A 71631-nucleotide genomic window follows, 5' to 3' on the forward strand; every position below is an offset into this window, starting at 1 on the left:
CCTTATTCCTGGGGTTTTCTGTGTCATCATCTCGTATCTCTTCTCCCCTTTCCCTTAGCTCATTCATTGCATCTCCCTTTACCATAGTCCCTTGAACGTACACAGTCATTCTCATTCAAGTTAATCTAGTTGTCGTTATTTCGAACATGGTCTAATCTAGCAATTAGATTTTGGCCAAAACACTTGTAATCAACAAATTGATCAATAAATATATTGAAATTTTTAGAGAGATAGAATGTTAAACAATCTAGAAAGACATCAATGAAAAATCAAATAACCATTATTAGTAACTGATAGGATAAAGCCGTATCATTACCTAATCATAGATAAACCTAAAGTCCACTAGTTAAAATTACAAGGGAAATAGGGTCGAATTCACGGGTAGATAGCTAGCTACTCCACGATTGTCGATTTAAAGGATCTTGATTATGTAAAAGGGGCTTGGTTTAAGAGTTGTGCATCTAAAAGGAACTCAAGCAATTAGCACGAATGAAATCGGATCATTAACAACAGGCTTAGCGCACGACCTTCTAGCATTAGGGCTTCTCAATGAGCCTTTAGCGCATGCTGTATTGCTGTGACTGTGGATACCTTAAAAAAGTACTACTCTGTATAAGGCAGGATATGATACAGTGCGCAAGCACTATACAAGCGTGTATGTTATAATATAATGGGCATCACTTAAAGCAGCCTATGGATCCAAGGGAGTTGTTTCCTCTTGCTGGTGGATTGCAGTTAACTGTAATCAATGTCCATTACTAACCTTTTTAATTTTATTAACAGCACGAGTTTCAAACACAACATCGACTTCATCTACAACAAAAGGTCCTCGGATTTGGGTTATGTCACCACCTCCAACAGCCCCCTTACGTTTGTTGGTAAGTAATCAAAGCAAAAGGCAGCTTATATATACTAGCTAGGTTGCATACACTTCCTGTAAGGACAATGAAGGTAGCCCCTTGATTAGATTAAATTAGTACATGGGCAACATGGCCATTAAACTATTAACATGAAAACTTAACCAACCATTATCAAGCTATAAGATAGATAGAATGGCAGAGAATGAAATAGAGTAGAATAATGACTAATGTAATGACACTGGCTAACTCTATCATTGTTGATCGAAATTATCTCTTTTTTTTTATTATTTTTTATTTTTTTTTTTTTTTTTATTATTATTATTTATTATTTTATTATTATTATTAAGGAGAATTATCATTCATTTCCTTATCTATATTAATTGGATGCTATTGTGTTAATTGTTACTGTAGATGTAATAAATACATGGCACGGGTCTTAAACTAATATTATTACTGAAACAAAATTAGTCTATCCATGTTCCTCTATTTCTCAAACATGATTGCCTTGTAAAAATGATTAATATAAAAAGACTTTTTAGAGAAAGACTTAATAAAGAGTTAAAAGTCTCATACCTAGCAATATTCAAACTAGTTAAAAAGTCAAAGCCTTGGACATCGGGATAGTAATAAAGAATATGCTTTGATACATAATATTTCTATTCTAGACGACAAAGAAACGTTATTTCTAGACTACTGAGCACGTTGGCAATTCATGTCCACCAAGTAATCATATTTCATACACAATATAAATATACAAAAACCCTATAAAATATACTTCGTAATTAAATAACCAGAACATTTCAACTGAAATTTCATTAAAAAAAAAAAATCGTGGGATTTATATATATAATGAAGATTGCTAAATTCACTTTCTTATGTTCATTGTTAGTAGGAATTTGTTGTATACAAAGATTGACAATAGGAATTCGCTAAAATGAAGGCTGTTAAAAGTGTTAATCTTGGAGGATGGCTTGTTACTGAAGGATGGATCATACCTTCTCTTTTTGATGGCATTCCTAACAATGACTTGCTGGTTTGTATTTCTCTCTTGATCTTTATCCATCTTTTATCTTGTTGAGATTAATACTCATAGCCATATATTCTATTTTAGGATGTCTAGGTAATGAGAATCGATCCCAAAATCTCTTGAAATTGGAGGGGAGCTCTTATCACTTAAGCTATCCCTCACTTTCTTCAAGGTCTATAAATACTACTAATTTTTATATTGCATAAAGTGTTGTAGAATTATTATGGCTAATTGAAAATTTGTCAATACCAAGCTAAGCTTAGTCTAGTGCTAAGGATTGCATCTTCCAACCTTAAGGTTGGGGCTTCAATCCCCACTAGAGACATTTTAAGGGTGGGGATCCCTTATCATTCCCCCCTCACTCTCAAAGTGACTGATCCGTAAGTAACGGATCAAAAAACCGTGAGAGTTGAGGTATGGTCAGAGTTTTTCTCCTTACCAAAATAAAATTGAAAATTTTGTCAATCAAATTTGTACTCATTAATGGTCTCCTTTATGTATTCTAACATACAAATAATTGATCAAATTATACCCAATGAATTATACTCCCTCCATTTTATAATAATCACAACAATTTATCGATACACATGCCAATTCATAACTTTGACCATTAATATTTATAATTATGTATAAATAATCGCAACAATTTATCGATATACATACCAATGCACAACTTTGACCATTAATGTTTGTAATTATATACTCCCTTCATCCCTAAATATAGTTCCCTTTTGACTTTTCATGATCTCCAAGAGGTATGTTAAAATGTCTATATCTTTATTCATACGCATAAAAATTATAAAAACTTGATATTAATGAAATATGCAATGTGACGAATCTAACAAGATCCCACATGAACATATAATCTTTTATAAATTAACAGGAATTTATGGTCAAAGTTTTCATAGTTTGACCCAAATAAGTCAAATAGAAACTATATTTAGGCATGGGGGAGTATTATTAAAAAGTATAAAAGGTTAATATGATGAAAAAAATATAAAGATACTAATCTAAAAATAGTTTGTAAGGCAACATATGTTTTTATATATTGGTTAAAAAAATATATTTAACATATGAATAGTGCAAAAAATAAATAAAAATATTTAAAATGTTACAATAATTACAAAATGGAGGGAATATGTTTTTGATGCAAAAGTATTAAATTATACGGAGTATGTAGATAGTGGACAGTGGTTGACAATCTATACTATAGTTTTTTTTTTTTTTGGTATTTTTTTTTTCAATATAAACTAATTATAATGGTTAGTATTAAGATTGTTTTGTAATTAAACACATTAACCAAGATTGCTTCAAAAAAAAAAAAAACACATTAACCAAGAAATTTTAATAAATGAGTAATTTTTAAAGTTGGCTTATATAATTTGTGGTTGAGTGGTTGTAAAAATCTTCAAAATTATTTTATTATCTAAAAGTATTTCGTAATTTCAAGGTTTGATAATATAGTATTTATTACATAGCATAATTTTTTTTTTAATATTAATCAACTAAATAGTTACCTTTCTCAAATTGTACTGTGTTAATAAATATCAATCATTGATTTTGGAATAATTTGAATTTTGGTACCACCAAAAGACCCTACTTTGATTTTTGGTACAAATCTAAAATTTATTTTTATTTCACTACATATCAAATTCTAAAAGAATAGCTTTTATTACCACTTCACGGTTTCCGTTAATGGTCATTTTTTCTCGTTTTACGGGATGGAAAATGTTCCGATAAGATTTTAGGGTCATTTTAGTGCTTAAGGGCCAAAATGTTCTGATGATATATTAGATCATGACATTGATTGAACAAATTAAATACATATTTGATTAATAATTGGTGATGTGATTGCTTTTGAATTGATCAGTTAAATGCAATTAAAAATATAGATTTTTTTATTTTTTTAACCCTAGTATAAGCCAAGAGGAGTACTAAAGTCTCTTCAGGGGATATCACAACCTCCCCCTTAGCTTATATAATAGAGATAATAAAGGTATTTAATTTTGGTGAGAAATAGAGTTTTTTTTTAATTTTTATGTCAAGTTATTTATTAAATAGAAGCATATCATTTCCTTATTTAAGACAATTAATTAAATTGTTAAGTACTAAAAATTGTACAGGATGGAACACAAATTCAGCTAAAATCAGTGACAAATGGAAAGTATGTATGCGCTGAGAATGGTGGAGGGAGCATCTTAGTTGCTAATAGAACTTCTGCTTCTGCTTGGGAAACCTTCAAGGTAAAGCTTCACTACCATCTAAACACTATCTTAGTTAATTTGTTGCAAACTCGATCTTAATGTGATGATCAGACATTTTTCTATGGTACCGTTGTAAGCTGTGACAAAGTTTTTGTATGTAGTTATGGAGAATCGACGAAAACACATTCAATTTCCGGGTGTTCAACAATCAGTTTGCAGGAGTGCAGGCCGGTGGAGACAACCCATCAGTGGTTACAGAGGCTAGCACCCCTGGAGATTCTGAAACATTTAAGATTGTCAGAAATTCTGATGACCAAAACCATATTCGAATTCAAGCTCCAAGTGGTCTTTTTCTGCAGGTTTAACTCTTAGTTTTGGCTAGAATTACACTTTTACTACGAGTAAATTCACAAAATTTTAATTTGTAGTTTGTTACTTTGTTGAGAATTGAATTAACCCGATCTTGCAGGCAAAGACAGAAGATCTGGTCACTGCAGATTATGAAAGGGATGGTGGATGGGGAGATGATAACCCATCCGTTTTTGTGATGTCTATAGGAAGAACCTTTCACGGCGAATTCCAAGTTACTAATGGTTATGGCCCGGAAAAAGCCCTGGAGGTTATGAGGGTAAGCAGTATATATACTACTTTTAATATCTTGGTTTATAGACCAACTTCTCTAGTTTAAATTTAAAATATTCTGACAAAAATATGCACATGTTCATTGTCTCAGGAACACTGGAACACATTCATCGTTGAGGAGGATTTCAAGTTCATTTCTCAGAATGGACTCAATGCTGTTAGAATTCCTGTAGGATGGTGGATAGCCAGTGACCCGACACCCCCTAAGCCTTTCGTGGGAGGATCATTGCAGGCCTTGGACAATGCCTTCACTTGGGCAGAGTACGTCTTTTTTTTAGTACGTGCTGATAACAAATTTACAAGAACTTCATAATTTGTTGATTAGGGACTTATATTGTTATGTGTTTATGTTAAACCTGCAGAAAATATGATATCCAGGTTATAATAGACCTGCACGCAGTACCCGGGTCACAAAATGGGAACGAACACAGTGGAACTAGAGATGGATCTATTGAATGGGGAAAAACTGATGATACTGTACAGCAGAGTGTCGCTGCTATCGACTTCTTAGCTTCCAGGTACTTGATCAGAAATAGAAGCTTCAGATCCTTTAATTTTAATTTCCACTAGAATTGCGCAGGAAAATTTCTTTTTTCCAATGGAGTCATTTAAATCCTGTTTTAATATAGCCTTTGTAGACTTTTATTCGAGTAAGAAGAGGGAAACATGTTTCTAAACACCGTCTTTGTATATATATATGTAAATGTAAATGTAATCTTGTACTTTCAAGATCATCACTTACTTTCGGAAAAGTTTACTGATAAAGTCCTCTCAACTATCAGTAAACTTTTCCAAGCCTTTCAAGATGTTCTGACCTTATTATATATACTGAATGCATTAAGCACACATGTCATTTGAATGCAGATATGCAAAACAATCTAGCTTGTTAGCAGTTGAGCTACTCAACGAGCCCAGAGCGCCTGATGTGAATTTGGAGACTTTAAAGAAGTACTATCAGGAAGGATATGATACAGTGCGCAAGTACTCTTCAAGCGCGTATGTTATAATGTCCAATCGCTTAGGACCTATGGATCCAAGGAGTTGTTTCCCCTTGCTAGTGGATTGCAGTTAACAGTAATTGATGTCCATTATTACAACCTCTTCTCCAGCATATTCGATAGCATGAGTGTCCAACAGAACATAGACCACATCAACAACATGTCATCGGATTTGAGTTACATTACAACCTCCGATGGCCCCCTCACTTTTGTTGGTAAATACTTTACCCGTATGCTACCTGATGAGTACAAGTGACATGAGAGTTGATAGTGGTATCTAAGAGTACTGGTATCATTAGAGGCCAATAATAAGTTGCAATGTTGTAGATCAATTTAGCCCGATCTACCAACATTCAAAATGATACCCTAAATTATCTTTAGGAAAGGTGAATTGGTAATCTTCAGGAAAGATGTATCACACTTTCCGATTCCTTATTGATTTGGATGGACCAACATGCATGACAACTTATTAGAGCATGCTTGGACCGAGGGAGATGCATTACTAGGGTAATAAAATGAAAGTGAAAATAGGGAAGGAGGAGATAGTGATGATGTGATTGTAAGGAAAATTATGTAGTGATAATGTGGTATGAGGTGAAGAAAGAGGAACTTATACCCTCATTTGGGGGTAATAGTTACATTAGGGGGAGGGACTATGATGATTCTATTCACATATAACTCAATATAGATTGCTGAGATACGTGTACGTATCACACATGCCAATTTATTATTGGCATGGTATGCAGTTATGTAGCACCTAATACATTTTCCGAAATTTGAAACTAATAATTATCTTTTTTGATGATTTTTTTTTTTTTCATTTAAATGTAGGAGAATGGGTTGCTGAGTGGCAGGTAAAAGGAGCAACAAAGGAGGATTATCAAAACTTTGCAAATGCACAACTTCAAGTGTATGGCCGTGCAACCTTTGGATGGGCTTACTGGACATACAAGAATGTGAACAACTATTGGAGTCTTCAGTGGATGATTCAAAATGGTTATATCACACTAACTAGTAGTTAGTATATTAGCCGACTTTGGCTATCCTTTTAAGTTTAAGGCTTTGGTGTTGTTGTACACATCCGTACTAGATATGAAGATCACTGGTTACCTTAACTTTATGGGATTACAACTTTGGTATAAAATAATGTAAACCTAAGACTTTATATAATTGACACGTGTGTAGTGTGGGGTCCACTAACGGTTTTTTTGGATGGCAAAATTAAGCGGTGGTGAAATCCAATTTTTGAATTTTTTTAGTGGTGTTATAATAAAAGTTTTAAAATTTGTGGTGTTATAATCAAATTTGTGTGATTTCTGTGGTGTTATTTTCTATAAAATACCATTTTTTTTAAACTAAAAAATACCATTATTTTAAATTTATATTTGTTACTACCATAAAATTTTCCATTAATGAGACTACGAATTTTGAGGTTTTATAAGAAAATTAAACCAAGAATTATGCCTTGCACGTCAAATACGTAGTAATACACTTTACATATTAATTAAATTTGATTAAATGAATGACAACAGTATGTACACAATTGTTATGTATATGAATACGAAGTATGTGATTCAAAGTGGTTGTGCGTCAACAGCCTCAACTAAACATCAAGCGGACCAACTTGCATGTATATTTAGTACATGAGCAACGCGGAGTTCCTTTAATTAACTCATTAGTTTGGCTGGTCAAATTAACATGCATGACACGAATCACGGTCAAATTTTAAACCGAACCGTTTAATTGCTCGAATCCAACTGACTCAAATGAGAACTAAATCGATTAAAACCGATTTTTTAAACCGAAAATCGACCCGAACCGCATTTAGTAAACTCGAAACCAAACTGATCCGAGTAACATTAAACCGTTTAAGAACCGAACTGAAAGAAAACCGAACCGAAAATGAGTCGAACCGTTTCTAACTCGAAACCGTTTATACTGGCATGAAAACCGTTTACACCGAACCGTTAACAAACTGCAACCCGTTTGCACCGAACCCTTTATATACCGAACTGATTATAAATCGAACCGTTTATGAACCGAATCGCTTATAAATCGAACCGTTTACAAACCGCTTACTATAAAGAAAAGATTAAAACCAAGTTAAAAGGTATTTTAAATGAAATCTAATTATGCACACATGTTACTAATCCATAACTTTATACTAATAAATATTTAACTATGAGAATATGAGATGGTTAGATGTTATGTGTATGTATAATCGATTAAAAGAATCAATATTACCTTCTTAATCATTAATGTTTTCTTTCATTATACAAATCAAACTACTTTGTAATATCTTCATACATAACTTTATGCAAATATATAATGATAAACGAGTCTTAATTATCAGTCTTTTTGACTAATTTAGTATCGAATACCAAATTGCAAATTTCGATGTCACAATAACTCATCAAATCATGATTATGACACTATTAATTAAATGATCAAATACGAAGCAGATAATAATCTGATAGTAAAACATTAATACATTAATACACTAAACTTTTATAATCTACTTCGTAATAAACTAGATAGTAAGATCAGTATGGCTAAACTTGAAACATAACATGATATGTATTTGTAAAATTTAATGAGAATTTGTATATAATATGATGCCTAAATATGAAGTGATGAAGTCTCGGCTTGATATAAATCTTGTTAACCAGCATAAAGTAAGAAAGTACTATCAAATTTCAAACCACGACCGTTTAATTGCCCGAATCAAAACAACTCGATGATATAAAACCGATTTTTTGAAATCAAAAACAGACCCGAACCGTAATTTAGTAAACCTGAAATAAAGCTGATCCGAACAATGTTAAATCGTAGAAGAACCGAACCCGTTAACGAACCGAAGCAGTTAATAAGCCGAACTAAAATAAAACTGAACCAAAAAAGAACCGAACCGTTTCTAACCCGAAACCGTTTGAACCGGGATAAAAATCGTTTACACTAAACCGTTAACAAACCGCAACCCGTCTGCACCGAACCGTTTACTACCCAGACCGTTTACAACCGGAACCGAATTTAAACCGCTCAAGAATATACGAAATTGAATCGAACCAATAATTATTTAAATCGAACATAAACCGGCCCGTAAGGCATTTGAACCGCTTTCAAACCGACCCGATTTCAAACCGAACCGAAACCAAACTGTCAAACCGTTTTGACAGTAATAAATGACACGTTATTATTCATGAGAAACGACTTGGTTTTCACAAAAAATGTCTAATCAACATGCCTAAACTACCCCAATAAGAAAACTACCAATAATATTCACTAAAAAAGATGTAATAATTATTTTTAAAGAACAAATCACATTTATTAACAAAAAAAACTAGCACACTTAATTTTGGAGCTAATTAATGGTAAGAAGCTTCATCTTATAATTTCCCAATCATCTTAATCATCCAATAAAAATTACTCCTAAAACTTTGTATCTTACAAATGAATAAACATACCAATTGATTGTTGGTGTAGTGGTGATTGGGGTTACACTTGGTAGGGAAAACCGCTTTCGATCCCTCGCAACAACAATTGGGAGGGGATTGAAACCTAACCACCCAGAACTGATCTTCGAATCCGGATTAACCCAAAGGGTGAACCGGGTAGAACACAAAAAAAAAAAAAAAAAAAAAAATTAATAAATAAACAAGGAAGTCACTGACAATTTTTTTTTTTTGGGGTGCAATTTCATAGACAAGATAACTTATCTTAAAATTAGACCAACGTTTAATTTGATTATTCACAAGCTCACCAAGGTTTAATATTAGTAATAACTTTTTCATCAAAAATAAAATAAAATAAAAATACATACAATACAATACGGAGTAGTAATAACTTTAAACCTTTTTAAAAGGCTGGAAAACTTGTAAGGGAATGGTGAGGAAGATATGTTACATAAAATGTCATTAATATTCTAGTTAGAGTTTTTAATTAAATAGTAAGAAAATAAGGTTACAAATATATACTTGTATAGTTTTTTATTTGTTCCTTCCCATAATCCCTCATTTACAACAACTATATATATAGACTAGAAAATTTCAATTATTCATCAAAATATAATGAAGGTTGGCACTAAATTCTCCTTCTTATGCTCATTGTTAGTGGGAGTTTTTATACGAAGTTTGATTATAGGGTGCCATGCCGGGAGGGCTCACAGACGTCATCACGTAAACCCGGAATTTCAAGTTAAGGCAGTTAATCTTGGAGGATGGCTTGTTACTGAATGATGGATTAAACCCTCTCTTTTTGATGCCATTCCTAACAAAGACTTGCTGGTTTGTATTTCTCTCTTGCTTGTCGTCTAAATTTCATCTCTGTCTGGGATTAGTTGTCACGTGTTACTACTAACTCTTGTAACATCGTATCGTGTCATGTTAATATATATGACTACTGACTTACTAAGTTTGTACATGGTCACATGTAGAGTAACTTTAAGTATTGACGTTGCATTTTCTACTAATGTGTCTATATGTACAATTCAAATGAGTAAACATTTTACGCCAAAATTTTAATATAACATAAAAGCATATTATTTCTATATTAAGGACACTGAATTTGTGTAGTACTATTTAATTTTTTTACAGGATGGAACAAAGATTCGGCTAAAATCATTGACTATTGGCAAGTACGTATGCGCTGAGAACGGCGGAGGGACCATCTTAGTCGCTAACAGAACTTCTGCATCAGGTTGGGAAACCTTCAAGGTGAGCTACACCATCTAAACATTAGCTTAATTTAACTGTTCAACAATTTTCATGTATTTAACAAAATTTTGGAGTGTAGCTATGGAGAATCAACGAAAACACGTTCAATTTCCGGGTGTCCAACAATCAGTTTGCAGGAGTGCAAGCCAGCAGAGGCAGCCCTGCAGTAGTTGCAGTAGTCAATACCCCAAAATCTTCTGAAATATTTCGGATTGTCAGGAAGTGTGATGACAAAAATCGTGTTCGAATACAAGCTCCTAATGGTCTATTTCTACAGGTTTAATTTAACTCTTACTGTCCTCCTCACTTCCCCTGCTAGAATCATATGTGCAAGTTTTTCTACGAGTAATTTCAGTATACATTTGGTGGCTAAAGCGTGATTATTAATTCTCAATTTTTATTTTTTTATTTTTTTTTCTGCAGGCAAAGACACAGGATCAGGTCACTGCAGATTATGCAGGGGATGGTGGCTGGGGGGATGATAACCCATCTGTTTTCGTGATGAAAATTGTTGATACCTTACAAGGTGAATTTCAGGTCACTAATGGTTATGGCCCCGAAAAAGCTCCACAGGTTATGAGGGTAAGCAGCACATACTTAATTTCAAATTTCTTGCTTAAAATTTGAAAGTCGATACTTTGTCACAGAGCATAAATTTGTTCATTGTATCAGGAACATTGGAGCACTTTTATAGTAGAAGATGATTTCAGGTTCATTTCTCAAAATGGACTCAATGCTGTTAGAATTCCTGTAGGATGGTGGATAGCCAGTGACCCGACACCTCCTAAGCCTTTCGTGGGAGGATCGTTGCAGTCTTTGGACAACGCCTTCACTTGGGCACAGTACGTTTTTTTTATTTATTTTTAAAATTTATACTCACTGTCCTTTTTATTCAATTGCTCCTGATCAAATAATTTGTAAATAAGGGACTAATATTGTCAAGTGCATATTGTTAACCTGTAGAAAATACGGAGTCCATGTTATAATAGACCTACACGCAGCACCCGGGGCACAAAATGGATATGAACACAGTGGAACTAGAGATGGAACTATTAATTGGGGAAAATCCAATAATACTATATATATACAACAGACTGTTGCTGTTATCGACTTTTTAACATCCAGGTACTAAGCACTACCTTGTATATGTAGCTGACATTTCATACTGAAAGTTCTAAGCATACTGTCATTTGAATGCAGATACGCGAAATTCCCTAACCTTCTAGCAGTAGAGCTGCTCAATGAGCCTGTAGCGCCTGTAGTGACTGTGGATACCTTAAAAAAGTACTATAAGGCAGGATATGATGCAGTGCGCAAGCACTCTTCAAGCGCGTATGTTATGATGAACAATCGCTTAAAGCAGCCTATGGATCCAAGGGAGTTGTTTCCCCTTGCTAGTGCATTGCAGTTAACTGTAATTGATGTCCATTACTACAGCATTTTTGATGTTAACAGCATGAGTGTCAAACACAACCTCGACTTCATCTACAACAACAGGTCCTCGGAATTGGGTTATGTCACCACCTCCAACGCCCCCCTAATATTTGTTGGTAAGTAATCAAGGGAACGCCAGCTTATACTAGGTTGCATACGCTACCTGTACCATGAATGCTGAAATTATAACCTCTTAACATATACATCTAATCTAATTAAGAATATAATAGGACAATTAGGAATAATAAAGAAGATAATCAATATTAAGACAATGAAAGTAGCCCCTTGATTGGATTAGTACATGGCCATTAACCTTAACTTAGAAACTTAACCAACCTCTATCAAGGAGCTAAAATATGATAGCCTTGCGAAATTGTTGGGCAAAAGTGTATCACACGTGGCAAATCAACATTGATGTGAAATGGCGATTTGATATTGGTTAGGACCACATAGAACTTACTCGTACTCTATCTCTTTTCACATTAAACTTTTTTTTTTCTAAGTATAAATGTAATTTTTTTTTTCTCCAATCCCTAAACTCATATTACCTCTGTTTCTTATTATTTGTAACAAATGAATTTTTTATGTCTTACAAATAATACCATTTTATTACAAAAACCAACCTTATCTAGGGCACTAGTATTTAAATAAAACAAATACCTTTTTAAGGGATTTTTTTTTGGTGTTTTAATTTGATGTATTAATTATTAGTGACAAATTTAATTTGAAGCTTATAAATTACCTGATTAATTTCTTTGGCACTTAATGTCCAGGAATATTTTATTTTAATGTTGATGCAGGAGAATGGGTTGCTGAGTGGAAAGTGAATGGAACAAAGGAGGAATATCAAAAATTTGCAAATGCACAGCTGCAAGTGTTTGGTCGCGCAACCTTTGGATGGGCTTATTGGACTTACAAGAATGTGAACAATCATTGGAGCCTTCAGTGGATGATTCAAAATGGTTACATCAAACTTAATGGTAGATAATATCGATTTGTCCACCCGTCCTCTAAGGTTTAAGGCTTATATGTTATATCAATATGTTGTATTATTTGTATAATTGTATAAATATAAACTTAAGAAGTTTTTGTATTCAGTCAAACTATAATAAAAATTATATACAAATGAAGTAAAATAAAAAGCATATGACTTATGTGATTACATTCTTTAAAGATGATACTCCCTCTGTTTAGTTAAAGTGTTTCATGTTTGACTTTTATCTGTACAAGATATTATTCACATAATTCACTTTGATTTAGTTCTTTTAACATAATATAGAGCATAATCAAGGAAAAACTTTTGTCAGAATTGTCTTATAAATTTATAATTTTTGAATATACAGATGATCCTTTTAAAAAAAAAGGAAATACGGAGTATAATATATTCTTCTTAATACATGCCTACAAAGATACAACTAGCGGAAGGCGGCCATTTACAAAGCATAGGCATTGGGTAATGCTCCATTGATGAATATCATTTGTCACATGCATTTTAGAAGTTCGAGATCTTCATGCTTAAACTTTAGAGGGCTGCCGGGTATTATTTGATATATTTGGTCTATATTTGATATATTTACGAGATTGTGATACAATGTAAAATGGTGTAAAGAAAAAAAATACAATGTAAAACTAAGTTATTAAACTAATAATCAAAGATGTCTTACACATACACGGCAAAACTTACGTGGGGTTTGGATTTATATATATTTAAAGTTGATTAATGAATGATAAGAAACATAAATTGCAGGACAAATACAAGTATAATATGAGGTATGTGAATAATGTGATATTGGTAAAGTGGTTATGCTCTTATTAATTTATCTCCATCTTTTTTAATAATGCACGTGGGTTTTCGGTACGTGGTATTATGATAGCCAATTAACGATCAATAATAGAGAAAGAAATTAAAGTAGACCCTGAATGAGATTACTACATGCATGGTGGCGATGGTGCATCCAAAGCCACCACACCATTGGTGATATAGGCCAATAATTCGTTTTCAAGTTGAATATTTAACCAACTCCTAACGCGTAAGTCAGAAAATGATAGCCCTACCTAAAACAAACATCTTGGGGAAAGATCAATGTATCACACATGGCAAATCATTATTATGGAAAATGACAGTCGGAATATTATTAGTTAGGATTACATATAAACAAAATTTTCTTATAAGTATTGAAGATTTTTTTTCCTCGGGTAAGATATAAATAATTTTTATCATAGGTTTACTATGCCTATAATAAATTGTCACAACGAAGATTTTTGTAGCGTCTATAATTTATTAGGGTTTATAAAAAAAAAAATTTAAAAAAAAAAAAAAACCTTTTTTGAGGTTTTTTCAATTCCACGTACTTATTATTTTTCACATTTAATTATTTAGCACTAATCATCTACGATTTTTTTTTTTCTTCGAAATTTATGCTAGAGAATATGTTGCTAAGAGACAGGTGAATGGGGCAACAAAGGAAGATTTTTCAAAATTTTGCAAATGCATAACTTCAATTAAATGTATGGTTGTGCCTCGTGCATACTTTGGATGTGCTTATTGGACTTACAACTTACAAGAGTGTGCTTTGTGTGTAGACGGATGACTCAAAAGTCAAAATGGTTACATATATAACACTTACTAGTCGATAATATATAGCTGTTGATTGAACTTATCTCTTAATTTTAAAGCTTTAATGTTGTTGTACATACATGTAAACTAAGATACCCCATCTTTTTGGGGTTACGGCTTTAGAAATGTAGTGTGAATAGAACCAATCTATAAAATGTAAACCTAAGAATCTTTTTTCTTCATGCTAAAACTGAAATAAGTGTTTAATACTTTCGTTTTTAGTAAATATTCGTATATGTTTTTTTTTTTTTTTTTTTTTTTTTTTTTTTGGGCTACACAATTGAATTGAGTGAGTTTGTTTTTTAATCTTTCACTTAATATATTTATTTTTACCTATCATTTGTGGTATATGACTATTTAACGATTGTAGTTTTGATAAGAGAGTTATAATATTATCTATTTAACGATTATAGTTTTGATGAAGAAACCTTTGTTTAATTCTTTTTTATGTATTTGTTAATTTAGATTTCATTTGTAGATATCATATGACTTTTTAATGAATTGATTTTTTTTTTTTAAAAAAAAAGTGGAGTAATTAAGTTTTTTCAATAGAAAAAAAAAATAGTAATGTGTTGGACAGTTTGAGTAGGAACCATATTATTTTTTTTTATTTTTTGAAGAAGAATAGGGAGAAGGGACCGTAATATTTAGTTAACTTGTAGTGGCAGCAGAAAAGTCCCCAAAAAGTACTCTGTATAATACTTGTAAAAAATAATAAATAAAATAAAATAAAATAAAAAAGAAGAAGAAAATAGAAAAAAGATCGAAAAAACAGTCGATATTATAGCAAGTATAAACACTTGGGAAAAAAAAAGTGTACATAAAATTATACAGTAATTTAACCTAGCTCTCCTTTCTGATACATGAATAATGGAAAATTAATACAGTAATTACCAAACAAGTTTGGTTATTCACTGCACTAACAAAAAACAAAGGGAGCATAGTTATTATAATTGTCTTTATCCAATGTATAAGTATTATATTGTGTACATAACATCACTCAGAAAATGAAACAACAGAAATGAAAATAAAAAAACATAAGATGATGATTATTCAATCATCAAATGTAACAAAAAATCTATTATGCTTCCTCCTCTGACACTTAGATTTTATTTTAATGATGAGTTGAAATCCTGTAGAAGAACTCAAAGGTAAAGTTCTAACAGAAGATTCAACTCCTCTTTTACCCTTTAACAACTGATCAATTAGCACAACACCTTGTTCTCTACGTGTTATATTGTTAGCAACAATTATAGCTCCTCTTGGATTCAGATGTAACTTCTCGGATAATGATCTCAGGCGACTCGAGTCGAAACCGGTGCAGTCAATGACAGCAAAATCAACGTTTCGAATGTCATTTATTAGTTCACATGGATCACCAACTCGTAATTCAGTCACACCACTAGCATCACAGTTGTCGTGGTCGCGATCTATGTAATGATCTAATCCGAAGAGGGATTGAAGAGTGGGTCGAATGCATATGAGTTTGCCCTCGGTTTGTTTAGCAGCAACAGCTAGTGCAAGAGTTAAGGGTGTCACGCCTTTTTGGTGGGACGTTATGTCTAGTATTATTCTTGCTTTGTTTCCTGCTGCTAAAGCTGATAGTAATTCTGTTCCTTGTGGTTCGATTACTTTGCTTCCATCTATTCCATACCTTTCTTCTTCGTTATGTATGTTATTCTCCTTACACTGAAAAATATACACAAAAAGAACCCATGAGTAAAAATGAACAAACTTCATTAATAATATGACAACCAAGTGTCAGACTCGGCTATTTTACAGAAATATACCATGATTTATATATATTATAAGGCGGATTAGCTTGAATTATGAATTCAACCTTAAGATCATCATGGAACTAATCATGTCGAACACTGGTATGTAAACATATTCAAGTGTCAGACTCAATTATTTATTGAAAAAAATATATCATGATATATATATTTAGTGCAAAGTAGAGTGTATAGTCAATCTGTATACTATACTAACAAACATAATGTCAAAAATCCAACACGAATATTAGAGATAGAGATAAAAGTGAATACTTACCAAATGAAGAGTTTGCAAGAAAGCTTTCATTGCATGTTGAGGAGACCACTCCATTGTTGCCATATTAGTTAGTTAGTTACTATCAACTTGTTCTTGTTTATATGTGCTACTATAAAACGTATGAGAGCTTCTTAAGTTTGATGATGTATGTTTTATGACTACTACTATTCAACACCCCACCTCTCTTTCTTTTTATAGTAAACTCTTACCATTTATTTCATATTTTTTTTGAAAAAATCAAAGAAAAAGGTTAATCTTACCCAATGACTAAGCAACACATGGCAAACGAAATGGGCATTTTTGCATGGCTTGCAAATTCGTGGCAAGAATAGAGCAATTTCATGTGAGAGTTTACAGTCTGTATAGAGTAATTCCACCCCTCCTTTTCTCATTTATTACAATTTTTTTAAACAATAAAAAAAGAAAAACATATTAAAATCTATATACGTATCAACTACGTATCGGGCACATGGCGTTGTATAACAATTTGTTGTAGGACACGTGGAGGGTTTTGATTCTTTGTTAAGTGACTATGTCATTGCTAATTATTGGTCCTTGTATGTAACTTGATTTGCTAATTATAGTATTTTAGCCACCAAGATTTAACATTGACACGGAAAACTAGGGTGAATGTTTCATGTTTGCTTGCTGTCCTTGTTACGTATTTGAATAATAATCGTATAATTCTTTATTATATACTTAATGCTAAGTACTCCAATCATGTATATAGTCACTACGTTACTCAGATACTATACGTATTGAATGTGAGTATAAATTTAAGAGATAGATTCGATTAGATTTTAGGACACGAAGACATTATTTCAAAATTGAACACAATATTCATAATACATATATATTTTTAATTTGTAATTTTTATGTGGTAAGTAGGTATATACATACTTTGCAGGACACGTGGAGGGAGTTGATTCTTTATATGCAAAGTGACTATGTCATTGCTAATTATTGGTTCAAATAGCTAGCTAATTACAAGTATAAATTTGTAGCCACCAACATTTTACATCGACACGGAAAACTAAGGTGACATTGCTTAATATCTTTGTGTGTGCGTTTTATTTATTTATTTTTGTTTTTGTTTATTGATTGGTGATTTCTTTGTTATTTGATGAAATTCTATATCATTTGACTAACAGAAATGTTCTAAAAAAGGAAAGAAAAAAAAAAATCATTGTATTAAATAGTTTGGAGTCCTAGCTTGGAGATGAGCCACTCGACATTCATGTTACAACTTGATTTAAATATTCACTAGGTATATATATGAATACGTAAACACGAATAATTATAAATAGACTTAAGTCCTAATCTTGTTACATAATAAAATCCAAGCCCATCATTTTCTCTATACTACTCTATCCCTCTCTACCTTTGCTTTATTTAAATACATGGTTTAACATTATTGAAGGATGTTTAGATATGATTTGAAATATCATGTAAAATTATCATATCTTAGCTTTGTTGGAGTGTCAATTGGTTCGAGTAAAAAATACAAACAAAATAAGTGAAGTAACATAATAATGTATAGATGCATTGTTAGACGTGCATTATATGAAATAATGAAGTACAAAAAACGAATTATTCAAGAAAGATAAGATAAGATATGATCATGATCATGATTCATGAAGTAGTTGTTAGATCATGTCTGCATGAAAGTTAGGATGTAGAACCGTCTTTGAAACACTACACTTGCAGCATCAGAGATGATACTACATTACTACATAGATTATATTCCTATCACTACATCAGTAACATCACCCACGTTGTGGGGGATCTCCTTTGCTCATAATATAGGGTGATTTGTACTACAAATTTGAAACATACGTTTAATAACTAGTTGTATATTGTTCTTCTGTTCCTACCATACTACAGGATTTCTTTAGAGTCCTTTCAAAGTTTGAATTGTTTTGCATCTAAAGTTATAGTTAATACTTCCTCTCTACTTTTTTTTTTTTTGTCTTATTTGACTGTGTACAGACTTCAAGACGCGCATTTAAACGTTTATATCATTATTTTTGTACACATAAAAATTATAAACACGTGATATTAATAAAATATACAATGAGACGAATCTAACAAGACCACCCATAACTTAATTATTTTTTTTTATAGAATAACGGTAACTTATGATTAAAGTTTTCAAAGTTTAACTCAAAAAATGACAATGGGGCCAAAATAAAGGGACGGAGGAAGTAGTTACCTTTCAAGGGTACGCATTGCACGGCTTCCAAGGTCAAGTGTACAACCGAATTATAATACTCCATAGAAATATATTTGCGTTTACAACCGTTGTATAGAAAATATTTCGACCTTTTTATTTTTTATTATTTTTTAATGGTTATTAGAATAGCCCTAATCAAACCTGATTCTGACATTTTTTTTTTTAGTCTAATATATGTAAGCCAAGCACTTATATTGTAAGGATTCAGCGTTATAACCTTAGGGTTTCGGTTTTTCCAAATCCCAACCAATAAAACCAAGCAAGAGCCTTTTTGGTATTCCAACCTTTACTAAACGTCAAAATGAACAGGTACTACTTGAAGTTTTTCAGAGTATTTTTCTACGGTTTCAAATTGATGTGCTTCACATCAAAGGCTTGGAGTTTTGTACAGTAGTTGCAACACTTGCAATTAATTAGGGCAACTTGAATTTATGGATTTATTCTAAAATGCGGTGATATAAATGATTGTGGAAGTTGACAGTATTGACCAAACTCACATGTTGGCACATTTTTAAAGAGGGATTGAGTCATAAATTTTGACATAAAATATCCCAAAACAGAGGAGGAAGAAAATTGTAGAACTTTCCAAAGGAAGAGATAGAAGGTTCACATGAATTTCATGAATATGAACTGGAGTAGAACATTAAAAATTTCAAAGTCAAAAATGATTTTCAGACGTTCATTTTTTTTAGTACGGGAAGAAAAATACTACAGAGTATCATACAACATATAATAATAATAAATGGGTAATGCTATATGTAGTCTTAAGGGTTATATATAAGCATTTAATATACTCTTGAAAATTGTACAAAATTAAGAATTCATAACAAAAACACGCGTCAATCAGTGTAATTAGTGTTTATATTTTTATGATTTCCTAAATTTTTACGATTTTCTAGTATATATTTAATGTTTATATATAGTCCTAAGGGCTATATATAGCATAACTCTCATCTATAACCTTTAGTTGTAGCCATACGTAAGCAATAATTTTCAATGTTTTTCGCACCTTTTCAGGTAGAAACCTTTGCAATCGGCGCTGATATTTGATCATAAAATTGATGACAAAGCCTAAACCCATATGAATCCAAATCTCTTTCTCAATTATTATTAGAAACCTGAAAATAAAATTCTCATCATAATCGAATGAGAATCAAAATCCCATAAATAAATTTGAGCAAAATTCAGAAAATTGGAATACACTTACAAATGGAGAGAACAAAGCTAAATAAAATAAAAGGCAAATTTTACCAAAAAAATGGTTATAAATCATTTTGAAGCTTAAGCGTAAACCACAAAACTAAATTAAATTAAACAAAAAAAAGGTCGAAAATAGTTTAACTGCAAGTACCAAAAAATTAGAATATTTCCAACCTATACGGCTAAGAAAAAACCCAAGAGGAGAGATGAGAGAAATGAGAAAAAGAGTTTTTCCAACGCCCCTGTTATTATTTAGACATTCATTCTCTTAACTTTGTAGAGAATTAGTCCAACTGAAAATTACAAATGCTTTTTTTTTTTTTTTTTTAATTTTAAAATGACCTTTTCCATTATTTCTCACGCGAATTTAACAAATCAATTACTCCATAAAAGAATAAACTCAAACTAAGAATTTTGTTATTAATTCTTTCGTTCAATTTACATGATAAAATTGTAACCTATAAATTTTACAGCCTACGTACATTCGTGCTTCTCTTTCACTCAATGTCCTTCATTGCATCCTGCAAACACAAGGAAAATAAAGTTTCAATATATTTGGAAGCTCTATGATGTGCAAAGGCACTGTAATCATCATTTTGAAGCTTAATTGACTGTAGAATTCAGACGCGGATAGCATCAGCATTATAAATTACAAATTCTGTTAAACTCTATGACAGGCTTACAGCAGACTTTCTAACGAATCAAATAGTAAAAAGTTTGCTAGACTGCCATTCGACTGATAATGTATAGATGTATGAGATATTAGAACTAATGACAAATTTACCATTAACTATCACTGTCAAAGGCATTCCTCTAATTATTTGGACTTTGAAATAATAATCTTTTACCAGATACCAAGAGATGGATTACGCTATTATACCCTACGCATATGTTGGGTAGACAATATAGTGAGACAACAATGAAATACTCCAGTGGCATTACCTTGGCAAGTTTTGTGACATAAGAAGCAGCCAGAGCTGTTGCTAATAATCCCAGCCCCAACGTAAGAAGTTGACCACTACCTCCAGTCACACCAACCCCGGTTTCTTCTTGCTGTACAGAAAGAATGTTACATTTAGACACTTACACTTGCCCGGGTAAACCAGAAGCAGACAGCAATATAAGTTAAAATTTTAGTGCAAATTGGACACGAAATCTTCACAGTTAAACACGAACCTAGCAGGGCAAGCAGTTCATCCATATTTGGTTTAGCAAGGAAACATGATCATTGTTATGACAGCAAATCAGACTCCACAAAACGTTCAGAAAAGAAACAGAACAAATAAAATTGTCCAGGCAACTTCTGCTCCATCTCAACTTCGGCGAGGGGCTTATTGATTCCAGAATATTTTAGAACCAATTCATATTTAGCAAGATCTCTGTCAGCTCTTTAAGCAATTGCTCGAGAGAGGAAGGATCAGTGATGGGAGAAGAAAAATGAATGAAAATGGAATTTGAAGACTTCATGACTACAACCTAAGGCAATTCCAATACTAGGCACCAACACAAGCACTATCCATTTAGTTTAGGAAATCCCTTAAAATCCTAGTATCCCTATATTAAAGGTACTAATAACATCATGGAAGGCGAGTTTTGAACAGATACATTAAAAGGGGAAAATAATGAACCAAACATATATCATCACAATCACTGCAATATCAATATAATTAACACCTCTTCTCCTTCTAAACTGAATGTCCTAAGAGAGTAAGAGCCCTTCCCAATCACACTTTGTTTGGATAAGAGAAAAGAGATTAAGAGATGGTGGTGGTGGTGGTGGGTGGGTGGGGGGGGGGGGGGACACCTTTCCCTTCTCTTCCTTTCCCCTCTATCTAACTACTTAAGCAAAGTGCAGGTTGACTCCGGAGAAACAGAACGGAAACAGAAAAGGGTAATGAGGGGTAAGAAATTAAGAAAAGGAAACTTGTTAAATAGGCATAGGGAATGAAAGCAAATTCTCCTGATCAGAAAACGATAATCTTAAATTTATTATCTTCCTATCGTCATCCTCACAGGCACCCTTTTCTTTATATCATAACCACCAACACGGCAACAGATCATGGTCTCAAACTCCCGAACCATATATCATAACCACCAACACAGCAACAGATCATGGTCTCTCTCTCTTCACTTTTGTCCTTCCCTCCCCCTTTATCATACGACCACATCACTAACATTTCGATTCTTATTTATATATTAATACATGGATCCCTTAAATATCGATTTTCATCACCGCTGACCTATTCAGGACTCTCAGGAAACCTTAATTGGGGAGCAAGTATCTTTCAAATTGATGTAGCCAAAGTGGAAATCAAAAATCTGTGTGGAAAGGTACAGAGTTACAGTGTTGGTAGTTGGGCTATGACAGATTGTTGGGTACAGCTAGAGTTGATGCCCATGAGATTTAGGATAATCGAGGGGATCAAGTAGGTGGTTTGGGATTATTGGATAGCTTCAGGTTGATAAAGGAGCTGGATGTGGTGCATTTATGTGGAGGGAAAGCGGACAGGGTTGTTGGTTTGGGTGGCAGTAGAAGATTGGATTGATGGTCGTTAGGAATTAGGATGGGACACGGGAGGGAAAATGGTGTTTGTGAGTGAGAGCATGGCACTATGGCAGTCCTGTCAAGGGAGAGGTGAGGGTGGGTATGAGGTAGGTGGTGCAATATGAAAGATCCCATAGTGGGGAGTTAAAATACCAAGAGGTGGGAACAAAAAGAGGGAATTCGGATGTATACACTAAGGAGAAATGAAAATGGAAAACAGATAGAGAGAATCATTTACTCATAAAAGAAGATAAGAGTATCAATTTCCCCTGATGGCTTGCTTGATAGCAAACCAGCCCCTAATCAAAGTAAGGGTGCTCTAAAAACTTCATTTCCATGCACTCAGCAACTAAAGCCAAGATACGCAGCTTAATTTTCATACGCAGGAAGGTAGTTTTTGCCGAAAGATAAGCACTTCACTGTTCACACCAACAATCAGTCACTACTATTTTAACCAAAAGTCACCAATAAGTTTTTCATTCCCATTTCCTATATCTCAACTTGGGTGGAACAAAAATACTCCAGGTAGATACTTGGTAACAAAATGAAAGGAATATGTGTAAAAAATTTCTTTTTTTGGAGGCACTCATAATAGATATCAAGTTGTAGAATGCTACTCACAATAATCGCCCGACCAAAAGCTCCGGCATTCACATACGCCCATGTCCCTGGAAGCATCCCCAACCAACTGCATGATATTGAGTGCTGAGTTAGTATGTTAGCAAATGAGTCTAGATAAACAATTTCAGGCAACTTTAACATCAGCTTTTAGCACCACATAGATGCTTGAAAAAAAAAATGAGCTTGATATGCAGAATATGCCAAGTAAAACTGAATTCACATCAATGTAAATAACAAGACAGCAGTTACATGCCCATTAAAGAATAAAGATGATCCAAAAATTTTACTGAAAATGCAATTTGCAGATCATTGAAACTACTGTATACTTGCAATAATTCAATAATAACCACCAAACCACAACACAATAGATAAACTGTACAGTGTACACTAACGGATATGGAACGGACCCAAAAGCTCAATACACAAAGACAGAGGATATGTCCTTCCGCCACACTATATGTCTCCACACATTGTTTTCAAGGTGCACATGTTGAACATTGGTGCTGCACTTACTGCTTAGACCAGGAAGTTTACTCATAAATTACATTTGGACCATCTTCAAACTTTTGAATTTTATTGTAAAAAGCTTTCAAGAAAACATCATCAATAACACACCCTAGGATCTTGTTGCTTCAACAAAGCTTATACCAAGAGCTTAGCCACAAGTTTAAGGACAAGCCTCTAAACCACCAGTTGCAGCCCAACCAGGGAATTAGATAAATGCAGCACTCAGAAAACACCATTTACCACCACAACTAAATCAAGAAGCATAATAGTGGGATAGCAAGAACCAGACCTTGCCAAAACATAGGGGATAAATTTGACGGACGTTAGTCCATACAAGTAATTCCCTAGGGAAAAGGGAAGCAAGGGACTCAAGCGAAGGAGGGCAACAATTCTGAAACCATTCTCTCCAATGGCTTTATCAATTGCTTTGAACTTTTTGTTTCCTTCAACAAGTTTCAATATTCGCTCACGGGCAAAGTATCTTGCAATTAGAAAAGCAATGCTTGCTGCTAACTGAAACAGAAACAAGAGAAACCTAAGGATAATTAGCAAGAACTTTTGCATTTGGTTACACAAAATAGAAAGGCAAGACAAAAAACTCACTGTTCCACTTATGGAAACAAGTACAGTTCCAGTGACAGAACCAAATAAAAGACCGGCAGACATTGTCAATGGAATAGCTGGAATTGCAAGAACCTAAAAGAAATGGCATAAGATTAGTTTAAGGAAACAGAATCCAATCTAACAAGCTCATAGGATGACCAAATTATTCATGGATTAGTTCCTAGATTTCCACTAGCTGGATTCTTCCAGTAAAAACTTTTGGTGATAAGAAAGACATAGGAGGATAACAAACCTCAAGTCCGGCATATACAAGCACAAATAATGCATATCCTGCAGGCCCATAACCTGTACACTGAAAGTACTCCATGAGAATCAGGATCAAAAGATTTACAAAGTATAAGCAATATTCCTCCAAAATTACATAATATAATGATCAACTCCTTAACCCCCAAATCAACCATCAAATACACTCCCTCCTCACCTCACATTACTAGTTCAACTACACTACCAACATGACTATAAACTCCAAATGAAATAAGTAACATTTCAAAATGTCCATAAAAAGTATTCACCTTCCCTAAAATAGAAATGATTGGTCATTGGATTTTCTATTATCCTAACATTTCCTATCTTAAATCAAGTGAACCAAAGCAAAAACTTAACACTCAAAACGGACTCCAACACTCACATATGCTTTCCTTTCGAATTTAGTAGTCACATTATTAGTTCAAATTACACTACCGACATGTCTATTAATTCCATATAGAATGTCCGGGAAAAGTTGCCATAGTCCCTCTAACATTTCCTTAATTATACCATAGTGAAATGTAGCACAAACTTAACAATCAAAATGGATCCGCCCGAAACCAACACTCACATATACTCCTTCCTTACATTACTCGTTCGTAATAATTGAGGATGTCCGGAAAAAGTTGTCAAAATCCTAAAGTAGCAATGTGTTTGATAATTGAATTTCCTAACATATCCTAACTTAAATTAAAATGAACTAAAACAGAACAAAAATGAAACAATCAAAACAGAAATTACCTTCAATCAACGTAGAAAACTGAGTCAAGAAACTATTAATCTGATCCCTATAAAAATACCCAGCAGCTCCAAACCCACCAACAACACCAACTAACAACAACCCAGCAACAATAGTTCCTTTAATGGCGGTATCACCTTCCAATTCACCCTCATCCACCTCATCTTTCGAACCCGAATCATCGGATTTCGAATCATCATCTTCAGGTTTTGGGTTCCAGTTCAACAAACGTCGAAGACTCTGAGGAGGAGGAGATTTCTGAAGAGTAGTTTGCGAAGTTTGTTGCTGCAGTTTCTTCGAAGAACATGAAGGACTCAGAAATTGAAACCGCCGCGGCAACCTGCCGCAGGTTCTGCTACTTCTGGTGGTTGTAGGTGGTGGAGAGAGAGAAGAAGACGGCGAATTGGAGGAGGAGAGAGATGAAATGTATGGTGATGGCGGTCTTAGGATTAAGAGACTCCGCATTTTTTGGGGTTTTTGACACCGTTTTCTTCAGTTTTCTTGCTGAATTTTTGTTGAATCTTTCTGGGAAATTCAAGAGAATGATGAAGAAGGTGCTGGAAGAAGATTGAGTGCCATGGAAATATGAGTGGAGGTCTGTTTGACAAAAATGTAGTTCGAAGTTTTAGGAGGAGCAGTGTTGGTGTGATCTTCTGGAGGGTGCTCTGGGGAAAAGGAATATCCCTGCTTATACTGACCACAATTTTTTTTCATCTAGTAATCTTGTATGCCTCTATGGGGATTAGGAGAGGTGGCCAACGGGTCGTTTATGTTGTATTCGGGTCTATTTATTTGGTTGTAATAGGGAAATAAGATGGATTGGTTTTCTTTCAAATGTGTAGTTGGGTAACTTGTAATAAAAAATAGTTCTATGGATTATATTGATTTTTAAAGTTGGACTATCTTTGAATTATCTAATTTTGTATGTTATTTCAATTGAGTTGTTTTTGTCACACAAATTCACAAGTCATCTATTTTAGATACGGATATGAGTTTAAAATCACAAGGGTGGAATACTATAATCTAAATACGTAGTAGTTGGTATTCTTGGTAAATTAACCTGTGAGAGTTGAATTGAATTTTGTATATATCATTGACATTTTATAATCTACTCCATAAGTCTATATTAAGGACTTTGTTTCCTTTTACAATTTATTCACCATATATACGAGTAATTGGCCTATCCACAATACAACCCCAATTATTCAAAATTCGACCCTAACTTGAGAAATGCTCTTTATGACAACGATCATCAACTTTGTTGGTCATTAGCCCCTATTCGACCCTAACTCAAGAAACTCACATACAAAAGCTTTCAGACGGGCACAACTTTCAAGCCACAGGTCATAGCCTCATAGCTTTTCGCTGTTGCTACTGCGTCAATACTCCCAAGCAAACTAGCCACCCGCAAGGCTGCAGCCATGTCAGTATTTGTGGTGATGACCGTTTCTTAAAAGTGTAAATTCAGGGGAAGACTTTCTGCACACCGAAAAAGGAACTTCTTAAAGGCATTTCATGTAGTTAACCAAATAGTTTGCTGTACTTCCAAAAATATTACGCAGCTAGTACAACTATAATTTTCTACAAGTTTTACAGAAAGAGGAAAAAAACAAAATAACTTGAATAGTCAAACAGCCTAAACATTAACCCGACTCCATAATCCAAATATCTAACTTTTCAGCTATAATAAGACCTGAATCAAGCACAAACTCGAAAATGGAGTAATAAATGCCAGAATGGAAGTCCAAACATGTGCCTGCAATGGTATTGTGTACTCATATTTGTTTTACATGGGACCAACATCCTAATACTGAAACCAAACCAGCATACACAGGCAACACAGCAAGGCCTAATCCATTTTTAGGCAGTTTCCAGTTCTTGTAGGTTACCATTTCCTGAATGTTTCCCCTTAAACTTTAACAAGGTTAAGCCTGGTTTCTGTATAGAAGCTCCCAGTTGCTGAAGCTGATTGCCAACTGTGGCTTGCAACTGCTGAGGACTGAAGCGGTCACGTCTTTCCAGAAATTCAATTGCAGAATTTGCCATGACGCTTATCTATGAAAGTATGAAGACACAGTTAAGCTCATTCTTGATCAAGAAGCCCATATAATCTTACGTTGTTAATACAATACAAAAACAACGGCTAATAATTCATCAGATACAAAGATACATGGATGCAATTATGAGTTATGCATGTTATAGTCTTCTCTCCTCCCCACCCCTCCCCTTTTTCCCATCCTTAATATTATTAATGACTGATAAAGTCCAACACTACCACTTGAAATGTTAACTAGCAAATACTCCATAACTATAAAGATAAATTTGTGGAAACAGACGCAAAGTGTGCTGAGCAGCTTGTAGGCAGTTACTTACAGACTTTGCAGTTGCCTCATGCCCTCAAGAATATGCAGGCTAAGGTTTGTAGGTTACAAAATAAATATTTTACTTCACAGCAGTAAGTTCACCATCGAGCAAAAGTTCTTATGCTGATAAGGTAGCCAGGAATGGTCATCAATTAAGTTCACGCTTTTTTAAAAAAGAATGCAGAATTCATGTCTTACCTAAACCAAAAACTAGTCAGATATGGGGTTGTTTGGTTCAAGGGAAGGAAAATGAATCAAGAGTCAAGACTGAAAAGGAAAGGAAAGAAATGAAAGCCCTTTCAATTTACCCACAACTTTTTTGGAAAGAGGAAAGAGTATTGAAATCATTTCATTGTGGTAGATCGATTCAATTAAATTCCCTCCCGCTTTACCCTTTCTCTATGCACCCCAAAACCTAATTTTATCTCCCCACATTTCTAACTCTACCACATTGACTTTAGCCATCAGATTGGACCACCTAAGAATGATCTGTCAAAAAAAGGCCAAAATCTAGGCCAGGGTTTACCAAAAATGACATACAGGGAGCTGTATAGCACCAGTGGGTTGATTTTTCAGAGAACTTTTTCTGAATAATAAAAATTAAAAATTAAAATTAAAATAAAAAGTGCACCTTATAGCAACATGGTGTTTTCTTGGATAAGAAAGACCTGGAAATGGAAGTTCAAAACTAGGGTGGTCATAGTCAGTTGTAGAGTTAATATAGCTGGTGGATAGCAAGTTTGGAACAAGGATTCTTGGTTAATTGTCATAACACTTGGAGATGGTTTAGTCATCGCGTGAGTAGCGGATGAAGTTGATATAATGAGGCAAGGAAAAGGAGTAGGCCTCCTGTTGGGTTGAGTGGGGGCAAGCAAGATGACTGGTGGATATAGGGTGGTCTGGGCTCTGGCAATGTCTGGTAGAATGGTACTCGGCTGTTTGTACTGCTAGAAAAATAAAGTAAATGTTGGAGGCTGGGGAAGAGGGACTGCTGGGGAAGGGGACCTGTGCTCTGGTGATTTTGAGAAACTCCATTTCCCTTACTTTCCCTCTCTTGAATAATACTAAAGTGTTATTGATCTACTACCAAGACCTTGTCTTACCACACTCACACTCATCCTAATTGCATTGAAGTTTCAATTTCAACATACATGATAGTTTGACAGAAGAGATTAACACTGGGAAAGTAATTACTGATTGATTGACCCAGAAATTAAACACAAGGTTAAATCCAGATATTTACCAATTCGCATGTTGATAGTATAATATATCCATCTCATTGTAATATATAACAAATTTACAGCTCGTAGAAACCCTAGCATTTTCTATGCAGTTGCAACATTATAGCTAACCTTGAATCCTGAATTCCTGATACATTACTAAGTCCCTTGGTTGATCAAACTCGGTTACGAGTGTCAGATATGGATATACATCCAAGTGTCAGATACATGGTCATATATTGGAGCTTAAAATTAGTGACACACAGACATTGTCCTGAAATTGGACACAGGTGCAGGGCACGACATTCATGAACACATTCCCAATTCTAAAATGAGGTTTACGTGTATTTGCATGTAAGAATATATAGTCGATTTGTTTCCAAATTCTTGTTAAAATTAAATGTCAAGCCAATTTAAGTTATTCGCAAGCAAGTGTGGAGAAAGGTTCCCTCTCTTATAATATTTGTATCTCTATGATTTGAATTTGAGATTGAATAAAGTATCAGAGTCTATCCTAAAAGGCTAAAACCAGTTAACTTGCCGGCTTGCTGCACAATCCTTCTTCTCTATTAGAGAATCTGCAGTCAACAAGAATGCCTTACTAGGTCAAATTCTGTTAGCATAGCTCAAAAAAGTTGTCAGCATATGATCTGGCGACTTGTTCATCAGTCAAACCCGAAGAACTGTCTCCTCTTTGAAACAGAAATGTCTGAGACTACATATCAACTATAATTAATGAAAAGGCCAACAATAAAGGTTGCAAATGAAGCTTCAAATTAACTAAGGATAAAAGAGGCTCTTTTAGGCTCAATTTGATAAGCAGGAAACCCATTTCCTAAGACAAGGGGAAAACTTCATCAAAAAGAAAATAGTGCCAAGCAGGGAGATGATTGAAATAATTAGGTAGAAGTAAGGAACCGATAAATCCATAGATAACTCGTGACTACTGACTAGGATCGGCTAAAGCTTTTGGTCAAAGATATTGTGTAAAATTGAGAAATGAAATAAAACTTCTAATAATAATCAACACGATTGAACTTGTCAGAAGCCCCTACAAACCATGAAATTAGTTTAACTATATTGGTGCATTGGTGGAAAGGGAAGATGGTTTGGATATACTGCGTAATTGGACAGCTAAATAAATTTTATTACAACTTAAATTTAATTTATGTAATTGATATCAAAGGCACAGTTGACTATATTTTCCAACAACAAGAAATTCACCTTCACTCTCCTTATTAAGCCCCGTTATCGCATCACTAATGCATAGGTCCACTACAACAAAGTTTATGTCAACAAGCATATTTTCATCCTTCAATTCTAGAAGCACTCGTGTCAATAAGACAAATGCGGGTATGAAACAATAAAAGAAATATTTCAATAGAGATTAAAAGAAACTCCTATCTATACCAATAACTCTATGAAGAAGAACCAATGTTATATGTAATTTGCTTCAATTATTCCATTTCTATCAATCTTCAAATGATACATGAAATACAGATAAAACTCAAAGTTTTGGAGTCACGAATTTAAACTATGATTAAAATCTCTCATTCCAAAATTCTACACTAAACACAAACGCTTAAATTTCAACAGAGAAATCAAAACCGTTGCTAAAACCAAATTAAGGTCCAAATAAACAGAGCTTATACAATTAAGTACTGTTAATTAAAACCTGAAATTCTCAGGCATATTTAGCCACAAACGCTATTTCAATGGGAAATTAAGCAGTAACAAGCGAAGAAATTCTCACCGAATTAGAGGCCATTTCTAGCAACCCTTTTGCAATTGGGACGATGCAGAACCTAAGTTTAACAGTAAAAAATCAGAAAATCATGAACAAATGAAGCAATTGGTAAAAATTAAAATTAGCAAACTTAAATTGAGACAATAAAATTGAGAAATAGTAGGTAAATTACATTCCACGGCCACCAGCAAGAGCTTCTTCAGATGGATTTTTCCATTCATCAATTCTGACCCCAAAAATGATTAAAGAAAAAAAAAACAAAATTTAAGCATTAATTTATAGAACACTAATTTCAGAGAGAATTGTAGGGGGGAAGAAGGAGGAGGAGAGAACTGACACCCAACCGTAGCGGCGGTCGAAGAGGAGGCGCTTGGTGGTGGAGGTGGTTGGCGTGGTGGTGGTGGTGGAGTTAGGAGTAGTATTTGTGAATGATAATTGAGTGGTTTTGAATTCCATGCCTTTTTCTTCCTTCATCTTTCGTCTACTCTATCAAGCATTCAAGCATTCAAGCACTCGCACTCGTCATTTTATTGAACTACTCTGTACTCCGTAGAAATTTATGGGGAATGGGGATAAAGGTGGGCATTGGCTAGCCGTGTAGACTTATGTGTTGTGCGGCCTTGTGCCAGTATGCTCAATGTCTTGAATAGAGTATGAAATAGTCGTGCCATTTTGGGCTCATGTTGAGCTTCCATAAATAGAACCGGTGCAAGAGCCGATCCATGTGTTATGCCAATGTGCAATGCTTGCTGACCTATGTGTAGTATTATATGTTAAATAGTACTTTGTAGGTCGATTTCTCGTGTTCGTGCTAAATTTATAAAATGATGTTCATGCACAACTTATGCTTCATTGACCATTAGCATAGCTCTCATGCTGTGTCACACCATATTTATGTCGTGCCTAACCGATCCTCATATCACCCGTCTCATGTTCATCTATATTATGGGAGATAGTTATGGAGTGTTGGAGAAATTAATGGAGTAGATAGTTGTATTTTTTTCAAGAGAGTGCACATAATATTAAAATTGAGATTTGAAGGCTTTGTTGTTTACAGGTGGAAAATTGCTTCTTATATTATTAATCTATTATACTTCCTCCATTTTTTTTATTCCTTGCAACCAAGTGACTAAAGTGAGTTGGTAAGGAAAAGTGAATATGTAGGCAAAATAACCAATTTCCCCACCCATGTACCCTTTGGTATGTGGGAGTTTAGGGTGGGAAACTAGGAATGAGACTTTTAATTCCAAGTTTCCAACTAAAGGAAAATCCCATATTTGTTTCATGGGTTTGGGACTAGAGGTTGAGAATGAGCTTGAAAATATAAGTGGCCTCCATTCTCAAGTAACAATACTAAGGGCATCCACGATAAGAGGTTTGTCATTTTGCTCCAAATGGCCCATCTTTACCTTTTTTTATTTTTTTTGGTTTTTTAAATAAATCTTGTTGGGGGCACAGTTTATTTTTTATTTGGATAAATTTAATGAGTTGTATTGACAGTGGGTCTCATACATAAACCTTTGAATTGACAGTGGGTCTCATACATAAACCTTCAAATTGACAGTGGGTCTCATACATAAACCTTTGAATTTATCTATTATTGATGAAAGGTTTGTTAAGCGGGGAGTTTGTATGATGATGATGTGACAAGTGAACAAACCTCTAAGCAAGTAGGTTTGTTAAGAGTTTTGTTCTATTGCTCATGCCCTAAGCAAGCAAGTTTTAGAGATGGAAATATTAAATAAGGATACTTTTGTAGATTTGTAATACTCCGATATATCTTACATTTTGTAAATTTATTATACTTCTTATTTACTATTCTTATCAACATAAAGATTTGATCTTTTTTTTAATAAATTTCCAATAACAAATTCCCAACTTCACACATATTAAACTGCAAATGCTCCTCCTCCTTACCAGCCCCGTCGCATACCAGCTCTAAAATGATTTTTTTTTTTTTTTTCTAAAAGTCATCTACTCTTTCCTTCCCTAAATGATCTTCTCGCTTTAATTTCTTTTTTAGGTATCCTAAAATATTGTTCTCATTTCATATTTTTTCATTTTTGAACACTATGAAAAGATTAAATTATCCTTATTTTTTTGTTTTTTATTTACTAAACTACCTAAAATAATCTCACATTTTCTCTAAATATTTGTACCCGTGCATGTATTTTTTTTCTTCATATATTTATTATTTGCAACCCACTCACAATTCTTGTACTTTTCTCACTTTTTAATATACGATGAGATCATTTAAAGACGAAATGAGTATTAAACATGATCAACTAACCATAAACACGTAATCTTAATTTGTTTTGACGGTAATTTAAAAGAATAACTAGACCAACCTCGGAATTCCATACATTCCCCATATATGGGGTAAAAAAAAAAAAAAAAAATTCTGAATGAGGAATCCCCAATTTCCCATAACTGATTAACTCCATACATTTTCCCTGTACAGAAATTTGAACAAGTGAACTCATTCTCGCGCTCTTCCCACACCACCTCTCTCTCTGGCGCGCTCTCCTGCAGCAGAATTAGCTGTTGCTCAGCATCAATGGCGGATTTCGGAAGAAATTACAGAGCTCAACCGCCTCGAACTTCATCTGACTATTCAAATCAGACTGGTCATTTCTTTTTCCTTTCCTCTTTCATTCAAATTTCCAGGTCAATTGAAATAACATAAATCGCATTGCCAGTAGATTTCCGCCATTGTAGTCTAGAATTGTCGATTTCAGTTACTTCCGTCATTCGCTGGATAATCGTGCAATTTTCTGTGCTAATTCGCAATTTAATCAGCGATCTTAAACACATTAATCGCTCTCCTGTAGTAGGTTTGGCAAAAATAATTAATCATCATATTGTTTCATTAGATTGAGGAAATTGTTTAATATCTTCAATATAAATGCCAAATTATGCTCTGATACAGTGTATATTTCAAATAACATACTCATTTAATGCAAAATTATGTTCAATTTAATTGATTTCTCAAGTTCTGTAAACATGTTTGATGTGAGGGTGTGATGAACAATTTAGTCCTGGTATTTATAATTTGCTATGATTTGCTAATTGCTAGTTTCCTGGATTTATGGAGGTAATGGAACTAGTGGAATATTCATAAATTATTTCAGCACACCATAAGCAATATTATCAGTGAACTAGTTGAACTATATAATTGAGTAGTAAGGGTTGTAAACGCCGTAACACTGTTAGTGCACTGAGATTCGTAAAATGATTTTGGCTAGAATGAGGAAGACAACCTGGAAATTGGTTAAATCGCTGTGTTTTGTTGAGAAAATATTGTTGTACTTGGGAAGAACAAAATTAATTACGTTAGGTCTATCTCTTATGACTTCTTATGTTTCTTGTATTTAGGTAGGAGTTTTAGCTTCTTGTATAATATGTCTTGCCTTTATAGAAATTAGGAAGTAAATCAGTCGAGTTCTGTCATCGTTCAGGTAGTAGTGGGGTATGTATGATGAGCAACAAGTGGAAAGAAGAGCAACATCCATCCTTCATCAACTTCATCTCGACATTCCTCAGTGCAAACTCTTTCCGGTTTAATATTGTCCCTATTGCACCTGTAATTCTCTTGTAACTTTTCACAATCTGTCATTTTTTTAATTACTTTTCGCTACGCATTCCATGTTGACATTATCATCTATGTTAGTAGGATTTTATTTTCAACTGTGGTGGAGTGTCAGTGGCTTTTGTCTTTGTCACTTCCTGGGATTGCAAAAGCTCCACACAGATGTATAGCAGGTAATTTTTTTGATCACGGCTTCCCTTAAACTTTCTTGGAGGAGGTCCCTGACTGTGATATCGATTTATAGGGTACATAAGCTGAAGGAACAATTTGCAAACCTCTATGTTGTTGTCACCCTCCCAACTAAAGAGCAAAACGATTCTTTTGTTTGCTCTTACTTCAAGTGAGTCCCTGAATTTAGTGTACTCATTTGAATTAATTTTGTTGGATTCAACTGGAATTGAAGTCTTTTTGTAATTATTTTTTATTATTATTTTATTTGAGTTGTGAAGGAGTGGAATTGATATTGGGAGGCCTACATTTTTGCCAGTTCTTGACTTGGAGATGGGTTTTGAGAAAATTGTGAAGATTGCTCATGCTCGTGGTGGTAAAGAATTTTTTTTGAAGTTTTTCTGATGTCAGCTTTGTTATTGAATGTTTGCTCATTCTTATTTTGTTGACCGATGAAATTCTTGTTCAGTGTGCAAGCAACAAGATATCATAGCACGGATGAAGGCTGAGGTTAGCTCTTCTTTGAGTGGAATTATACTTTAATACATAAATACTTAACGTGATGTATTTCCTTTTTCTTGAAGAGGAAACAAGCTGTGGAAGGGATGGATGCTTTTCTCAGGGTGGTCACATCTATACCTGGCATAGACAACCATGATGCAAACTCGGTAATTCAAATAATATTGGATCCCACTTTACCTTTTACCTGTTAGGATAAAGAATCCATTTTCCTTGGCATTAAAAACTTCTACATTTCGTGTTGAAAACTTGAATAAGGTTCAAAATATGAGCAAATGATTTCAATGATTGTCCAGTGCAAAAAGATTATCATCTGCAACGAAAGATTATTAATGGTATTATATATCCATTGGCAAATGACAATTTCCATGCTATGTCTTGCTTGTCCATGAAGAATTAATTTGGATTTTGGAGGAAGTGTAGATATTGTTCGATGGCTTGGACCTGATGAAGTTAATTAGAAAATGAGAAGGCTACGTTGGTACCTGAATTTGTATATCATTGACCCCATACCTCTCCACATACACACCCCCACCCCCTCCAACCTAGAGTCATAAATAATTATGAAAAGGACCGGAACATTTCTCCCTGAGAGGAGAATATCTGTTACCAAGCAAAAAAAAGACATCTTGGATGAAGGGGGTTAGTGCTAGAAAAGGAGAAATGGTTTTGGTCATATTCACATTATAGCTAAAAATTGGCTTGCATCATTATTTCACTAGTTTGTGCCTTTATGTTATGGAATGAAAATCTGGAGAGAAAAAAAACCCCTCAGGTTGGGAGCCCTTAGAACCATGTTAACCAAGCAGCCTTATACAATTTTATGCTGTTTTAGTTGTGTAATAGTATTAGGGGGTGATGGAACTAGTTAGGGATGGTCTGGATGGATTACCTTGGACCTATGAGCACTAATTTTCTATACTTGTTGCACGCTATTCTACATGAAAAATGAACACTATTTGTTCATAATAATTTCCGTTGATTTATGTATGACTAGCTTTTGCAATTGGATGAATAAAGATGAATCCCTACCGACTGCTGAGGCTAGTGAATGTTTAGTTAATTTAGTGAAAAATATTAGCACATAGATGATTACTATATTAACTATAGGGATGCCAGACCTATATTTCAGATAGTGAAAATAGGGTCAATTGCCGTTGATGTTCTGCATGGCTGCATACAATTATACTCTCACTAGCTAAGAACATGGGACTAAATATCTGCTCTGTCCAGCTCAATCAAGCTATTGGGTCTATTGAAGCAATAGCAAAAGCATCAAAGGAGTATATTCTGGAAAACACCGACCTTTCAGCTGAGAAGGCAGAAACTATTTGGAGATTTTTCAGGGATCCAAAGTACTACCTCAGTCCAAAAATTAATTGAGTGAAGATATCAAATTAGAGGTATGAAATATTATCTGCTTGCTCTAAGTTATCTATACGACTATGCTACATTGACTATTGATGTTCCAAATATTGGTCTAGAGTTTCTTTAGGTTTCGAGCAACTAGAAGTTCTAGCAATTAAATCACCATCATATTTATGTCAGCAGTTTGTTGAAATTTGCACTAACGAAGTGGTTAAGTAATCTGATTATGTTCAACCGTTCAACAATGACAACCCCTGCTGTCTGATTGTTATTTGCATGTTCCATCAGTCTGAAAAAAAAAACATCTAGAATACTGCGTGGCTGGCAGTATGTTTGGCCCTGTCAATGCCTGCTCTTTTGCTCTGTTCTAAATTTATTTCACTTGTGACTCGTTCATTTTCAGGCAATAGAATGAGTGTGTAGTCGCGGAAATTCTAATCTACTAGCTACTTGAGGAAGATGAAAATTTGCCACTTAAGGAAGAAACTGTTGGCACAAATTGACCAAAATTTATGCTGATAAATGTATGTTTGACTTTTATAACCTCTCTCTCTCTCAGTTTTGCTTCACTGTAAGAAGAAATGGTTGAATCAGACAATGCACTAAGGAAGCTACCACCTAATCTGGTGGACTGGGTTTAGCTAGAGCATCATTGTTTAATACTTTAATAGACAACAATCTTCTACTTAGTAGTAGTTGTCATATTTACTAATCAGAATGAATTAAAAATGACGTATCATATCAAACAAAACATCTTTGTGGCTTGGAGCTCTTGTGTGTAGTGTGCATGGATAAATGAACCAATTTCTTACATACACTCGGGTGTACGACGTATCAAAGAGACTAAGACATAGTAGTTCTTACTCCCTAACCCATTATGGTTGGTTTTGGCTTGCGAGTACAATGCTCCATGGTCCAAAGACCACAGCTATAATTTTTGCCGATGTTGGTATATAGCTTGCGCCCGGATGATTTGAAATAATCAATCATAAGTAATGAATGTTAGACTTTTTGAACTCAATCTGTAAGAATAGTGCTCCTAGTTTATACTTCCCAATAACAAAATTCAACTTGCCTGACAAGTTAGGTAAGTAACGCCTTATATTATTATAGACAGTAAATTAGACTATGAACAAACAGTTGACTTGGTTAAGGATACAGAGACTAATTAAACTCGTTATGTAATTTTTCTACATGTGCACTCATAGTTGGAGTTGGAGGCGCTAAAAAAAATTGAGTGTATATAGACATTTTCCAATCTATCTTACTTCGTCAAAAAACTGTTATAAGTGCTTATCGAACTAGAACCATATACAGCTCAATCTAACCTAGCTTAATCGGCTAGACCCCTTTAGAGTGGAGTCAGGGAGTGGAGGAAGATTAAGAAAATTTCCACCTCAAAGTGCCCTTAGGGGTTTTATTCTTGCAATGTTGTGCAACACAAACTTTAATCTCTATAAAGCAGAATTTGTGATTTTTTATATTTCGTACTTCACACATTAAATTTTTAGCTATCTGACTCGTTTTATATTAATTAAAAATTAACATTCAAAAAGATTGATTTATATGTAAATTGCTTGAGGTGATTAATCATATTGTATACGACACAACCATATATACACGAACCATTGCTATAATTGCATGAAGTATCGGACACTTCATGATTGACCACCGGCCACCTTAATATCATGCACCAAGATAGCAAAACCCATATTTTCCCTCCTCGAAATGTCCAATATAATCGATAAGGAATTGATGAATTTAATACTTGTATAGGAGATGTCGTGCATGTTAGTATTTGTTGTCGTTTTCAATAGTACGACCTTGGCAAGTCGGCGGATAGTTTTGTGCCTTTTATTCAACGATTCTTTATACATCCACACAAAAAGTCAACCTTTATGAATCGTAATGATCGAATTAGAAATTAGAATGTGTCAGCATACAAAGACCATTTCCATCTTTCACTTAACCCAAAGAAAGCTTCCAATTCTCTTCATTCCCTCTTTTTCATTCTCTCTTCTATGAGAAACGTGCATTTGTCGCGATAATATGACCGTGACAACCTTCTCTTCTAACCCGGGTTTTAACCCGTCTAATTTATACCATGGGTTATATAAGTACAAGTGTACAACCCTTTTCTTGTATTAGTTATTTATTTGTCAAGCTAAGTTAGCTTAAGGTTATGGGTTATATATATATAATTCATAAGTTATGTAGATGTTGAGGATTTCCTAAGGTTTTTCTCCATTTTATTGTCTAGGAAAATAGTTTTGTTTTGTGTGTAAGTCAAGTGATAAACTGATAATAATGGAAGCCGTTCCTATGCCACTTCATGTTCCTCTATCGTCTCCTCCTTCGTTCCCATGGGTTACCGATGTTATGGTTCATCAACTTGGAGGGCATTTACATTCCTCGCTTTCACAGGGGAATGAATCATTTGACGTTGGTAATGTCAATGCAGTGCCATTAGTTAAGTCGCGAAAGAGGCCTGCAATGCTAGTCTTGCCTGAATTAAGCCCTGAGAAAGTGTTTTTTTCGGAGAAAAGGAAAATTGAAAATGTTGAAGTTGCAATCCAAGGGAGGGAATATTGTGTGTTTAGTAAGAAAGGAAGGCGAGAGCATATGGAAGATCGATACAAGGTCGTTACAGACATTTCTGGTGACTCTAATCAGGTACATTGTCACCACCCTTCAACGAACCTTTCTCATTTAGTTAATTTCATGCAAAAAATAAAATAAAAAAGGTTTTCCCTTAATTTGTCCCTAAAAGAACTCCAAGATTGACTTGGGCATGGATTTTGGGAATAGTCGTTATTGAATGAGAACAAAATATATAATGAAATGCAGAATGTAGATGGAATGAAAATGAACAAAAAGTGAGAAAGTACTATGAGTTTACTGATGATGCTGATCATAAGAGAAGAAAAATTCATATTGCTCATACGAATGTAACAAGTCCTACATAATAGCAAATTAGATGGTGCGCCCGATATTGAGGTTTAATTTGTATGGGACTGATGATATTTTAGCGATTATCTATATTTTGTTCGATATCCAAGGTGAAATAATGTTTCTTATTACATAGGACAAGGGAGAAATATTTAAACTAATGTCATGATTGTCATCCATACATACTAATTATGTGGATGTTTATTATGTGACGGAGGGAGTACGTTATGATGATAACTTGTTTCAATAATTGATGTTTTTATTGAAACGTTGGAAAAGCAGGCATTTTTTTGCTGTTGTTGATGGACACGGAGGCCAAGCTGCAGCCGATTATGTTGCAGATAACTTAGGGAAAAACATTCTGAATGCACTTGAAAACCTTAAGGAAGAAGATCAAGCCATACACGACGGCTACTTGGAAACTGATAGAGGATTCCTGAGTAAGGTAAATTACTAAAACATAATCTTCTGTAATCTGTATGTATGTAACAAACATTTTACGAAGTTATTGACCGTGTCAAAGCGTCTATGTGACAAGAAAACGGCTGTATACATAATACATTAATACGTATTTGGATATTGACTTAGTCTATTCCTTGAATAAAATGTACTTCAAATCAGCAATTTCCTTGTTGATTCCTACGTAGGTATATGACTTTTCTATATGCAATCTCGCTCTTGTATATACAACTCATTATTCATCCTACTCAGATTCGGATGTCATGTCATGCATGACTACTTTTGAAATCTCTCAATCTTCATTTTATTATTGAATATTTTTATATATAAATTAAGGTACTTTTGAATTATATAAGATTGGAATTTTCTATTAGGGAACATGAAGGATGTAGCTTTTTACCCTTAATTATGTCTATTTTCAATGTAGTTAATATCCTTTTTTTCCTGACTTTAGCTAGTTGACTACATTAAATGGTTGTTAAAGTGCCAAGATTTTTTTTTATTACCCTAAAAAACCATGGTTCAATTTAAAGGTCAATTGGAAACAACCTCTCTATTATTGCCGGCCTGGGATAGGTTGCGCACATTTGACCTCATAATTTTGTGTAGGGTAAGAGTTACCCTCAGTATTCCTATCATACCCCATTTTACTTGGATCCACTGCACCTCCATATAGGACTTATCTCTTTGGACAAATCCATTTTGTACATCCCTTGAACCCGTGGATGAGTAAGATTCTTGCATAAGATCATTCCGTTGGTGTATGTAGTTTGATGAGAGTATATTGCCTTATCAAACTTAGCTTATCTGTGGCTCGCTCGTGAATGACTAATAGTTTGTATTAGTATCATTACTAGAATATATTATGATGATGATGATCTATATTATATGTGCAAGTATTAATCTATCAGTATGCATGCATTGAATGCAGGGTGTAAGCAGTGGAGCTTGTGCAGCGAGTGTGCTCATAAGGAACGGTGAATTGCACGCTTCTAATGTCGGTGATTGTGGAGTAGTTTTGAGTAAAAGAGGATTAGCAACTAAACTGACAAATGACCACCACTTAAGCAGAGAAGATGAGCGTTTTCGAATAGAAAACACAGTGAGTGCATCTAATATTGCATACCATATAAAACATTCTGAATTGCAGATTTCTATTACTCTAAGATAATCATAAGATAATTAGTCATGTTTAAGCGTAATTAAAATTGCAGGGTGGATTTGTACATAGCTGCAACGGAATTTGGAGACTTCAAGGTACTCTAGCAGTGTCAAGAGCAATAGGAGACCTGCATTTGAAAGAGTGGATTATTTCTGAACCTGAGATTCAGAAAGTCCCCTTAACTTCAGACTGTGACTTCATTATAATGGCCTCCGACGGGCTTTGGGACAAGGTACAAAAAGAAATCCCTTTGATTTATAGTTAGTTGGTCCTTGGTCTTGTGTGCGGCCCATTCATCCTATATATGGTGAGCCAAGTAGTTTGCCGATTGTCACCTCTAACAAGTCACCTCTCAACAATATAATAAGTCACACCTAACACGTCATGACATATTATAAAATATCACCCTAGCATAATATGAAAATTTATCCCTCAAACCTAAGAATATAACAAGTTTCCCATTAGGCCATGAACAAAGAACAAGTTATCCCATCATTCCCATGACCAATGGGTTGCAGCATTGTCTAGGAGATTACACTTTGATAAGTTTGATTGCTAATAATCACTGTATGTTTTTAGAAATTACTAGTTTTAATAAAAAAAACTACTCCATGCATAATTATATTTATATTAAAAAGTACTGTCAAAACATTTTATCTGAAACATGTTAGATCAATATATTAGGAACAATCAATAACAGTCAAAATTCAGAGAAAGTAAATTAATCATCTCTTACATTTTGGTGAATATTATTGCACACAGGTGAGCGAACAAGAGGCTGTCGATATCGTTTCAAGGGAAGAAGATAATGCAATGGAATCCTGCAAGAAACTTGTTGATGTATCCTTTAGCAGAGGTAACAAAGATGACATCACTGTCATAGTGATCAACCTTCAAACATATGTTGCAGTTGCTGATTCAAGTGCTGAAACATTCACATAAGCGTGCATCTATCAACTTCATACACTTCATGTTCCCTTATTGGACTGTAAATATAAATAATTTAGCTGGACATCGGAAGTAGTGGCGAAAAATGCTGATGATATGTTTCAATGATCAACGGAAAGCTCAAGGAGGGGGAAACAATCTGCATCAATTTTGTATAGATTTGGTTAGAACTTAGAAATAAATTAGTACGTACTAGATTTAGATTTATCCAGTAGAAATTATTTTGTAACGTTTTTTCCAGTAGTAATTGACAGATTTTAAGAAAGGAACTAAAAGAAAAGGGGTGAAAAAACAAGTTCTTGATTTGTGCATGTTTACTTCATGTATAGAGAGCAATTTTTTTTTAACTCACAGTGAATAGTATTATCATGATATCATGCTTAACGAAATTTTACTTCTTGGGTGAAATTTGAGAATATTTTTTATTTTTTATTATTATAGAGAACATGGTCTTACATGTGTTAAATCTGTTAATGTTACTCATCAATGTCAGGAGATCTTAATAAAATCCGAGGTGCCTGACTAGCAAAGGTGCATTGATCAACGCGACACCACCTAAGAAACCCAAGCACACTGCACACCTTGTATTTAGCATACTCGCAACCAACACTTATCCAACACAATGATAAACTTTTTATTTTCTCCTAGAGGACGCCCCATCCAATTGATCTATTAGATTAATATAGTTCATTGATCTAGTGGTGTTATTGTAATATTGAGGAACAGTGGGACTGTGTTTAGCATTATCACTATTGTAATAATGAGTCAAATTCAAGAGAAGATTGACGTTAACACCATCTTCTTCATCTCGCGTTAACTCCATTGAAAGAGCTCGAGTTTTCTTCCACCTTCATCCTCACCCACCTTCCATTGACACCGTCCACCACTATTTTTAACGGCGAATTAAACGAAAAATCTTAAGAAAAAGGGAGAAATAAAGGGCATGGTCAACCTCAAAGGGTAGGGGAGGACGTGTTCCTACATTGAAATTGCCTTTGAGCTTGAATTAACGCCGTTCCACGAGTTTTGACAATGTTAAATTCTTTTATATGTGAAATAACAAATTTACCCATATTAAAAACCTTTAGATAAAGATATTGTTTATCAAATAGATCTTGTTCCGAATAACCAAATCCCTTTCCTATCAAAAAGCAAAAGAAAAATTGCCATGATTAATCCTAACTTTGCCTCATCCACCAATATTAATCCCAACTTTGAATTATTTTTTATTAATCCGAACTTTATACACCTTCCACTCATAACACTCTTAGGTGACCGATTACCTGTTGAGGAAGTAATTATTTTTTTTTTTTAAGTTTAATATACACATGTCAGCATGTTTTTGGTCAAAAAAACAAATAAAAAAAGATAAAAATTAAAAAAAAAAAAAAAAAAAAAACCCAAAACCCAAAACCACCAAGGCCAGCCCCCTGCCACGGTGCCACCACGGCCAGCCCGCTGCCAGCCCCGCCCAACCCCTTCCCCTTGAGTGCCGGCCGCCGCCCACACCCCTTCCCCTCCCCGGTGCCGACGCTGCCCCGACCACCCTCCTTTTCCCCTTAAAACCTCCCGTAACACCTCCCCTCCCCTCTAAAAACCCATAAATAACCTCCCCGACCGCCGGAAACATCCAGCCGCATCTCCCCTCACCGCTGCCTTAGAGCACTACCAATGGTGAGCTAAAAATTTGCTCATGGGCATTTTGGGTGGGCATAAAATTTGCTCATGCATTACAATGGTGAGTAAATGAGACTAAGCCAAAAAAAATGCTCATGAGCATTTCTGAAAATGCCCAAGACTTGAGCATTTTTTAAGATGAATAGTGCTCTGGTGGGCCCCACAATTTGCAATGGTTATATATTTTGTAATGCAAATTCTGAAATAAATATTTATTAAAAAAAAAAATTAAAATTACCAACGGTCATAAAATTTAATTCTCTATAAATAGACATGCATTTTGGTATATTTTGGTATAATTTCAGAAATACCATAAATCCTCCATATTCTTTATTTTAACGATAAAAACGACACAAATAATAAAAAATAAGTTACACAAATTTAGACTAGTTTTTATTTATTTGGAGTAATATTGTTAAAATATAAATGAAATTAATAAATAAAAAAGTGTTGTGTAGGAGAGAGAAAGTAATGGTGGGGTATTGAAAAAGTAAGAGAGAGAGAGTAGTGGGCAAGCATTTTTTTTGCTCACCATTGGGAGAGAAATTGTGAAAAAAATTTGCCCATGGGCAAAACAGATTTGTTAAGAGAGAATGTGGGTGGGCATTTTTTTTGCTCACCATTGAGAGTGGTCTTAGCCTTGCACTCCTTTTCCTTTTCTCTCTCTCCTCCCTTCACCATCGGCGCTGCCGGAGATCGACGCTTACGGTTAGAGTTTGGGATTTGGGGAATTTTGTTGGATTTCGTGGTGATCGTTGGGGAAAGGGGAGGGTGGTCGGGGCACCTCCGGCACCGGGGGAGGGGAAGAGGGTGTGGGCGGCGACCGACACTCAGGGGGAAGGGGTTGGGCAGGGCTGGCAGCAGGCCGTGGTGGCACCGTGGCAGGGGGCTGGCCTTGGTGGTTTTTGGTTTTTTTAATTTTATTTTTATTTTTTAAGCCAATTATACGTTGAAATGTGTCTTGTAACCTGTAATATTAGGTTGGATGGGGCAAAGTTGGGAACTTGGGATTAATAATGGTGACTAATTTTCCAAGCAAAAGCCCACTCATAAAACTTGCCAAATTGTGATGCCCTTTGCAACATTCTCTGATTTCTTTCCACTACCCCCGACGCTTCCTTTGCTTCACTACTCGCAGACGTCGCAGCAGAAAACCCCTAAAACCTTACTTTCTCTCTTCTCTGCATCAATGGCTGACAAACCTCAAATGGCGGCCATTACACTTGGTGGAAAAGCTTCATCTCTCTCATCTACCTCAGTTTTTTTGATATCCAATAAGCTCTCTCAGGTACGTATTGATTCCTCCATTTTCGAGAGATTATCATCTTCTTCGAACAGTAATGTCGTTTCTCCTTCAATCAAGTATCAGATCGAATATCCTAAATTTCTAACTTTTGAAGAAATCAGAGCTTCTGCGACTATTCTATTGTCCAAGCTTTTGCTGTCTGCTTCCCCAATTCGTATTGAAATCCCCAATTTGATATGCAAAACCCTAAATTCTGAATCCACTTCTTTAGTTTTTGAGTCAATTGATGTTACTGAAGAGGAGAAATGTGTGTTAGATGCGTGTTTATCTGTATCTGTGTTAGATGGTATTTGTGCGTTGTTGGATTATGGGGCCTCGTGTTTGTCCCCTGTATCGGAGATGGTGGCGGCTTTGTCGTGTGAGGCGTCGAAGGCAAATGTATCGGCTTTTAATTTGGTTGATTCAGGAGATGGGAAATGTGTGAAAGATGAAGCTAGTGTTGCTAGTGATCTTAAGGTTTTGCTTAATGGGTCCAAATTGACTGGTAAGGTTGAGGTTGATGCGGTTTCGAGTATTCCGAAGGTTTACGGGAGTTTGAGGGCTTCTGCAAGGGCTGTGCACTCGATAGCTAGGGCCGAGTTGAATTCGGTAACTAAGGGTAATGTAGGTGGAACAGGGGAGGCGTGGGAATCGGTTTTGATGTCGTTAGAATCCGTGCTTAGGAATTTGGGTGAAAGTAGTTTGAGTAGGGCGGATTTGAGTGTTAGTTCCATTGTTAGTGATGGGTTACAGTCAAGTTTGAAAAGCCTGATTGATGAGAAGTGCCCTACTAAACAGAATTTGCGAGATGCTTATATGATAGCCTCGAAAGCCGCCTGCGAGAAAGATTATGTGAAGTTAGTGCACAATGTCAATGAACTGTTTGGCTTGGTAATGACCGCGGTATCTTGGGAGATGATAACTGCCATTGCTTCGTTGGAGGGAAGTGATTTGCTTGACAAGAATGAAGTTGCTGCTAATGGAGAAAATGCTAAAGTAGATAAGAAGAAAGATAAAAAGAAAAAGGTGTTCGGGAAGGGGACATTGGTTGTCCTGGAGCTTGTTAGAGAAAGGTTGCAGAATGTTATAGAGGATGGAGCTGATGTTCATGCCAACTTGCAAAAATTAGCTGATAATTTATGCTCATTATTGGACCCCAAGGTTCCTGCCTTTGGCAATTTCATAGAGAAAATAAAAGAAATTGTCGAAAGCAATGAAAGCAGAAGACTCCCGAAGATCCCAAAGGTATTGTTTTGTTGGTCTTATGATTCTGTTTAGTATCTTTTATGCGGTTGATGTCTGTTGCACATTTCTTTTTATTTCTGTAAATCATTGTTCCTGCTTTAATGCTAATAATATTACAATTATTATATAACATTTATCGAATGAAATCTAAGGATTGAACTATGATGAAAACGAATGAGATTAAACGAATAGCGGAACTATAAAAGTTATGATATCAAAGGTGCTATTAGATCACCCCAAAATCACGGAAATTGGTTGTATGAACTAGTCTCTCAAGGTCTTTTTTTCTCACCCCTGCTCTTTATACTACCAATTTGCTTACGTCACTTCTCATTCCATAACAAACTCTGCCAAGGCACTGTAGGCATTTCCCAACCGATTGCTGAAATAATCGAAGGGGATTCCCCAATTTGTCCTTTTCATGAAGCCTGGCATAAGTCCAGCAAATTGGTGGCTTGGGGAAATTAGGCTGATGCATATCGATAAAGTTGCCTGATTTCTTTTTGATCATTCATCTATGTACATACATATGTTAAGTAGAAGTTTAGCAATGCAGAGGTGTGGATTCATTGAATTATTCAACTAGTTAGCAGCATGGAGCTAATTGGCTGTCACATTCATATACAGAATTCACAGATTTCATGAAATGTTCCATCCTGTTCTTGACTTATAGCTGTCTTGGAACTCATTCCTGAATAATGCCTCTTTGATAAGCTTGTACTATCTTCTTCATGCAATGATACGAATGCAGTTGATATAATAATTAGTGAAAATGTACGAACTTTTATTATCTATTCTGGTCCATTGGGTATGGACTATCTACTGATTGAGCTTCAGTACTTGACCGAATGTTTGAAACTAGTTATTATGTGTTTTTTTTTTTTTTTTTTTTTTTTTTTTTTTTTTTTTTTTTTTTTTTTGGGGGTTGCTTAGTTACAATGTCCTGTTAGTGTTGTACCATAGCTTTGGGCTGAACACCCATCTTCATTGTCCTTTGCCAAGGACAATAGTAAATTGAGTACTTACAATTTGATGGTAATTATATGCATTGTTTAACTAAGAATTATATGCATTGTTTAACTAAGAATGTAGTTATCATTTGATAGTCCATCCCTGTTCTGATGGTGTGGAGCCGTGGAGGTGGCAGTGTCCTTTTCCTTTATGGAATCTTTATAGGATAATGTTTAACATAAATTTTTAAACTCATGGTCTAGTATATCAAAGACCCACATGTAGTGAGAGGAGTGAAGGTAAAAACATCCATGTCATGTGAGTAAGCTGTTGAGTTATGCCCCTGTTATCGTAGTATAAAATGTATTATTGTCTTTTACTCATCGCTTTTGAGGGAAAAATTGAAGTTTTCAATGAAGACACCCTTAAACTGCTGTGTAAAACACAATAGGTTTTTTTTAAAAAAGTTTCTTCTTTTTTCTGTAATATGTAAAATTATTAAAATAAATAATAAAATTTTGAAACTAACTAGTATGACTCCCTCTTATCCTAATTATTACACTACATTATCTGTCACTTTAAATTTCTACTTTTTGTCACTTTCAAATATCAATGAAATAAGATTTGTGAATATCAAAGTTTTAGCTAGCAAGTTCTTAATGTATATATCATATCCTTAAAAACAGATCATAATGAATGATGAGTAAAATGTTAATGAATATTGAGAACAACTAGAGTTAATGAGTGATTTGAGTCGTATACAAATTATGTTATTGATGTTTGACATTCAATGCCATGACCCACGAGTGGATAAATAAACAAATAGTTGGGAATTCTACTGGTTGCCTAGTGGTAACTCAGAAGGTCATGTCAAAGACTTACTTTGATTAAAGGACATTGCTACTTTGCTTGATCAGGTTTGGAGATGAGGGTAGTCAATCAGTTTTTGGTAGGCCTATTCACTTTAGCTAACGTTTAACAAGCTTGATTTTGTTTATGTGAAAGCAAAGTACCTTACATCATTCAGCTCCATCGGATTTGACTTGGACTAAAACATTTCATTTTTAAGTCACAATATGATGTGATTATTTTGTGCTCAAATACCATTTTATGTCAGAGTAAGGGTCAAGTTTCTAGAACTGAATTCATGTATACATATTGATATATATAGAATTGATATTAGGTTAAAATGTTTCTTTTGAAATATAAATTATTCTGAAGTTCATTCTTGTTTTTCATCAGAACTCACAAGAGGGGTCCTTTTTAGGGCAACCTCATTCATGATCAAGTTGATCATGAATTGTAGTCTGAGCCATAATCAATTGGAAAGTGCATCTCATGACTAAAAAAGTGTGTCATGGTATGGTATGACAATTTTCAATTCTTATCATCTTATGATCAACTTTATGCATTGGATTATGAGAAATGGAGTCTACAACATAGTTGGGTTTTTTTTTAATTTTTTTTTATTTAAATTTTTTTTTAATTTTTTTATTTATTATTATTATTATTATTATTATTATTATTATTATTATTGTTGTTGTTGTTGTTGTTGTTGTTGTATTAGAATTATTGATGTATTAGAATAAAATTGTGATGGCACATGGTGAAAATGTAGGGGAGCCTGGGAGGGAGGGATGATACTTGTTTATAGTTCATAATCATATCGGGTTGCTCTCTTAGCCGCTGGTGTTGATTTGTAATATTTGTACTTTGAAAGCACTTGTCATTTATCCTATTTAGTGCTTTTTTGCTTGAATCTGCAATTTCTTGTGGCTTTGGTTTGACTTTACTGTCAAAGTCCATGCAAGACCACCTTCTGCGGTATTTCATGATATAATGTTACTTGATAATGCCTGATTTTGTACTATTTTTGAAAAATATTCTTTTGTCATTCTTTCTCATGTGGACATGTTTCTTGTCTTCTTGTGCTATTTTAGGTGCCATCTAAAGCCTTGTAATATTTAATCCATTTTTACTCTTCCATGTATACCAGGGTACACGCGATTTTGCTAAAGAACAGATGACTGTGAGGGAAAAAGCTTTTTCAATAATCACAGATGTTTTCAAGAGGCACGGTGCTATGGCATTGGATACTCCTGTTTTTGAATTGAGAGAGACTTTGATGGGAAAGTATGGAGAAGACTCAAAATTGATTTATGATTTGGCTGATCAGGTAATGCACCTCTAATTTGCTCCTCTGTCTGGATATATGTTTCTTTGAATGGAAAAATGAGTATATAACCTTCTTTGACGACCAGTTTCTACAGCATAAATTTTCCTTTCTGGAATTAATCATAAGTCCATAACCCTAATTGGCACGTAACCTTTTCTACTTCTTTTGTTTGTAGTTGAGAAAATTTCTACATCTTATGTTTGTAGTTGAAATATAACTACTCATGTTTGTAGTTGAAATATAACTTTTCTGTTTTGCCCAGACCTCTACCCATTTGCTTTTTATCATCAACTTTTAAGTTCTTTTAAAATGCTCGCACACAACTCTGGTGTATCACTGACATGAGCTATGACTTTAAAAAGGTTTTGTATGTCCTCATAAGTTAAATCTTTGATTTTAAAACTCTGCAGATGTAATTCTCTTTTTGTGGTTTTTTGCTTTATGTGTTTTGATTTTCAATACTTTGTGTATTAATTGCAAATAATCTAGGGTTTAATTAGTTTGATTGATTGTTATTATTGTGCCAAATTTGATGCAGGGAGGGGAACTCTGTTCTTTGCGATATGACTTGACTGTCCCGTTTGCTCGACATGTGGCAATGAATAGTCTTACATCATTCAAAAGATACCAAATAGCAAAAGTTTACAGAAGGGACAACCCATCTAAGGGAAGATATCGTGAATTTTATCAATGTGATTTTGACATTGCTGGCCAGTTTGAGAAGATGGGGCCTGATTTTGAGGTGGTTAAAATATTGACTGAGCTTCTTGACGAATTGAACATTGGAGAGTATGAGGTACTTTTAATTTGAAGTAGGTTCCAATAGTTTATTACTGTTGTTCTTAACCATTTGTGTTTGAACTTTGAATCCTACGTACTTATCTCTCTGTTAAATGACTTTTTTTTTTCTTTTTTTTTTTTTTGACAAGATGTTAAATTTGAGTTAACCTCAAAATTTAAATTTTATATTGATCTAACATATTTGATTCTTAACGGTGTCCTCTACTGAACTATGTCTCCAGGTAAAGTTGAATCATCGCAAGTTGCTTGATGGAATGTTAGATATTTGTGGAGTTCCTCCAGAAAAGTTTAGAACAATCTGCTCTAGTATTGACAAGATGGACAAACAGTCATTTGAGCTAGTGAAAAAGGAGATGGTGAGACTTGTTCCACTCTCTATATCTCTCACTCTTTTACTGAGAAAGACTAGTACAATATATATTTCAGGATTTTGAAAAGTCTTTTAGTCATTTGTTAATAAAAAACCATTGTTGCATATGATGACACTGGTTACCCATTTGTTAATAAAATAGAAGATATATTTTGGTTGATGATGAACTGTTTTAACTTATGCAGGTTGAGGAAAAGGGTTTACTTGAAGAGACAGCTGATATGATAGGTAATTTTGTGAAAGAAAAGGGATCTCCTCTGGAGCTGCTCTTGAAGCTTAAACAGGAAGGAAGCGATTTTCTGAAACATGAAGGAGCAGCCCTTGCATTAGATGAATTGGAACTGTTATTCAAACTCTTGGAGAAATCGAAGTGTGTAGATAAAATCGTTTTCGATTTAAGTCTTGCAAGAGGTCTTGATTACTATACCGGGGTGATATTTGAAGCTGTCTTTAAAGGAACCACACAGGTGAAAATTTTACTCAATTTTGTGAACCCTTCCTCGTTATATATTTTACATGCATATGTGTGTGTTGTCTTTACTTAAATCCATAATGATGAGTATAAAAGTTACTTTCTTTCCTATTGTTTTGTCATTATGGCCTTCTCTGTTTATAACTAATTGGCAACAGTAACTCGCTATTTCTCACTACATAGCATCCACCTGCCTCCCTAGCCCACAGAAAATATATATACTCTGTATTGTGGTGTGATTGAGTAAGATTTTATAACATATTACAGAGTAATTCAAATTTATGGATTTTGATCGTTTTTATATTTATTTGGCAAGTTATTCCACATTCCTGATTCATGATCAATATGAGTCACCCATTTGTGCTGCCAGGTTGGATCCATTGCTGCTGGTGGACGCTACGACAATCTTATTGGGATGTTTGGTTCAAAGCAGGTTCCTTCAGTTGGTGGTAGTCTGGGAATAGAACGTGTATTTGCAATCATGGAGCAAAACCAGAAAGATCAAAACCAGGTAATTTGAAATTAATTTCTTAAATACAACTTGTTTGATTCATGCTATTCTTTGAACTGAATGGTAAAACTGTTGCTGCCATTCATGATATGTAGGTAATTGATGAATCCTATTGCCGTGCATTCTTCTGTTATAATTTTTTTATTTTTTGGCCAGCCCCTAAGGGCGAGAAGGGAGGTTGAGTTGGGAGGATGTAGATAAAATACTCTCTACTTTTTTTCCCTTCTGCTTCAAGCAGCTCTGGTGACAGAGCCTTTTCCTCGGAGGCTTTGGTATGGACGTATAATATCCATATTCCACGTAGCAATGATTCTGTTAAATTTAATAATTTATTTGTAACTGAGTTTTATCTTTTCCCACTACGCAACAGTGTTGATGTAGTGGCGTACTGCATAGTTGAACCAGAATGCCTCCCGGCCATGTGATATTGTTTAGATTGTCCTTTAGTAAAAACCTTCAGATATAAGCTCTTTTGCTAGGGTATCCTTCCCTAGATGAAGAAGATGGGAAGAGAGTAGGGATACATGATGTGTATTTTTGGTCTTTTGACTCTTTTGCTTTTGCCGGGAATATGTTGGTATATATTGTTGCTTTGATTGTATTGTTGAATGTGTGTTCATGAAATAATTTTGGTCAATCAATTTTCAATACTAACTGCTTCCTGAATTGATGTACTGCATATGGCAGATTGTACGCGCTAATGAAACCCAAGTTTTGGTGGGTGTAGTGTCACGACCTGGCAAAAGTGTTGAAGATGACTTGATTTTAGCTGTTGAATTGGTTAATGAACTGTGGCTAGCCAAAATAAAAGCAGAATATGTAACTGTCAAAAAGGTTTTCAAAATATTTGAGCGTGCAGAATCATCAGGGATTCCTTTTGCCGTTATGGTTGGAGTGCGTGATCTGAAAGAAGGAATTGTGAAATTGAGGGATGTGAAGGCCAAGACTGAGGAAGAAATTCCCGGTGATAAAATGGTTGAGGTGCTACTGAAACGATTAGAGACCTCATCTTGAAACAACAGTAGCCTGTTCCAATTAAGCATAGTTCAGTAGAAATTGTGGTCCATTTTATCAAAGAATTTTGGGTTTACTAATTCTTCATACATCATCAATGATTAATGTGAATCATAGACATTTACACTTACACTTTGTACGGATCTTGTAACTTTCTCGATTTCTTCATTTTGTTCATTGTAAAACTGATTGGTTACCTTCAATTCTGGGAAGGCAGTGAGTTTGATCCAATGATCCATGTACTGGAAACTGCATAGATTCGTATGATATAGTGTAAAAGTCTTGCTTTATAGGCCTTATAGCCTATTGGCAGTCAACCTCAACTATATTTTGTTTAATCTAATTATTACTAATTTTTTAGCTGGCAATGACGCTTAGACCATGCATGGTAAGAAAGGTGTTATTAAATGTAACATTGAATTATTATTATTATTATTATTATTTTTTTTTTTTTTTTTTTTTTGACGGTAACATTGAATTCTAAATGTTAAATATTTGCATTTGTCGAAATGGGATGGGTTAAAAAGAAATACTTCGTATTAGTCAAATTAATACCTACGGTTGAATGTGAATCGTGCCACAAAACAAAATAAATTAAGCAACAAAATTCCATAGCTCATTTAGTGATTCCTACGGTGAAAAATTCATACTCCGCTGGGGTATTAAAAAAATTGGAAGGTACGATTAATATAGAATTAACGAGTTAGTTATTAGTGGTTAATGACTAAAAGAGCTATATGATTGAAGAATTGAAGTATACCAAATTACCAATAAACAAGCCGTCCACCTACTCTGTATTCTTTTCTCACTTCTATTATAGGGTTTAGTTTTCTTGATCATTTAAGTTTGAAGTAGCCTAATCAATCAATAATCAATCAATAATAACTTTAACTATATACTAAAAGATACACCAGTAATGACACGTGTCATCATATTTTTTTTATAGAAAAACTTTTACAAGAATTGATAGAGAATATATGTAAAATATTTTCTTTCAAAATTTAGAAAAAAAAAATCGTAAAATAATATATTTACCAACTTAGATATCTAACCATCTCTTCATATAAATTCTTATATAAGTAATTACTTTTTTTTTTTTTACTTATAATGATCATTTATAATAAAAAAAATCATGAATATATATCTTTCAACCTAACATAATTGGTGAATGAAAAACTATCAAGTGTGATATAAAAATAAATAAATAAATAAATAAATAAAATAAAAAAAAACATTAAAATGTCGATAGAAGTATAATACATAGTCATAAAAGATAAAAAATAATTTAAGTTGCTTGATTTGGGATAATATAAAAAATAGATTTTGGACCAAATTATTTTTTATATTTAAATATACTGTAGTTTAAATTGATACTCTGTAACAAAGAGTGAAAAACTGTGCATGACACGAGATCTAACCTTGTTTTTTTTACTATTTTCGACCCTTTTTACTTATGATTTATTATTATTATTATTATTATTTTAGAAATTACAATAATAGTTTTATTATAATAATAAATATGGTAATACTAAGATAGTTACTTAAATTAAGAGCTGCCAAATGGGCAAATTGATGTGTATATATCATGATATTTAGGTTTTTGGTTGCTGATTAAATGAATTTATATACTTTGTAAGTATTTAGTTTTCGCATAATTTATGCAAAACCTAAGGATAAAAAACTCTTAAGAAGATAAATCCAAGTAGCAGTATTGGTATCCCAAGTCAAAGTAAAAAAATAAAATAAAGTAGTCGACTATCGCCAAATACGTGTTCTAGTCCTATAAATATAAATGCCCTAGCCCCTACTAATGAATATAAGACCATTTAATTTCTTTGCAAAAACAAGAAAATTCGTGTAATAATAATGTCAAAATCCGATTGTTCTGTTTCGTTATTGTCAACCCTCCTACCTTCTCTGTTATCAAGGGTCAACATCATTATTGCTATCGTCGAATCATATCAGGTGATGTAACAGAGGGTAACACGAAACATGATACTCGTGCCTATGTGGAAACAATCATATGATGCAATTTGAATTCTCTAGCTTGAACGTATTATTTTTATTAATTTAAAGTTTTTTTTTTGTTAATTATTAATTTAAATTTTTTTATAATATAGATTTCAGGTTTAGAAGAAGCGGAATAATGATAACCAGTGCCGAATCTAGCATTTTTTTAGTGGGTTCAATCAACATGAAACAAATTATATAATTATTTACAAAGTATATATTAACAAATTACATGAAACTATATATATATATTATATTGACACATACGTATAATTATGTGTATCAATAGAATACTCATAATTTTCATAATATCTTTCTCATATTAAATAATTCAATTGATCTGTTGACCCTAGATTTTTTTTTTCCAAAAACTACGTGGGTCAAATTGACCTCATTACCTTGAATTTAAATCCGTCTCTAATGATAACGTTCAACTTTTTTTTTTTTAATAAATAGCGTTCAATCTTTTAAATCATTTATGGTGTGTTTGGATAAATCATTGTTTTGATAACAAATTAAGGGGTGAGGGAAATGGAGGGAAAGGAAATGAAAAGAAAAGTTGTGTAATTATCAAAGAATAAAATCTTTCCAAATTTGAAAAGATTTGGAAGGAAAACATATTATACAAACAGATTAATTGTAAAAAGACAATTGTACCCTTTTATTTTCCTTAACATTATACACTATAATCAACCTTATTTTCTACTTTGTGAAATGGAAAATGTTTCTGATTTTTGGGTTGAATAATTTTGATTAGACTCATTAGATGGTAATTGCTTATTTTTTTAGTGCTTTATTTATGTTTGATGTATAAAATATTTATCTATATGTATATTAAAGGTAATGAATTTGATTTTACACACAAGGTGTTCGAGAAAATGCTTAAATGAGTTTCTAATGTGTACAGCCTATGCAATTCCTCTTTCCTCTTTTCCCTTCACTTTCACCTCTATCCAAACAAAGGAATGAAAATTCTTCCTCCCTCCCCTCCCTTCTTTTCCCTTTCCTTCCTAAATCTATACTATTATTTTATAACAGGAAGTTGGAAGGAAACCTGTCCACTTCCTATTTTTTCTGAATAAAAAATATTAACAAAAAAATAAAAAAAAATAATCTCAAAGTTGTCTCCTTTTCTGAGTTTTTTTTTTTTTCGGAAAAATTGTTTTAAATAATACGACCGTTAGTCCGTCCACTAAAAACAAGTCCACCTTTTGATTATCCCAGAATAATATCACCTTTGTTTTTACCTACAATCTGAATGACCGATAAACAATTTTATTTTATTTTAATAAATTCGTTTAACACTTTAATTATCTCTTAATTAAAGCTTTAATTATGGTTAACAATTAAAATAATTATTTTTTTTAAAAAAAAAAGCATCCCCCACCCAACCTCCTCCACCAGCAACCCTTTCCCTTTCCTCGACGCCTTGCCAGCAACCCCTTCCCTACCCTTTGACGCCGACCGCATCCAGACCTCCTTCCCCCAGCGCCGGCGCTAACCCCCTCCCCCTTGTCGCGCATCACCCCCTCCCTCTTTCCCTGAACGGCTGAACCAACAACCCCTCTCCCGAAACCCCTTAAATCTAAACGGTAGTGGGTCTGGGTTTTAGAGGCAGGCCGAGGTTTTTGGGGTGGTGGGTCTAGGGTTTCAAGTAGAGGGTGGGTTTTCGAAGTGATGTGGATGATTTTGCGGAAAGGGGAAGAACGATTCAGGTGGCTGTGGTGAGTTTTTAGGTGGTCGGATTGGTTTCTAGACGGTTATGACAACTGGGCGGTTGTGACAACTTGCTTGGTTTTTTGGGGTGGTTATGACAACTTGCTTGGGTTTTTGGGGTGGTTATGACAACTGGGCGGTTGTACTGTAGGGTTAACAGTGGTGGAGGATGGACAATTGTTGGGTCAGCGATAATGGTTGAAATGGGGAAGGGGTTAACCGGAATTGATAGAAGGGGTTAACATTTTTTTTTTAATTTTCTTTTTAACCAATATAATAATAATTTCAAAAAGTTAAAAACATTATAAAAAAAAATTAATTTACAAACCAATAAAATGATGACACGTGTCCATATAACCTATTAATCAGGTTACCATTTCTTACCAACAGGTAATAACCTGTTTAAAGTGGACACCCCCTAAAAATGGTATTATTCTGGGATAATTAAAAGGTGGACTTGTTTTTAGCGGACGGGCTAAAGGTCGTATTACTTAAAACAATTTTTTTTTTTTTTTTGGTTTTACAAAAATTTAAGCCTTATTAATCTTACTGAAACGTCCTTTACAAAAAAAAAAAAAAAAAAAAAAAAAAAATCAGGCTGAAGCGTTTCAATTTTTTTTTCCTTTTAAACCTGTTATTTCTTTTCCTCTTATCATTGTTCTTCACCTGTTTCTAAAATTTGTTTCTTTAATAGTCAGTTTCACATTTCCCTCTCCTATTTATATCACAATACACATGCAATTGATCTCTCCAACCAAATTTTGAGTTTTTGCTTAGAAGAAATTGGGTTTTTCGTGATCGGTTTCGTCAGATATGTTACAACAAGGTTTGTATTTTTACCAATTTAAAATTTTGGTTTTAGATCTGAAATCGGGTTGCACTGGTGAATTTATTTGTATAGATTTGTGATATTATGAATTATTTATTTTATTTTTTCAGAATTTATATTTTTTCACTCTCATTGTCTATCATTGTTAATTGATGCTTCTTTTTACTCTGTTTTAAGAACTATTGGGTCGTCAAGTTTGTGGGATTGTTTTGGCTGATTTGGTCAGATTTTTGTTTATTTGCATGACAAAAATTGGGTTTATGGTATCTGACGAGTGATGAATAATCTGTTAGTGGGACGTTGAGAAGAAGTTAATTTATTTTCCATCTCCAATTATCACAAGTTTCGTATCCAATTGTCATAAATTCCGTCAAAAATTATGATTATTAGGCAGAATTGTTGTGATCATCTGATTATCCTTTTTCTATGCAATGTTTATTTGGTATAAATGTACATCTTTTCTGGTTTTATGAAATTCGCTTACATATATTAATATTTTTTGGTAAAAATTTACATCTTTTCTAATTTATAGAAATTCGGTTTTATATATTAATATTTTTGGGGATAAATGCTTAAATGGTATTGATATATTGTTGAATTTTTTAAAATTTATGAGAGTTTAGATCAATAAATCACAATACGCTCAAATACCAAAAAAATAAAAATAATATAATATATTAGACTATCGTGCATCGCACGGGTTTAAGACTAGTTTCTATCCAAACATAAGATTATATATAGAATTAATGATCTTTAGACCTACTACTACTACTACTACTAATAATAATTATTATTATTATTATTATTATTATTATTATTATTATCTAATATCATATCACTTCACTAATAAATAAAGCCGGTCTCAAAACCAAGCCATGAGACAGCGACACTTGACATTCCAGTTTTTCGCCAAGTGTTGAGTCACGTAGGCGATAAATAGGTATTATTTTGACACATATGATACCAAGTAAGCGGATTTTGGATAGAGTTTTTAAGATAATAATATTGTATAGAGTTTTATTATCGATATACTTCTAATACTCCCTCTGTTCCTGAAAATTCGACTCACTTTGCATTTGCGCGGTCTCCAATGAACATTTTTGACCATGAATATCTTCGACTATGTTTAACTGAAAATTAAAAAAAGTTGATATTTGAAAATTTTATAATAAAGGGAATCTAATAAGATCCCTCATACTAGTTTATTTCTATTGTATAAATTATAATATGTGGTCAAAGTTATTTATTTTGACCAGATGAATAGTAAGTGAGTTGAACTTTCAGGAATGGAGGTAGTATTTCATATATACAAAATTAATCATAACTTTTAATAAATATCCTAAAACTCGGTTCTATTTCAATCATAAAACTTGTTTTAAAAAGTTCTTTAAAATAAGATTCATTTATAATATGTTTAATTTATTAAAAAATAATTGAAAATTAGTAAAAAATAATTTTTAATCAGTAAAAATAATTATAGTTGGTAAAAATACTTTCATTTCAATAAAAATAATTTAAGTTTAATAAAAATAATTTCAAGTCAACAATAACATAGATATCTATCTACAAACAAACCTACAAAAAGTACAATATTATATAAATAAGCAATATGATATTGTAGACATCAACTTTTGGTCCCCTGTTCAGACCGGAAGTGTTATGACGATAAATAATCCCATCTTTGTGTTGGATTGGAGTGAAGAATGCTTATGGATTACTGATTAAAGCCTAAACACATAAACGAACTAGCTTGACCCAAAACAAAATGAACCAAAGCTTGTTAATACTAAGCACGATCAACAATTAGGCCTAATCCCGAGATTAAACCTAATTTTGACGGATTTAGAAGCGCCTAGGTTAAAATCTAGGGATGCCGCAGGAAAAACTGCGTGCAACTCAAGGAGTCGCACTAGCTTGACACGCGCAACTCACAAGGTTGCGCGTGACACCCAGCGCAACCTCCAGTGATGCACTTGCGGAAGATTCAGAATTTCATAAAAATGTTGAATCGAATCTTATCATAAAGCCACGCGCAAGATCATAGGTTGAGCTGCCCAGTGCAGCGCAGCTTAATCACTTGAGTGCAACAGCGGCACGCAACCAATTGAATTGTGCGCGCCACCTGCTGCGGTAGAATGTTCAAAACCCTAAACTCACCCATTCCCTATAAATAGATCGAGGTTCAATACGAGCTTTGAAACACACAGAAATTAACCTAAAAGTCAGCCGAAACTTTGTGAACTCATGCACTAATCATCCCTCTTGTCCTAAACACTCACCCTTTAATTGTTTGTTCTTACGATGGAGGTTCCCGAACAAGGAGTCCTTAAGTGTTCAAAACGAAGATCTAGCAAGGAAAAGTGGTAAATTCCCGAGCACTTAGATAAATCACCTTTCTTTTCTTGCTTAAACAACTTTTAATCAATTAATTAGTATTGCTTGATCACCTTTAATAAACTTTAATTAATTAATTTCACATAGTATTCTTGTGTTAATCAAGACTAGAATTTGAATAATTAATTGATTGTTTTATCACCTAAGCCAAGGCGAATCTTATTTATTTTGTCCCTTCACGAATTTGAATTAAATAAGAATAACGACATTCGTTGCAATGTAATATTTATGTGATTAACGTGTGTAAATAAAATCAACTAACTTAGTTTTAGGTATCACATTGCATATATTGTTTGGTAACGAAATTGGGAAAAAGGAAGAGGTAGTAGAGGCCACATTTGGGCTAGAATAGCGATTCCTCTCTAAAAGAAACGTTGTTTTAGTACCCCTCGCTCCCGAACTCATTTCTGGTACAAGGAGACCAATTTGGGCATGGATGAGGTTTATGAGTTTTCCTAAAACTCATTGGCGATTCTTTATTAGTTCTTACAAAAAAGCGTAATGATAAGATCAACTCTAATTCAAGGTCCCCTAAATAGTCAGGAATTCAAATCCTAACACACCTTAAAAAAGTGTAAAGTCCTAGGCTTTTAAGGGCCATGGGCATAGAGGAGAAGGATCCCCTACGATGGGCACACCCTCCTCACAGATATCAAATGTCTAAATATCATGCATTATTAAAAGGAATTATAGGATCATATTTAACATTCAAACCAAAAAGTTTATTCTAAATTCTTTATCAACAATTTGGGCATCGTCCGGGCACAAAACTAGTATATAAATAAAATAGGCATTCATTCGAAACGCCACGTAAGCAATCTAATTATTTCGACCAATGATAAAATAGATTTATATTTTATTTTTGAATTAAAAAATTATAACGCCACCTAGATAAAAAGAACGAATTAGATTTGATATCTAAAATTTTAATGCCACGTAGATTAAATACCACAAATTAAATTATTTTATTGGTAAAAAAGTAAAGTAAAAAAAATGGGTAAAAATAAATTCATTAAATCATTACTACGAGTATAAAAATCTTAAAAAAAATACAAGAAAAGATAAATCTCCAAAAAGATATTAATTAATTAATAAATTACAAAGACATAAAATCTTTGGCATACATACTATGAGTATAACAAATCCAAAAAAAAATATGAAAAGATAAATCTCCAAAAAGTTATTTATAAATTAAATAATTTGTGATTCGACATACTAACGTGCAATTAATCCAACAAAATAAGAAAAATAAAAAAATAAAAAAAAAAAAAAAAAAAAACCCAAAATTTATACCTAGATGACGGATGAAATAAATTAACCCAATAAAATAAATAAAAATACTTAAAATCATATCACAAATCTAATATCATGTCACTAATAAATAAAGTCAGTCTCGCAGTCAGGCCGCGAGACAGCGACACTTGGCATTCCAATTTTTCGCCAAGTGTCGAGCTACGTAGGCGATAAATAGGTTTTATTGTGACACATATGATGCTAAGAAAAACGAATTTTGGATAAGTTTTTTAAGATAAAATTATCGTATAGAGTTTAATTATCGATATACTTCTAATATTTAATAAATACAAAATTAATAATAATTTTTAATAAATATCCTACTCAGTTTTATTTCCACCATAAAATTCGTTTTAAAAACTTCTATATCCTAAATTCGTTTTAAAAACTTCTGTGTTATTATTGACTTGAAATTATTTTTATTTGACTTAAATTATTTCGAAACTTAAAATATTTTTACCAAACTAAAATTATTTCACTAATTCTCTATTAATTTTTAATAAAATAAATGTATTGTAAATGGATCTTATTTTAAAGAAGTTTTCAATAATATTAAATTAGAATAATCCTTTTTGATAAATTTAATATATTTTAATTAAAAGTACACTATTATATAAATAAGTAATATGATATCGCAAGTCTAAATATTCTAAATTATCAAAAAGGATTGCATGAACATATTTAACATTCAAGCCAAAAAGTTTATACTAAAATTTAATCAACAATCTGGGCATCGCCCGGTCACAAAATTGGTATATATATAAAGGGGAGTTTTTTCCCTAGATTTTAGAACGCCACATAGGATTTTAATTTTTAAAAAATTATTAGAATGCCATGTAGGATTAATATTTTTAAAACGCTACAATCGGATTATGCCACGTAAGATTATTTTTTTAAAAGCGCTACGTAGGATTTTAATAAAAAAAAAAAGCGCCACATACGATTAATATTTTTAGAATGCTACAGTACGATTATGTCACATAAGTTTTTTTTAAAGCACTATATAGGAATATAATAATAAATAATAATTTATTAGAGTGCCACATAGGAAAATGTTATATTTTAGCCCATGAAAAAAAGAGTTGCAATTTATTTTAAATCTAAAATTTTATATTAATTATAAAAATAAAATCAGCGCGTTTTTTGTGTAGATGGCCATATCATCTGGACGGCTGAGATACACCAAAACACCGTCCAAGTAACCCCTGATCGATTAAGTAACCCTTGACCAACCGAGTAACCCTTGACCGAGTAATCCCGATTACACAGTGTGACTAGTCACATATGAAATTTTGTGAAATAAAATATTGTCTTTTTATATTTAGAATTTTAATCTAAATATGAAAAATATAATTAATAATTCATTTTATAATAAAAAAATTCAAGTAATAAACAAGCGAATATCACAAAGTTTATCAGATAAATATATATTTAGTAAAATATTTTGTTTAAAAAAATACAAACAAACCGTGCATCGCACGAGCTTCATCTAGTAATATTATTTTCAAATGATAAATGACTACATTAAAGTTTCATACCTACCATTATAAGATAAATTTTTATAGTGTTTATGATAAGAAATAAAAATGGTTCCTTAATTATAAAAATTAAAATTTTTGATACCTACCATTATAAATTGACAAATTATACGACACCAACAAAATTCCTTATCAATACAAAACCAAATCAAACAAATTTTGTATTAGTAATTTTGTGTCAGTTTTAGGTCATCAATTGCTAGGTAATTCTTGGCTTTATTTTTTAAATCCATGTTTAAATTTATATTTATAATTATTACTTACATTGTGTTTATTTGGGATACTTAACGATTATATGTTTATGTTTGGTTTTTATATGCAGATCTAATTTAATCAGGGAAATAAATTCGAGCAAAAATGATTGTTTATGTTTTATTTGGGATACTTAACGATTATATATTTATGTTTTGTTTTTACTTGCAAATCTAATTTAATCAGGGAAATAAATTCGAGCAAAAATGATTGGATAATCAAAAGTATGAGTTTCTCACCTGTTTGATGTACTAAATTCCGCAAACAAGATAGCTTAATAAGTTTGGATATGACCCTATTGGACAAGGAGGTATTTTTTATAAATTGTTTACATTTATTAAATTTTTTTAGAAACCTCTTTATTTTTTAATTAAATAAATTTATAAAAAAAAAAAAATTGTATTAAATTAACTTAATTTCTTATTTTAAATTACAGGGTGATTACATTCATATATGCCTCAATCAAAGCCAACTTTGTTCAACCCTTTCGTCCAAAATTAATTGAAGAAAAAGTTTACGCCATTAGATACTTTTCAGTTGTTCCAAATAAGAAGCAATATCGCGTTGTCAGTGACAACAAAATAATGATTCAATTTTTCCAAATTACTGTTGTTTGAGCGATTGGGGATGATGAAAAAATTCCAATGCATAAATTTGATTTTATACAATTACAATTTTTAGATCAATTCCGCAACAATTTTTCACTTCCTGGTAAATATATTCGTTTATTTTATATAAATGTAAAGATTTATTTTATATCAATTTTTTTTTTGCTAAAATTTCAGTGTTCTAATTTTCTACAAAGTATATTGAAAATAAATGAAATTCTAATATAAATCATTTAAGATTATAATATACAGTTAGTAATATACATGTGGATTACATATTTTCAACTGAATATCCCTTTCTAATTTATCACATATTTATGTGATCCCTTATTTTACCAATTATCATTTATTAAAAATCTATTATAATTCAAGTATTTATTGTAGAAATTAAATCATGTATAGTGAGAACTTTGTATGGTTGTGAACGAAGTTGGTGATTCTATCGAAGTTCGTGACCTGGTGGCGCGCCCGCGCCGGTTTGTGTCGCGCCCACGCTTCTTCCCAGTTCTGTGGTTTTTGCTTGCAGTTATTTCTCTTATTAAAAGAGGTTATTTGTTTTGATGAAGAGACAGAACATTTATTCATTATCTTTTCTCCCTAAGTATTCTCTACAATCTTCATTGAGAAATCTTGCAAACTTCTCATTGAAAACTCTTGAAATTTAGCCAAATTTGTGAATTGTTCATTGTATTTCGATTATAGTGCTAAGAATGAAATTTGCTGTCAATTGTATCTCAAAGAGGATTTCTGGTTTAACCCAAGCACCGTGTGGGGGAAATAAACCTCCTTAAGAAAGTGTATACACGCCTTTGACAGTGTATCAAGGTTCAAGTCTTACGGGACATCATTATTCTCATGTTCATGTTGGTTGTTGTCGGCTTGGAGGAAAGGCAAGTTTGATCATCTTCACTCTAGTGTTGTCTATGGAATTTTCTGTAATTTCTTAGATATTTTTATTACTTGGTTGTAATACATTGTGTTGTATTTGGTATTTGACAATTTGTCTTAATATCTTACATTTTAGGATTTGTTCCCATCCCACACATATTTTAAAGTGTTTTTCTTGTTTGAAATCACTGAAATTCTAACAATAATTATGCTTCTTGAAGGGATTTTTAATTAACCATTAATTGAGAATAAAAGTAAGGGTTTTAAATTAATTTTCAACTTGTTTTAGAGGGTTTGTGAGTGATTTAAATAGTGTATATATTGCTGGAAATTTGTATTGAATGGGTATTAATGGCTCTTTGTAATTTTGGGTTGTAGGAGATTTCCAAGTGAGTGATTTTGTGTAGTCATGGCGATTTTGAGATCATATTCAAGGTATGTTCGCGTACTCGGTAATTACTTAAGTGTGTAGAAGTATGCTAGGCTTTGTACAATTAATTCCATGGTAGAATCATGTTAGGTGTGAATTGGAATTGGTGATTGGATTGATGTTGGTGATTGATTTATGATGTGTGAATTATTTATGATGGATTAAGGGTTGGAATTAATTATATTGGCATGTTGAATATGAACTACACTTTTATTATTGGCATGATTGAGAGCATGTTTAATTAAACTAAATGTTTAATTTGGTTTGGAATATATAAAGGGAATTTTATTGTATTTCATATAATTTTTATTGATGTTTTAAGCATGGGAATTGAGCTATTAAGTGATTTAGTACACAGGGAAAAATTACATTGCGGTGCCTATGTGCACTTAAGGTATCCTAAACAACGAGGGATAGGATTTGCGGTGCCTTATGCACTTAAGGTGTTATTTAACACCGAGCTAGTTTACAAAGAATTCAACATTTAATTATGTGGTCACTAATTATTCAAGAATTAAATTGGTATGTTTGATTGCTTGAATGATTTATTATGATTGATGGTGTTATGGTTAAGAGTCTTCACCAAGTCTAAAAATATATAAACAATGTAAAGTGAAAGAGATTACACACCAAAACTCTTGAAACGTATATACCTCGAGTATGAACATGTGGGGGGAGTTATTCATGAGTCTATTTTATATATATAGTTATTCCCCGTCCTACAGTCATATTTGTGCTTATTTGAGCTCTGCAGAGCTATTTTTATTACTAATATGCGTTTTCTAATGTTTTTGTAAAGTTGGTATTGTTTAGTAGGAATTTGCAGAATTATGACAATTCCCGAGCTTATTGAGCCAGTACGAAAATATTAGAGTTGGATCGTATTTTATGACCGTATGTTTGAAGCCCAAGACCGAGCTAATTAAATTTAGTTCGGAGATTAAGGGCCCGATTGATGAAAATATCCAAGTTTTAGAAGCGAGTATCACGGATCAAGCAAGTGAATAAACTTGGGCTAATGATTAAATTCTAAAAGCCCAAGTCCAAGAGTAAATTAAACTTAGAAGCCTAGCTCGCAGCTCTAGCTTACCGGGCCCAATTGGGCGAGGCCTGGCCCGGTCGGGCGGATTTCAACGCAGGCTACTTCAGCTATTGGGCTTCTGCATTTTTGGGCCGTTTGGCTGGTTTTATTTGTGATCATTGATGAGTGTCGGTTTAGGAGTAGTAGTTTTAGTTTGAGGAGTTTTAATACTTGTAGGAATAGTTGTTTGACTTTTTATCAATTTCTTTTTCTTTATAAAAGGAGGAGGCTGGGTAGTAGTAAGGGACGTAGGTAGTTTTAGTTTTCTTTTCTTTTACTTTAGTTTAGTTTTCTTTTCTACTTTTCAAATCATATCAAGATTTATTATTTTATTTTAATACTATTATTCTTCTTATTTTAATTATTGTTTGTATCATGTTTAATTTAATTGCTTTGATTAGTTTAGTTTTAATTATGCGCAAGTAGTTTAATTCTAGGGTTCTTGGGGGATGCATAATTAATATGAAGGGATAATTTGTTTTGGTTGATTATTTAATTTCTTATTGAATTGTTTTAATTCTTTGCAATTGGATTATGAATCGAATAAATGTGATTTGATTGTAAAAGTATAACAATATTGAATTGATGAATCGAGCAGATTTTAATTTGATATTAAAGGCTATTTTCAATAGGAACTCAGATCTAGTAAATTGCGAGAGTCTATTAGGTCTATGTTGATTAATAAATTGCGAGAGCTTGTTAATCATGTTATGTTTGGAATATTAATTGTTGATTTTTATGTTTTATCGCGGAGTATTAATTATTGGTGAACCTGTGACCCTAGGCCTTTTATTATTGATTGTTCCCTTATTTAATTATTGTCATAGTATAATTCTCACAATCTTACTTGTTCCCTAATAATTTAGATTATAATAATTAATTAGGAATAGAAGAACGTTGTTTCCCTGTGGATTCGACCCTACTTCTCTATCTATTATCAGTTAGAGATCTTAAGAATTACTTTTGATTATGTGATACGACTTTACCCTATCAGTTATGGGGTTTTATATTTAACCATGACTTCTACTGGGAGTACAGGACGCTGTATTTTCCTTTTTATTTATTTCATGTGCAGGACGTCTAGTCACTTCATGTGGCATTTGGCTACCCAGTCAGCTCCCAGCGTAGTTCACCTCAATTTATTTGGGGCAGGGATTTTGGTGGGAAACCCGTTCGATGCGTAATCAAATTAATTAAGCAATTTAGTGGTCTATTTATTTGTTGGTTATGTTGTGTGATTGAAAACATGTGCAACAAGGTAAGGTGTGTGTTGATAGGATTGAAGCATGATAATGTGTACTGTTTATGCTTATGTACTCAACATTGCTGATTGTGTGTTGTATGTTTGTTTGGCCTTGTCTTTATCTTGGCCCTACGACAACCCATTTCTAGTGGCGAGTAGTGGGGACAAAGAAAAGTGAAGCTTTTCAGGTGATGAAACATATTCATGATGGGCATGAGTGAAGAGCGAATCATGTTTAGTTTTCATAAGAATATGATGTGGTTTCGTTGCTTTAATTATTATATATTTTTCTTGTGAGACTAACGCAAAGGTTTTCAAATGTTTTATCTCGGTTTTATCAAGGGCCTATAATGGTTCCAAGTTGTAAGTTGACTTTGGTTGACTTTACTTTTATTTGATTTGACTTTTTAAGTTGACTTGTTTGAATGGTTTTTAAAGAGAGTCTTCCGCTGTGTGTCTTTGATAATTTCCTTAGCCATTTTCACGGTAGCGGTAATGTCTTAGAATTTCCCATTTCGTATTTTAAAAGGGCAAAACATGTGTTTTAAAGGAAAGGAATTTCTAGAGTGTTACAAGTATCCTAAGATTTTAACTCCTAGGAGCGAGGAAGGGACCTTGTAAACACATACCTTGACTTTAGTGAAAGGAATGGTGTCCTTCAAACAAGTGTATTATCCGATAGAGGGTTCGGAATTAATTAGGAAAGCTAATTATTCAGTGAGGTCAAGTGATCGGAATGTCTAGCTGGAGGTCGCTTCCGATCAGTAATATTAATGTATAATTAATATTACAGATTAATCTTGACTGAACCCTTCGAGTGACACCCAATCGTGTAACCGAACCAAGGCGACGAATTAATCCGAAGGATTAAATAAGTGAAAAGAGATTTTACGAACTAAGACGTCGGATTCCGAGCTTAGAGCGTGAAAGCCGAGCGTCAAGTCGATTTCAGTAATCGATAAGACCATAAAATAATCAAATGACACATCGTGCTAAAATTACAAGCGTAGAACGATGCCTAGCCGTGCTTTGTACCGAAGGCAAAGGACTAGGGCTGCAAGCACTAGGCCACCGTGCCACAGCAGCCATCGCAAGGCCCAGCTAGGCCGACCTTGTTTGCCGGCTAGGTGGGGCAGCCTAGTGGCCAACGCACCATGGCAGCCCTAGCTGGGGTTTCCTAGCAAGGCTAGAAAGCAGCTGGCGCTTGCGGTGTTGTTGCTAGGCATATGCTACTGCTGCTCGCTTGCGGTATGTGCATGGGCCTGCGGCTGCTAGTGCGTGGGTTTGCGGCTGCTAGTGCATGGTCTTGCGGTAAAGGCTAGCAGGCCTAGCCTAGTGGCGCAAGGCTGGCCTTGCTACCCAAGGCCGGGAAGCAGCCCTTTGCTGACCCGCGTAGTTGGGGCAGCCCCTTGCCTTGTTCTCCAAGGTCAAGGTGGTCCTCCCACCCACTCTCTCTTGTGTGTTGACACTTGTCATTTGATTATTGTTCATGCTTTTAATTTAATTTAGAATTAAATTAATTTATGAATTTTCTTATTTTACCAACTATCCCACATTGAAAGATGATGGATATTCTTGCGAACAACTCCCTATAAATACCAATCTTGGGTATTGGGATTTTCACTTGAGTCGGTGAACTCTAAGGGATCTCCAAAAGCGGGAAAACCTTAGTTCATAAACTCTAAGTTAATTTTGGTCTAGCCCCGTCTAAGCTACGGGGTAGAGGCCGATTCCGATTCGATGAGCGAGGGTGTGAGCTGTCGGAGGTTTCGCACTTGCGAAGGTTGAAGCTTTCAAGTCCGAGCTCATTGAGTGAGCAAAGCACGCGTCTAGGGTGAGTTTCTTTCTCTCTCTTCTCTTTATGTGTTCGTGTTTTGTTCATTTGCATGCTTTTGTTTATGTTGTAATTATTATGCATGCGATCCGGTTTTCGGGTTTTATTTCTGTGCGGCGTCGGATACTGCAAAACCCAACAGTGGTATAAGAGTCTCTTGCATTTAATTTTTACAACTACAAATTAATTAAGGTGATTTAAATGGATTTAAATTTCTGGTTTAGCATCCTAATTAGATTAGTAGCTCGTTTTAAATTAGATTAAAATCGTATTTATGCTAGTTTTGGCCTACGAACCTTGATTTCGACTCAAAAATAGTGAATTTTGGGTGGAATCGACATTCTAAATCATTCTTTACCCACAATGTGATTAAAAATGACCTTCCAGAAGCCAAAATCCACCCAAAAAATGGTTTTTTTTGAAGGGTTTTTCATTTGGAACGAAAAATTTTTAATCTTTAAATCTTGATTAATTATGGCATGCAATTGTTGGATTATGTGTTTGATTATACCATTAATCTTCTGCAATTTTAACCCTTATTAAACATGTTAATGAAGTCATATTGGTGCTTAATTTGGCGAGCTCTTAATTTCACATAAACTTGAAATTTCACATTTTTGCAAATTAATTGCTTAGAGTGTGAAATTTTATGGTGAATATGATTTTTGAAGCCCCTAAAATGTTAAAGATTCAATCTTTAATTGTTTATTTGGTTGGATCTTAACTTACTAAAATCCATAATGAACTAATTTTTGGTTTTAATCATTTTGGAAGTTGATTAAAATCTTAAATGTTCATACTTATGCTTGAAATATTATTGTTATTCATATTGGAAGGTTACAATATTCAAATGTGCATAAGTAAGTGTTAGATAAATTTTTTTCATTGGATGATTGACTATTTATTCAACCATTTTTGTCAAATCTCATTATTAATTTATCTTGGTTAAATTAATTGTGAAAATAGCCCTTAATGTTTGTTGCATCAAGTTGAGCCAAAAATAATTTAAAGAATGATTCTTGAATTAATTTTGGTTTGTGCACTCAAATTGAATTTAATTAAGTTCGACTTGTTTTATTTTCAACATTGCTCAATATTATTTCTAAATTCAATTTAGAATTAATTTTTATGTCACACAAAAATTCGGAATAAAATCCGGAAGCACAACAAGAGCAAAATCGAAGTCGATGCTTCGAGCACCTAGGCTCGGCTAGCAGGGTTGCTTGCGGCAACCCACATGTTGTTGGCGAGCCAAGGCATGTGCGAGTGTGAGCGAGGGAGTATGCGTGTGGTGGGCGGGCTACGACTGCCAGGCAACGCCCAGCCCGCAAGGCAGGGCTACCTAGCAGCGCCTGCGGCCAGCACAAGCATGCGCCAGCATGCTGCTAGGACCAGTGACACGCAAGCATGATAGGCATGCTGCGACATTGTCAATGCTAGCAGGCCATGGCACGCTACTATGGCTGTGCGACCAGCACCCGCGCGCATGATCTCTAGGCTTGGGTGCCTAGCAAGCCTAGCCTCATGGCTTGGATGCTAGCCACTTGGCCATTTGGGGGTTTATTATTTGCTAAGTTTTGCGTTTTAACTAAAATGAGGCTAGGCCTCGGTTTTTCCGGCACTTGCAAAAATTATTTGGCAAAATTTTGGGTTAATCGGCTTAATTAATTTTAAATGGATTAATTTTAATTAAGTTGGATGTCGAATTTAGTGGGAGCTTCATTAATCGTTTTGAGCTATGATAATTGCATTAATTCACATAATCGAACAATTACGTGGACTAGTTTTAATTAGGCGCGTTAATCGGATTAACCACCTAAGTTAGTTACTAGTTTGCGCTCGTTTTGAATTGTTGCTTGATTTATTTTGTAAAATGCTTGGGCCATTCACTTTAGAAGTGAATGGATAAATGGAATAGATATTCTAATGCAGGTTTTACAAAATGGCAACTAGTGGGGCCCAACTAGGATAGTAAATACGGACTACGTTCCGTTTTGTATTTTTGTAAATCTAAATGCGGATTGTGTGCCGTTAAGTATTTTTGTACTTAAATTATTTGGAGTAGTCCTAGATTTTCTAGTAGTTGCATAATTGGTGGAGATGTCTAAAAGATGGCGTTTCTAAGTAGACGAAGCCAAGAAGATGCAATGAAGGCCCTTGAAGATTTGAAGATTCAAATTTCAAAGGGTCATGCTAGTTGCCAAATGCATATTTATTTATGTCTTATATATTTTGCTTATATGTAATTGTAATGTTAGATGCATGTTTAGGATATCGAATGTTGAATGATTAATTTAGTTCACTTAAATCAATCAGCATAGAAATCCTAAGTCCCAAAGAATATTGAGTTAAAATTGTCATTCCAAAACGACACTTACGAAACTAATGAGAATAGTAATGGGCTATGCCAAAGCAAGGCATTACTATTTTCCTAGAGAAGTAAGGTATGTTGATGGGTTTGTTAAAGCAAGGCATCATATTCACGTTAGTTTTGGTTAAACTCAACGATATCAGTAAGGAGTCCTTAAATGTCGTGGCAAAGGAGATAATCGTCAAGAAAGCATTGGATGCGACGATTTATCGAACAAAGAATAGCTTGGAGCTATTAGCAATTAGATTGCTTACTTTAAAATATTAAGTGTTAGGACAAGCCAAAGCATGCTTAATCACTTATTGATTTTTGAGATCTTGGAATCGTTTTACTCAATCATATAGGACAGATTTTAAATTGAATAAAGCGTTAATAAGTTAATTGAAATTACTAGTTTTGCTTGTATTTCAAAGCTTATTATTATGTTATTATCTTGATAAATGGTTATACTTTGCACTTATATTTGTAGAATTCTAAATCAAAGTATATTGTTTCCAACGATTGGTAAAAGAAAATTTTGAGAATAGTTCTCAAAGAAAGGAAAATGCATTTCTAAGATACAACTTCTCATAAATGACTTTTATGGCTAAGTTCGAAAGGACGGTTGGACATCATGTATTCAAAATACTAGGTAGTTTTGATAAACATGAAGTATTGAGTTAAAAACTCAAATTGTCAATAGTTGACAACCAATATATCTTTTCGCTTCATACACTAATGAGTAGAACTCATTGATGTAGTAATTCAAGTACGAATTAAAGGAAAAGATGGAACTTTGTTTTACGGCGCCTTAGATGCTTAATTATGCCTAACAAAGTATAAAAGTCAATACACTTAAAGAAGTGGTTCTTAAAGTTATGAGATGATGTATGATAAGAAATATAGGAAACAA

General features: G+C 33.7%; 7 protein-coding genes and 1 pseudogene across 8 annotated transcripts; 5 read left to right on the plus strand and 3 right to left on the minus strand.

Annotated features, from left to right (window-relative positions):
• Nucleotides 1-1757: 1757 nt before the first annotated feature.
• LOC110739129 (probable glucan 1,3-beta-glucosidase A) lies at nucleotides 1758-6984 on the plus strand. Its single transcript, XM_021919585.1, is given in 9 exon segments — nucleotides 1758-1893; nucleotides 4011-4130; nucleotides 4253-4450; nucleotides 4561-4719; nucleotides 4825-4994; nucleotides 5096-5251; nucleotides 5598-5767; nucleotides 5770-5946; nucleotides 6563-6984. Coding segments are annotated over 9 exon segments (1440 nt in total). The 5' UTR covers nucleotides 1758-1794; the 3' UTR covers nucleotides 6754-6984.
• Nucleotides 6985-9691: 2707 nt separating this feature from the next.
• Nucleotides 9692-13013, plus strand: LOC110739104 (annotated as a pseudogene).
• Nucleotides 13014-15044: 2031 nt separating this feature from the next.
• LOC110739131 lies at nucleotides 15045-16834 on the minus strand. 2 transcript variants are annotated; one of them, XM_021919588.1, is made up of 2 exons: nucleotides 16285-16498; nucleotides 15045-16183 (listed from the first exon to the last, which is right to left on the minus strand). In XM_021919588.1, the coding sequence occupies exons 1-2, from the start codon at nucleotides 16285-16287 to the stop codon at nucleotides 15548-15550; spliced, it is 639 nt and encodes a 212-aa protein (XP_021775280.1). In that variant the 5' UTR covers nucleotides 16288-16498; the 3' UTR covers nucleotides 15045-15547. The 2 variants fall into 2 exon arrangements, with proteins under 2 accessions (XP_021775280.1, XP_021775279.1); XM_021919587.1 differs by lacking the exon at nucleotides 16285-16498 and adding an exon at nucleotides 16544-16834 and having other exon boundaries at nucleotides 15048-16183.
• Nucleotides 16835-20369: 3535 nt separating this feature from the next.
• LOC110739132 (TVP38/TMEM64 family membrane protein slr0305-like) lies at nucleotides 20370-25979 on the minus strand. Its single transcript, XM_021919589.1, has 7 exons — nucleotides 25261-25979; nucleotides 24506-24558; nucleotides 24253-24345; nucleotides 23939-24162; nucleotides 23143-23209; nucleotides 20919-21029; nucleotides 20370-20497 (listed from the first exon to the last, which is right to left on the minus strand). The coding sequence occupies exons 1-7, from the start codon at nucleotides 25721-25723 to the stop codon at nucleotides 20474-20476; spliced, it is 1035 nt and encodes a 344-aa protein (XP_021775281.1). The 5' UTR covers nucleotides 25724-25979; the 3' UTR covers nucleotides 20370-20473.
• Nucleotides 25980-26305: 326 nt separating this feature from the next.
• Nucleotides 26306-31267, minus strand: LOC110739133. The gene is made up of 5 exons (XM_021919590.1): nucleotides 30926-31267; nucleotides 30761-30814; nucleotides 30595-30646; nucleotides 27148-27313; nucleotides 26306-26737 (listed from the first exon to the last, which is right to left on the minus strand). The coding sequence occupies exons 1-5, from the start codon at nucleotides 31060-31062 to the stop codon at nucleotides 26709-26711; spliced, it is 438 nt and encodes a 145-aa protein (XP_021775282.1). The 5' UTR covers nucleotides 31063-31267; the 3' UTR covers nucleotides 26306-26708.
• Nucleotides 31268-31848: 581 nt separating this feature from the next.
• LOC110739134 (protein PARTING DANCERS) lies at nucleotides 31849-37097 on the plus strand. The gene is made up of 9 exons (XM_021919591.1): nucleotides 31849-33215; nucleotides 34047-34171; nucleotides 34262-34350; nucleotides 34422-34517; nucleotides 34627-34721; nucleotides 34815-34855; nucleotides 34930-35013; nucleotides 36098-36267; nucleotides 36636-37097. The coding sequence occupies exons 1-8, from the start codon at nucleotides 33146-33148 to the stop codon at nucleotides 36245-36247; spliced, it is 750 nt and encodes a 249-aa protein (XP_021775283.1). The 5' UTR covers nucleotides 31849-33145; the 3' UTR covers nucleotides 36248-36267; nucleotides 36636-37097.
• Nucleotides 37098-38211: 1114 nt separating this feature from the next.
• Nucleotides 38212-42097, plus strand: LOC110739135 (probable protein phosphatase 2C 32). Its single transcript, XM_021919593.1, has 5 exons — nucleotides 38212-38905; nucleotides 39464-39626; nucleotides 40572-40742; nucleotides 40855-41034; nucleotides 41565-42097. The coding sequence occupies exons 1-5, from the start codon at nucleotides 38790-38792 to the stop codon at nucleotides 41742-41744; spliced, it is 810 nt and encodes a 269-aa protein (XP_021775285.1). The 5' UTR covers nucleotides 38212-38789; the 3' UTR covers nucleotides 41745-42097.
• A 2078-nt stretch (nucleotides 42098-44175) lies between these two features.
• On the plus strand, nucleotides 44176-52595 carry LOC110739136 (histidine--tRNA ligase, cytoplasmic-like). Its single transcript, XM_021919594.1, has 7 exons — nucleotides 44176-45957; nucleotides 48905-49084; nucleotides 49623-49880; nucleotides 50107-50241; nucleotides 50441-50722; nucleotides 51098-51238; nucleotides 51926-52595. Exons 1-7 carry the CDS (start codon nucleotides 44497-44499, stop codon nucleotides 52250-52252), a joined length of 2784 nt encoding a protein of 927 aa, XP_021775286.1. The 5' UTR covers nucleotides 44176-44496; the 3' UTR covers nucleotides 52253-52595.
• Nucleotides 52596-71631: the final 19036 nt, after the last annotated feature.

This window comes from Chenopodium quinoa, unplaced genomic scaffold (genome assembly GCF_001683475.1).
Source record: "Chenopodium quinoa cultivar QQ74 unplaced genomic scaffold, ASM168347v1, whole genome shotgun sequence".
Classification (NCBI taxonomy): domain Eukaryota; kingdom Viridiplantae; phylum Streptophyta; class Magnoliopsida; order Caryophyllales; family Amaranthaceae; genus Chenopodium; species Chenopodium quinoa.

Bases quoted from the DNA above. Each gene is read 5' to 3' on its own strand.
- LOC110739134 (XM_021919591.1), top strand. From the start codon at position 33,146: ATGGCGGATTTCGGAAGAAATTACAGAGCTCAACCGCCTCGAACTTCA. The intron at 33,216-34,046 runs GTCATTTCTTTT...GTCATCGTTCAG, and splicing joins TGACTATTCAAATCAGACTG to GTAGTAGTGGGGTATGTATG. The intron at 35,014-36,097 runs GTAATTCAAATA...TGCTCTGTCCAG, and splicing joins ACAACCATGATGCAAACTCG to CTCAATCAAGCTATTGGGTC.
- LOC110739135 (XM_021919593.1), top strand. From the start codon at position 38,790: ATGTTGAAGTTGCAATCCAAGGGAGGGAATATTGTGTGTTTAGTAAGA. The intron at 38,906-39,463 runs GTACATTGTCAC...TTGGAAAAGCAG, and splicing joins TTTCTGGTGACTCTAATCAG to GCATTTTTTTGCTGTTGTTG. The intron at 39,627-40,571 runs GTAAATTACTAA...CATTGAATGCAG, and splicing joins ATAGAGGATTCCTGAGTAAG to GGTGTAAGCAGTGGAGCTTG.
- LOC110739133 (XM_021919590.1), bottom strand. From the start codon at position 31,062: ATGAAGGAAGAAAAAGGCATGGAATTCAAAACCACTCAATTATCATTC. The intron at 30,815-30,925 runs GTCAGTTCTCTC...TTTTGGGGTCAG, and splicing joins GACCGCCGCTACGGTTGGGT to AATTGATGAATGGAAAAATC. The intron at 30,647-30,760 runs GTAATTTACCTA...TGTTAAACTTAG, and splicing joins CTTGCTGGTGGCCGTGGAAT to GTTCTGCATCGTCCCAATTG.
- LOC110739136 (XM_021919594.1), top strand. From the start codon at position 44,497: ATGCCCTTTGCAACATTCTCTGATTTCTTTCCACTACCCCCGACGCTT. The intron at 49,085-49,622 runs GTAATGCACCTC...AATTTGATGCAG, and splicing joins TTTATGATTTGGCTGATCAG to GGAGGGGAACTCTGTTCTTT. The intron at 50,723-51,097 runs GTGAAAATTTTA...TTGTGCTGCCAG, and splicing joins TCTTTAAAGGAACCACACAG to GTTGGATCCATTGCTGCTGG.
- LOC110739131 (XM_021919587.1), bottom strand. From the start codon at position 16,606: ATGGCAACAATGGAGTGGTCTCCTCAACATGCAATGAAAGCTTTCTTG. The intron at 16,184-16,543 runs GTAAGTATTCAC...TATATTTTTCAG, and splicing joins TCTTGCAAACTCTTCATTTG to TGTAAGGAGAATAACATACA.
- LOC110739132 (XM_021919589.1), bottom strand. From the start codon at position 25,723: ATGCGGAGTCTCTTAATCCTAAGACCGCCATCACCATACATTTCATCT. The intron at 23,210-23,938 runs GTCTGGTTCTTG...AATATCATGCAG, and splicing joins ATCCCCTATGTTTTGGCAAG to TTGGTTGGGGATGCTTCCAG. The intron at 21,030-23,142 runs GTGAGTAGCATT...CTTTCTGTACAG, and splicing joins CTTTTGGTCGGGCGATTATT to CAAGAAGAAACCGGGGTTGG.